The sequence below is a fragment of the Oryza sativa genome, chromosome 10, assembly GCF_034140825.1.
Source record: "Oryza sativa Japonica Group chromosome 10, ASM3414082v1".
NCBI lineage: Eukaryota > Viridiplantae > Streptophyta > Magnoliopsida > Poales > Poaceae > Oryza > Oryza sativa.
In genome coordinates, this window is record NC_089044.1 from 19,375,361 (window position 1) to 19,443,167 (window position 67,807).

Consider the following 67,807-nt stretch of genomic DNA (forward strand, 5'->3'; position numbering starts at 1 on the left):
CAAGTGAACTGTCAGCAACAAAAGCATACATGCATACACTCTCATACAGACCGGAACAAAGTACTATATGATCAATTATCCATCTTCCTTTCTTCAGATTACATAACCCAAACAGGAACAAGTGCAAACTGAATGTCTGTATTGTGCTGCTGAAAGCCTGAAACTGAACCAATTTCCATGCAGATTCCAGTTCTTCCAGCTGCCATTCTCAACTAGTATATCTTCTACCACATCGCATGAAAAATTGCTACCAATTTCAGATATGTACACTCCCAAAAACAACCAAATATGTCTATGTATACAGTATACACAACACATGAACTAATACATAAATATGAACAATCAGTGAGTACTGTCCCAGTTCTCTCAGTCCTCTAAATACAAAAGCCAGCCAGAGGGGAATAGAGGCCTCTAATTATTATAATATTATTATATTAGAGTGTATTTACACATAGTATAAGCAGATATTGAAAAGGAATAGGGCCTGCAATATTATAATGTTATTTTCTCTAAGTACCATATATATAGATAGAGCCACCAAGAGAAACCCAGTTCTCAATTTGCCCAGATTTCAAGGCGGTCAGGGCAGCTACGTTGTGAAACTAGTGGTGGAACAAGGGAAGGTGTCAGGATGGCACCTTCATGCATCTTACTTGCAAGTTGAGAGGATCAAATTGCAACTCTTCGCAGATATCTTGGAGGAACTCTGCCTTCTTTGGGGTCGCAGCCAACTCATTGTTAAAGAATTTAGTAGGTCTGAAATACTCGAGCCTTGACATCTGTGATGATTGCTTCTGCTTCGTACTTCGCCAGTCCAAATATATTCCTCAGTTGATTCAAAGCCGCAAGCTGCATTACCATAATCATGTAAAGGATTCGGTTAATATGATATCATGCTACCAAGGTAGAACAAATTGTTAGACGCAGCTGTCATAAAGCATGCATGCACCTAAGTATAAGCAGATCAACAGAAAAAACAAAATGTTGATGGTATGTGCTCAAGCAATCTTGGTCCGGATTGACTGCATTATTTACAAGTGTTTACAGTACTTGTTATTTCACAATCAACTGGGTAAAGTGTATTGAACTCTGTCTTTGGCATTCTCACAAAGCTGGACCAGTAAAATGATCTGGGCTCTATCATGAGAATCTCCATCTAGATACTGATCACCGATTTTCAACAAATAACGTAGATCTGAGCTGAACCAAGTTAAGACCAGACTAGTATCCATGTGCTAGTAGATTCAAGCCACTGAACTAATGCTTGACATAATTCACAATTGCGAAGGCCAGACTGTCTCAACTGCTGCTATGTTTTAAGGGTCGGTGAAATTGCAATGTTATGTTTCAACGCAGATGGTTAATTGAATTTGCCATCCGGCAGCCTCATTTCAGCTTGGCATCTCATAAGCAGCACCAGTAAACTGAAAAGATGGTATTATACATGAAATCACCTTGTCATCGTTAAGATGTCCATCTGAAAGTACCTCCATTGCATAGGCACTATAGAGCATCTTTAGATCCTCTACCCTCTTTTCATGATCACTGTCTCCACCTGTGCAAAGCAAAGCACAGGAGCCAGCATTAGAAAAGGGCCACCTCATTAACACATGAATTTCGAAATACTTTACCACTCTACCTAATGTAATAGGCCCAAGCCCGCGGACAAATCTTTCTTCTCCCGGGAAATTGCTCAGTACTGTAAGCATACCATTAAATGAAAGGATGCTTTTCACTTCTTCAACAACCTGTGTTCGGTTATTCCTGTAAAGATATGGTTTATGAAGCCAAATCCATTCATGTTATGAAATGTAGTGAATCTATATTCACATGGACAAGTTGTCCAAAAGTGCATTTCATACGTTGCTTTGGTACACGACTTACAAGTTGTTCAAGGCTGTTGAAATGTTTTCTTCAACTAACTTCTTTGCATGCTCCCTGAACATCTCAGAAGCAATCTGCAATAAATTTAAATAATAGAATATGCCGCTTAACAACGTAGTATGCCTATATGAATTCCATTCATCTTACATATCATATTTAAGATTTATGTGAATAATCAAATATAGAAAACTTTTTTGTTGTCCAAACGCCAGAGTCTGACATCTTGGCAAGCGTGCACACTTAGATATAAGTGGTATTTTCCCAAGTATTTATCAAAATGAACGAAAAAATGGGGAAAAGCAAATAAGCAGTAAAATTTTCAGAGGAAAAGTGTTACCTCATCAGAAAGTTTATATGCTAGTTGTGATCTCCTTACTTCAATTAATGTGCCTATGTCAAGACCTAGAGAAACAGAATATGTTGAGTTGAGATTTCTGTAGAAATGCAGTAAATAGTCTATCAAGTATAATTATACAAGCAGGAGATAACATTGCTATCTGCAGTTCTGCACTGCTCCAAGTCTCTGTTCAGACATAAATACTCTGTAACAGTGAATCTAGTATACATAATGACAGTTATGGATGGAACTAATGCCTTAAAAAGAGAAATATAAGTGTCTCAGTACCTCTCCCAATAGACTTGAGCAATGATGCATATAAACTCTTGGCACTTTCCCTCATAACATCGTCTATCTGCCGAAAACAACAATAATGTAACTAAATAAAATCTTATCATCAAACAAGATATAAACCCAAAAGAAGCTATGCACTAAAATATGAACAAAAGCACATGAGAAATATGTGAATGCGCATTTTGTACAGCTTGCAGGCAATCTGCATACTCATTGCTGATAAGGAAATTTTGTTCATGCCACTACAAAGTTTGCATAGGCTACTAACTAATGCCAGTAATAAGCAAGCACCGGTTTTTGTATTTGACACAAAATTAATTCCTTATTTCGTCTGCACCATCTTTGTGTGTATTGTTTTGCCAATACAGCTAACCAAAGTCTTAGTCAAACTTCTATCTCGCACCGACATAATTGACAAAGAGGCGTTATAGTCAGATGAAGTTCCTGCCATCACATGAACACACCCCTTCATCCAAATTTGGTGTTATTCATTTAATATTTCAAAAAACAATACCAAATTTTAATTTGTTGAAATTGTCACACTAAAAAATACTGACTCATTCAAATTGATGAAAATCATTCAATAATTCAATTCGTCTAAAATCTTGATAAAAAATAAATTATTTGTAAATTTGTAGATAAAAGCACCTAAGCTTTTAGAAGTCTGTAGTTTTGGTTATTTTGGTGCACTCTGAATTTTTTTACTGAAAGTTCCAACCCTTCGAGAGAAATGGTGAGAAAGGGCATCAAAAGAGAGGTAAAGGCTGACAAATTGGGCACACAATTTGATAGAGGCATTTTGGTCTTAGTAAGAAAATATGTGAAAGTCAAACGCCATAGTACTACAGTAGTAATGGTCAACTAGCAGGGTTTGATGATGATGGAAAAAATTAGATAAGCGCAAAATTTTGGAAAGCAAAAATGAAATGGTGTAATTTTGATGGCAAAAAACAGCATACTTTTCTAGTGGCAAGAACAAAGTTTTCCCCCAAGAGAGGTCTCCCCTTTCAAGTACATCTCCAGTATAAAACTCGAAAATCATTTTGTGCCCATGCAATTCAAAATTTTGCACCTTGACCAAGCCAGGACAAATTATAAATAACTTTCAAATTTATCGCATGCACATCCTTTCTTTTTTGGTTCTATCCAGCATGCAAAATGTTGAGCATTATTATTTTTTTTTTGGGGGTGGGGGGGGGGGTGGGGATAAAAGTTGTATCACATAATATTACATGCACCATATCCAGCATGCCACAGTGGGCCATGTATTTTTTTTTCATAGTTATAGCTGATAACTTTACAAATTGTAGATATTGAAATTAACCACAAGAAAATAATATTGGAGTAATTGTCATAATTCAGACTTCCATATTGTTATAAAATTTGCATTTAATTGCTAATAATGTTACAGTGGCAAGAGCAATGCTCTAAGTTGCATTTTTTGGGATTAAGTGGAGAATATTATTTGCCAATACATGTGACCTGATGCTGACCTTGACAGTGTAGGCTTTCGGCCAAAGCCATAACCCAACAACCATTACACTGAGAACAGCACAATAGTACAACATTATGCAAAGAGATTACTCAACATGCTAGAGGCCTTTAAGAATTGCAGTGGTAACAATGTCAGAGAATTTGTGCAACTAGACTTCAAATACCAGCATAGATGATTAAAACTCTCTAATGATCCCCTGCTTTCTCCATATGACGAGATCATGAAACAAAGAGATGATATGCACGGTTTAAACGAATGATGATTATTTTAATTAAGTACCTGAGATTCATGAACCCCGAAAAGACGTTTCCATGGAAGTAGGTATTCATATGCATCCCGAAACACAAGATTTGTTACAAATATAAGCTTTTCAAATGCCTGCCAAATATTTAAAATGGTTATCATCGGATCAATAGAAAATTCAAAGTACCCATGTATATATCACAGCACAACCACGTACCTGCTGTTGTCCTACACCAGCATTGCGATCAATGCGTTTAGCAATCTATTACAACAAGCGCAATGAAAGAAGTGAGGAGGAAGGGAAAACTGTGGAAATGTGAAAATGAAGACTAAAGTAGAAGAAATATCTGAGGCAGACAGTTAGAAATAAAAGGGCCTAGATCTTGGGGCACTACCTCCATGTGCACATTTGCAGCATCTATATCATTCAACCCAAGGGCCTTTTTAAACTTTATAATAGTCTCAACTTCAGTACCTTCAAGGTCTTCATATCCTGGATGAATTAATGAGAAAACAAACCTGGAATAAAATGGACATGAGAACAAGATGAGCAAATGCTTATATACTACAAGACCAAAAAAAAAAGGATCTGAACTAAAAACAGGACATGTTTAAGATTGATTTCTAGAAGGAAACATACATACCTGCCATACAAATCACAGAGCTCGGCCTTGAAGGTTGCATCCTCTGTGCTAACGCCGTATCTAAAAATAATTGATAGTAAAAGGATCATTTGACGGAGTAAGAGAGATACATTCAATATATGAATTCTAATTTTAATTTTATAGGTATGGCAATATGCATCTCATTTTATAAACAGAATTTTTAGCTCGCATTAGTAAAAAAAAAAAAATCCTCCTCCTCCTGATAATTATAGGTTGTTCAATTTGCATAAACAAGCTAGAACAAAATTTTACTAGCATTCTAACAGCAAATGGGAGTTTCAGAAGTAAACGAGTAAAAATAAAAAATCACACAACCAAATGCAGCAAGTATAGACGAGCAATCTGCAAATCCAACACTCACTTGCTCGCGATGGCCTCCACCTCGCTGCTCTCCAGCTTGGTGGGGTCGTCGGAGCCGGCGACGTAGTTGTGCAGCCCCGCCGCGGCGACCCCGGGCACGGCGGAGTTCACCGCCGCGGCGCCCGCGACGCTGACCGCCCCGAGCGCCGCCGCGCCCGCCACCGCCGTGGTCCGCGTGCCCCCCGCGCGGAGCCCGACCACGTACCCCGCCGCCGCCGCCGCGGCCACCACCGCCAGCTCCACCACCGCCCTCGCCACCGGCGGCAGCGCCTCCACCAGCGGCTGCACCCCCGCCAGCTCCCTCCTCCCCCCGAACACCTCCTCCCCCGACGACACCGCCGCGCACACCACCCCCACCCTCCTCCTCCTCCCCCGCAGCGACAGCAGCGACGACGATGCCGCCGCCGCCGCCGCGGCGGCGGCGGCGGCGCGAGGCGAGGGCTTCGCGGAGGCAAGCGAGAGCTCCATTGCTGTGCGCGCGCGCGGCGTGGCGTGGCGTGGCGTGGCGAGCGCGGCGGCGACGGCGCGCGAGAGGACTTAAACGGCTAAAGCCTCCTCCCGGTTTGATGGGTCAGTGTGTGGTTTTGTGATTTCTGAATTTTTGAGGAATTTGTCTCAAATTGGGTGGTTTTGAAATTTTACTGGTTCAGAAAATGGATTTGGGGATTTGGAACTCGAGGCCCAGGGAGGATTTGGGTTCTAACGTGTGTGCGTCTCGCAATTGGCGCCAAATCGATCGGATATATGTGTGTGTGAGAGTGTGGCTGTGGTAGCGTTTTGATTTTTGTGATTTTTCTCTGCTTTGTTCTTGCTCCGATATATACACTCTGAAAATTCAAGTCGTTTTCAGAATTTAGAGTATCTGCAGTATCTCTCCATTTTTCATGTGATTATGTGCTATCTGTGTCGTTGAAATATTATGGTGGCCAGTCAGTCTCTTTTCATGCTTCTAAAAAGGGGAAAAAATTCAGTTCAACTGACAAATTGTAGTGTTTGTGTCAGGCTGTCACCAGTGGTGGAGTTAGGAATTTAATCCCGTGAGGTCAATTAGTTTGTATTTAATTAGGGTCATTTATTTAAACATTTTAAATTTATACATGAAAATCAAGTGTTTTCTAAAAAACTGTGGGATCAGACGACCCCACAGAATATGTCTGAGATCCGCCACTGTGTATCAGTGTTGCAAAATGTACTGACCATGCTACCATATGATACTGGTAATAATATGGAAAACAAAATCATGTAGTCCTTGATGGAATTATAAATCATCAGAAAACCTAGATAAGATACCTGATACCTGTGTATGGTAACAGTTGCATGGTACTCGATACCTCTGATACCTGTTATTCGGTACCTGTGATTACTAGGACCTGATACCTGTGATATTCGTGTGAGAGAATAATTAATATGTCTATCCCATTGTAACGGATTCTGTTTTATAGCAGCCCTCGTAAATTATATATCAGATTTGATGTTGCATAACTGTACATGCGTCCAATGGTTTTAAGACCGTATCTAATGACGGTGTTCTACCACCAGTATTATAATTACTATGAATAAAATATGTTTTTTTAGAAACATATTATAAATGCAAGCACTTACAACGCCCGATCCATCAAATATAACCATCAACATGTGTCAATCACAAAGACATCAATTTACCATCTTGGCAGGCAAGTATATGTATGCTTATTAGATTATTAGCCGTAGCCAAAATCTAAATCTTAAATTTTAGTTTTGAAGGTTAGTGCATGTTTGGATTAATGTCCTACCAAAATTTTAGTAGTGCTAAATCTTAGGTAAGTTTTGGCACTACCAAAATTTTGGTAGGGTAGAGTTAAAAATACTCATTTGTATTGAAGTCAAAATATGCCTATAAGAGACAAGTATATGGGCAAAGTCAATTTTGTGGCATAAGCAGTATTTTAATAGAGATGTTTGATGTGCTACTCTACCAAAATTTTAGCAATCCAAACTGGCCCTTAAATCTGGATTTTAAAATTTAATATTGCAGTAATTTATACTTCTCTCGTTTCAGGTTATAAGACGCGTTTTGACTTTCGTCAAAGTCAAACAACTTTAAATTTGACTAAGTTTGTAGAAAAAAAGTAATAGCATTTTCAACCCAACACAAATTTATTATGAAAATATATTTAATTATTTATTTGATAAAACTAATTTAGTACTATAAATATTACTATATTTGTCTATAAACTTAGTCAAACTTGAAACAGTTTGACTTTTAAAAATCAAATATCTTATAACCTGAAATGGAGGGAGTATATTGGTCTATTTTTTACATGAGATGCCTCGGTTTTTGAACCATCGCAACTTAGATACGAAAGTTTTACCCATAAGTTAGATTTGTTCATTTGTTTCACAACTCATCAGTAATATAGCTAAAACCATCGTAGCCCATACTTATTACTGCCTCCGTCCCAGAATACTCGTCGCTTTAAGTTTTTTTTTTTTAACTTTTGATCTTTCGTCTTATTAAAAAAATTATAGAATTATTATTTATTTTGTTTGTGATTTGCTTTATTATCAAAAGTACTTTAAGTATGACTTCTATATTTTTATATTTGCACTAATTTTTTAAATAAGACGAATAGTCAAACGTTACAAGAAAAGGTCGAAGCGACTATTAGTTTGGGACGGAGGTAGTAAGCATTAGCCAATTCTGACCTCTAACTTCTGACATTATAATGCAAGTATGAAACACCTGCATGGCTGCATATCCTTCAACTGAAATATCCCCTCCGTCTAAAAAACCTAATCCTAACCTAATCCTAGAACCTAGACACATGTGTATCCAGATTTATTGTTAGGATTAGATTTTTTTTGGAACGGACCAGTACTCCTACAGATGCGAAGGCAGCGGCTTCAGGATTCTTAAGTCAGAATCCACATGTTAGCCTCCAAATAATTCAGCACCAAAGCTTCTAGTAGTAGTCATTCTGGGACCTGACACGAGGATGCAACTAATGCAAGTGCAACATCCTGCAGGCAAACCTCCAGCGCTTTCAAGCACGATCTCGCCATCTCAAAAGACTCGCCGCAAAATCGCAATACACAAGATCAGACAGCGATCTACGCCCTAATAATCTTCACACACACTGGGTTTAGCCTCTGAACACCCCACACTAATCACACACACACCCTTCCCCTGATCCCTGATGCTTCTCCGGAACCCGAAAGGGATGAAAAGATAGTGAGAAAGAGAAAAGAAAAGATAAAGATGTGAAAGATAAAGCCTGTGTGTTGTCTGAATGTCTCTGAATTCTTTTGGACCTCTTCTGATATCTCTGCTTATCCAGCCAGCTACTGCTAACTACTACTGCTACCAAAGTATGAGTTGGCTTCCATGTTACGGTGATGGCTTGTGGGGAGAGCAAAGCGTACCGTAACCTCCCAACGTGATCGTCACTCCATCGGTCGCCACGTGGCGTGGTCGCGGCCGTCCGATTGTCCTGCAACTGCCATCCTACGGTTGGTGCAGAGCTGCAGGATCAGTTGGGGAGTTGCACCCAAGTTGAATATCCTGATTAGTAGTAGTCTAGATTCAGCTTCAAGTGTTAACTCAACCAAGGATCACCAACCGAATAGTTGTGAATTGTACCTAAAAATCACCATCTGGTCAGAAATATTTAATGTTGTAGGATAAAATTCGATCAAACCTTTAATGTTTTCTTAAATCCTTAGTTTAAAACATCATGATTACTCCAAAATTCAGCTTTAGGTGGTGTTTGAATCTTCTGAAGATAAATATTAAGTGTTTTACATAAAACGAGATAGTAATAACATGTGATTAATTGAGTGTTAGTTATTACAAACTTGAAAATGGATCAATATGATATTTTAGAACAACTTTTATATAGAAAGTTTTTGCACGAAACACACTGTTTAGCAGTTTGAAAAACGTGCCACAAGTATGCAAAATTTTATCCTCTAGCCTTAGAAGAAACGAACAGGTTCTCAATTGTTAACTCAATTAAGAATAAAAAACCAAATAGTCACGAAAAGTTCTTTAAAAAATTGCAAAATACATTTTGTAAATATAATTGAAAATTAATGTTTTATATCCACATCCTCTGCCATACGGCACACAACCTACGTTTTGAATCTAGAAATTAATAGTGCAAAACCATATATTTTTGGATCATAAATTAAAAATAATAGTAAAAGGAAACGAGAATTGAACAAACTGATGAATCATCAGCAAGCACCAAACCTCTCATGTGCTATATATCTCAAAACAATTTGCATGACCACACATCTCATGTGGAAATATAGGTGAAAGAGTTGGAAGCTTCACCCAACTGAGCACTTCAGTTTCTTTGCAACTCTTCCGAGTCTCACCCTTCTTCTCCAAGGCTATCGGTTGAGCCGTCGTCAATGCAACCGCGACCAAACCGCCGATCGATCCATCGAGATGTTCACGTCGAATCCACCACCTAATCCGTAGCCTCATACCACCAAATCTCACTCCTCCTCCCTCCATGTATTCTTATCATGGTTTCTTCCTCCTCCCGCCTCTCCCCTCGCCGTCGCATTCTTCTTCTTCTCCTCCCGGCAAGCATCGTCCCGCCATTGTTGGGATCCATTTGTTTATTATGGTGTTTCTTGACGTGGTTTAGGGCTTCAAGAACGCCGCCATGATCGGGACAAGGTGTGAGACGACATGGGTTTGGGTGGTGATGGTGGTGGTGGTGATTCTTGCGGCGGCGATGGCGGCGGTGGTGGAGGGTGTGGGGTGGCCAGAGCCGGAGCTGGAGGCGTTGCGCGACGAGCGGGGCGGGCTGGTGGCGCTGCGGGACGCGCTGCGGTCGGGGAGGGACCTGCACTCGAACTGGACGGGGCCGCCGTGCCACGGCGGGCGGAGCCGGTGGTACGGCGTGGCGTGCGACGGCGACGGGCGGGTGGTCGGCGTGCAGCTCGACGGCGCGCAGCTCACGGGCGCGCTCCCCGCGGGGGCGCTCGCCGGCGTGGCGCGGCTGGAGACGCTGTCCCTGCGCGACAACGCCATCCACGGCGCGCTCCCGCGGCTCGACGCGCTGGCGCGGCTCCGCGTCGTGGACCTGTCGAGCAACCGGTTCTCGGGGCCCATCCCGCGCGGGTACGCGGCGGCGCTGGGTGAGCTCACGCGGCTCGAGCTCCAGGACAACCTGATCAATGGCACGCTGCCGGCGTTCGAGCAGGACGGGCTCGCCGTGTTCAACGTGTCGTACAACTTCCTCCAGGGCGAGGTGCCCGACACCCGCGCGCTCCGCCGGTTCCCCGCCACCGCGTTCGCCCACAACCTCAGGCTCTGCGGCGAGGTTGTGAGGACGGAGTGCCGCCGCGAGGGCTCGCCATTCGACGCCGCGCCGGCCGGCGGCGGCGGCAGCGGCAGCGATGGTGGTGATCGGGTCTTCGGGGCGCGCGACGCCGCCGCGCCGCCGGCGCGGTGGCGCAAGCCCATCCGGTTCAGGATAGCGAGGTGGAGCGTCGTGGTGATCGCGCTCATCGCCGCGCTGGTGCCGTTCGCCGCGGTGCTCATCTTCCTCCACCACAGCAAGAAGAGCCGGGTGGTTCGTCTCGGCGGCGGTCGCGCCGCCGCCGCCGCCACCGCAGGTAAGCACGCCACAAAACCCACTCCACTTCGCTCGCCGCCGCTTTCTTCTCGACGAGTCATTGACGGCGACGTGACCAGTGGCAGGTGACATCAAGGACAAGGCGGCGGAGCAAGCCGGCAAGAAGGTGAGCAGTGGCAGCGGCAACGGAAGCCGGAGCACGACGGAGTCCGGCAAGGGAGCGGCGGATCAGCTACAGTTCTTCCGGCCGGAGAAGGCGACCTTCAGCCTCGACGAGCTGTTCCGTTCGACGGCGGAGATGCTCGGCAAGGGCCGGCTAGGGATCACCTACCGCGTCGCCCTCCACGCCGGCGGCGGCGGCGGCGGCGGCGGCGGCCCGGTCGTCGTCGTCGTGAAGCGGCTGCGCAACATGGGGCACGTGCCACGCAAGGACTTCGCCCACACCATGCAGCTCCTCGGCAAGCTCCGCCATGAGAACGTCGTCGAGGTCGTCGCCTGCTACTTCTCCAAGGACGAGAAGCTCGTCGTCTACGACCACGTCCCCGGCCGCAGCCTCTTCCACCTCCTCCACGGTCAGTCCATGGCCATTCTTGATCGGAGTAGTGGCTGCCATGGCGACTGATCTGACGAAGAGTTTCGATTTTTGGAAGTGTGTGATTTTTTACCTCAAGACGATATCCTCTCGTTTTGTGTATGCAGCTTAAAAAATTATCAATTTTTTTTAAAAAAATTATGATATATCTTTTCGTAAATATATGAGTCAAAATTTAACTTGTACAATTTAAAAAATAATAATAAATTTGAACGTGAATTACGCGTTAGATTCATAATTAAATTTGTTATTTTTGTTTCTATTTATATAAGTTGAATTTGAATTTGCATGTGTTGTGGAGTGATAAATCACGTATAGATCTATCTTACTAAATTTTTTAAAATTTTCTGTGACTTTTTAAGAGACATATAAAAATAAAGGAATATCGGATCCTCGATTTTGCTGCAGAGAACAGAGGAGAGGGGAGGACGCCGCTGCCATGGCCGGCGAGGTTGGCGATAGCGAAGGGCGTGGCGCGGGGGCTGGCCTACCTGCACCAGACGCTGCCGCTCTTCCACCGGCCGCCGCACGGCGACCTCAAGTCGTCGAACGTGCTCGTCGTCTTCCCGGGGCCCGGCGGCCGCGGAGGCGGCGGCGGCGACGCGGTGCCGGTGGCCAAGCTGACTGACCACGGGTTCCACCCGCTGCTGCCGCACCACGCGCACCGCCTCGCGGCGGCCAAGTGCCCGGAGCTCGCGCGCGGGAGGCGGCGGCTCTCCTCCCGCGCCGACGTGTTCTGCCTCGGCCTCGTGCTGCTCGAGGTGGTCACCGGGAAGGTCCCCGTCGACGAGGACGGCGACCTGGCGGAGTGGGCGCGGCTGGCGCTGAGCCACGAGTGGTCGACGGACATCCTCGACGTGGAGATCGTCGCCGACCGGGGCCGCCACGGCGACATGCTGAGGCTCACCGAGGTCGCCCTGCTCTGCGCCGCCGTCGACCCCGAGCGCCGGCCCAAGGCGCACGACGTCGTCAGGATGATCGACGACATCGCCGCCGGCTCCGCCGCCGCCGCCGGAGACGGGGAGGCGACGGCGGGGCGAGAGCTCGCGCTGCGGTGAGCTCTGCACAGAATTTGCCGGGAGAAGTGTTGTATCCATTTGTAGCTGTGTTTGTGTCGATTTTAGGCCTCGTTTGGCATGGGCCAGAATTCTAGTTCAAATTTGAAGTTCATCTTGGGAAGGAGGATTTGGCCCATTTACAAAGGAGGCTTAATCTTTTCTTAATGTAAAGTTGAGATTGGGATTTGATCGGTTTTTAAATTGGCCCATTAGTCTTGTTAAACTTTTTCTGGGGGAAAAAAACTCAACTACCCAGAGGTGCCTATGTCTGTTCAAACGGAAGGTGTACAACTACTTTAGCTTGAGTACACTCCACTTATAAAAATCCTCTTTAATCTTAACAAACTAAAGTGCAAGCCATACAAACCATGCGTGATCCTTGCTGGAGAATGGAGATTCAATCCATGTGGCTCATACAAGACATTTCACAACATCGCAGACAAAAATTAAGCAACACGGGATGGCTAAATCCACGTCATTTAGTCCAATTTAAGCAATACTAATCCCTCCAAACCAGAAGAAGAAGAAGAAGAAGAAGAAGAAAGAATCAACAACTTAAAGCAAAACTAAACTTGCAAATCACCCAAACAACCCCCCCCCCCCCTAAAAAAAAAAGAACTCATCCATTTACCGGCTAATAAAACCAAATTAAAGCCAAAAATCCACATCATTACTTCAACCCCTTCCCATTTAATCACAAGACGAACCTAAGCACTTCCAAATCAAATCAATCAAAGCTCTTTTATGATTTTGTCTCATCGACCGCGAGCACAGCGTTGCCCATGCATCCTCCCATCCATGCATCAGATGCGCCCATCGCTTGAAGGAGAGACGCCGAGACGATACCTACTCCCCGGCGCGTCCGTACGTGGGTGCGTGACGTGGCGGTGACCTGTCATGTGGGCCCCACTCCCCCCGCGATAGAGATGAACACGAACTCACGCACGCATCGTCGCGGCGGCGAGACGTGCCACCGCTTCGCCCCGCGCGCATGCACACGTGTCGCGCGCGCGCGCCCGGCTCCGCCACGTTATAAGCTCACCGCGACGCGGCCATGGCCGACGAGATCCAGCTGCTTCACACCCCCAACTGTACTGCGCACTTGGTGATCGAGACGAGGCTAGCTAGGATAAGGCGCGGCTTCGGCGGCGGCGGCGGTGGGCGGACCGGACGGCGGCGAGAGTTGGTGAGTAGTGAGAGTGAGTGATCGGTGTGGAGATGAGCACGGCGGCGGCGAGGCCAGGGCGGCGGTTCACGGTGGGGCGGAGCGAGGACGCGACGCACCCGGACACCATCCGCGCCGCCATCTCCGAGTTCCTCGCCACCGCCATCTTCGTCTTCGCCGCCGAGGGCTCCATCCTCTCCCTCGGTACGCACTACATACACACTCGTTTCTTGATAATTTCTTCCATCCATGGCAGCCGCGGCGGCGCGCGGGAGTGACATGTGGCATGGCGATGTGTGTGTGCAGGGAAGCTGTACCAGGACATGAGCACGCCGGGAGGGCTGGTGGCGGTGTCGCTGGCGCACGCGCTGGCGCTGGCGGTGGCGGTGGCGGTGGCCGTCAACATCTCCGGCGGCCACGTCAACCCGGCCATCACCTTCGGCGCGCTCCTCGGCGGCCGCCTCTCCCTCATCCGCGCCCTCTTCTACTGGCTCGCCCAGCTCCTCGGCGCCGTCGTCGCCACCCTCCTCCTCCGCCTCACCACCGGCGGCATGGTACGTACATATACCTTGATGTCTCTCTCTAGCTAAGCTTCCTCTCTGATACCTTCTCGTCGCCGTCGCCGGCGACGTCGTGCAGCGGCCGCCGGGGTTCGCACTGGCGTCGGGGGTGGGGGACTGGCACGCGGTGCTGCTGGAGGCGACGATGACGTTCGGGCTCATGTACGCGTACTACGCGACGGTGATCGACCCGAAGCGCGGGCACGTCGGGACCATCGCGCCGCTCGCCGTCGGCTTCCTCCTCGGCGCCAACATGCTCGCCGGGGGCCCGTTCGACGGCGCCGGGATGAACCCGGCGAGGGTGTTCGGCCCGGCGCTCGTCGGCTGGCGCTGGAGGCACCACTGGGTGTACTGGCTCGGCCCCTTCGTCGGCGCCGGCCTCGCCGGGCTTCTCTACGAGTACCTCGTCATCCCGTCAGCCGACGCCGCCCCGCACGGCGGCGCGCACCAGCCGCTGGCGCCGGAGGACTACTAGACCCGCCGCCGGCGACCTCCAGCTACAATATCTATTAGCTATGTGTGTGTGGTTGTTTGTGAGTGTGATTAAGTGGTTAATAAGGGGTGGTGTGTTTGCTTGCCCCAGTGCTGGGATGGACGGTCCAGATCAGCTCATGTACATTTGTTGGTTGGTTACTCGGATGATGATCCGTATGAACAGTGAGCTACCAGTGTGTAATGATAAATAATTAAGTTTCCATTATAAAGTGAAATCCAGCCCAATACAAATGTAGAATGCACGCATCATGGACCTTGGCCTGTTTGCTTTCTTAGGGGGAATAAGGCTGTGTTTGATAACAGTTGTTCCCAACTCCCCTTTTATTTTCCGCGCGCACTTTTCAAACAACTACTAAATGGCGTGTTTTCGAGCTTTTTAAACTACTAAACGGCGTATTTTTTTTAATAAAAAGTTTATATATAAAAGTTGCTTAAAAATTATATTGATCTAATTTTTTTAAAAAATAACTAATATTTAATTAATCACGTGTTAATAGACTGCTTCGTTTTCATTGCGTGGGTGATGGGTTCTTCACTTTAGAAGAGGTGCATAACAATTTCTGAAGGAACTGCAAAGGCTTTTTTTTCTTCCTTTCAATTTTCATACGAGAGTTTCTGCTATTTCATATGCCTTAATTTCATGACAAAAACATATACAAGTAGAAGTAACTTTATTTCAAGTTTGTTCTTGATGCTAGTGTAGTTACAAAGTTAGTATCGTATCGTCAGTCATTAGCTAAATTTTGGCCAATGCATCACTTCACTGAATTCGTTCAGTTTAGGAGTGAGGAGGCTACACGCCTACGCAGATTGATTTTGCAGATAAAGAGACAGGCCAAATGAGTTACACAGGATGGATGAACAGAACTAGCTAATGTTTCCAGCATGTCACTATCTTTGCAGCAAGGGCTTTAAAGAATCTTTACACATTATTTTTCCAACATACATCACAGGAGGGCGAGCTTAGTTGCCCTGCCCAAAAGTCATATAGTAAGAGTGGAAACAAGAAAAGAAGGCAAAAGACATGTACAGGTAAAACGTCAATCTCCTTTTCTTCCAGGAAAATGCAGCAGCTGCTTTGACACTGTCCTGAGCGGCTCAACTCTATCCAATCTGTCGCGAACCCAAGGGACTTGGATCGGTGTAGGGGGTCAGTAGTACTTGGAAAAATATTTGGCAACCCATGGAGCGAGCTGAGTATTCTCTGGTTCCCTTCTGTTCTTGTTGTAGTAGTCAGACCATAGAGCTGGATATATTTCAGGATTGAAACCATCGCGGTATATGCAGAAGGGCAGCCAACCGTCTCCTCCGTTCATCCTTCGCTTCCTTTCTCGGGGGTACGCCAAAGGCGCTTGAACATACCTAAGGTCAGAAGATGTATCCAGTCAGAATAAGGATTGCTAATTTCATACATTGTATCAGAGAGTGCATCTATTGTTATACCTGATTTCATCAACCACAGAATCCCAACAGAAATGTGTATGCCCAAAAACATGGCAAGCGGCTCCATGTTTAGTGTTGTCATGTATAGTTCTCAGCCTCCTCTCCAAAAAATCTGATCCGATGACCTTTGGGAGGTTTGGATAATAAAGCATCCGCTTCTCTGGACATAGTTCCTGTCTGCAGAGTTGAAAAGAAGGCATTACTATGGTATTACAAGACTTGCTGCTAGCGCGATCAGATATCCCAGACATCACAGAGCTCAGTGAGAATTTGTGAGGAGACTATCAAGTTTCATCATACACCCAGTGTATGGTACTTCCTCCGTTTCATATTATAAGACTTTCTAGCATTGTCCACATTCATATATATATTAATGAATCTAGACACATATGTGTGTCAAGATTCATTAACATCTATATGAATATGGGCAATGCTAGAAAGTCTTATAACCTGAAACGGAGGTAGTACTATGGTAGCCATCAAAGAAACAATATCCTCAAATTATTACGAAGGAGAACTTTTGGTGATGTGGGATCCTAGATAGAACTAGAGGAGGCACTTGCACTCACCTTGGTACAAAGTGTGAAAATGTTAGTATCTGTTTGCTGCTCTTTTTTACTTCTTCAATTGCATCTTGATTTCTGTCATTCAATTTGTCAAAGTAGAGAGCAAGAGCTTCATCTTCATTTGCCAGGTCTGGAGGCCATTGACAAGCATGGAAATCTTTACAAGCCTGATCATTCAAACCAGTAACATAATATCAATGTAAGTTAGTGCCCATGGAAAGAAGACCCGTATTAACATATCCAATTTCACAAATCAAAACAAAACAGAACAAAACGTTGGCCAAGCTGCTTGCAAAAATGAAATTCAGATGGTAGCTAAACACTGAAAGCAAGGTATCAATCTAATGATTGTTTTGTCACCCAGGTCACAGCATGGTTTTGGATCAGGTTACATATGAATAACACTTGAAGGGATATCATATTGACAGCATGGAATTCCAGAAATCTTAATCAATGCTAATTGACACTCCTAGTGGTTGCACTATAACAGTGAATAGCATATCAGGCCATTGGGGGAAAAGAAAGTTACCATCTCTAAGGAAGGGACGCGAACACTGTTAACATCCTTTTCCTTGTCAAAGCTCTGGAAGACAATTAAGCAAAATGAGCAAACAGGATATTCCTATTAAACACGGTGCATTACAGTCTGGCTGGAAAATTAGCAACCTTGTGATACCATGAGAACAATGGTATGATCCCCAAGTCACCTATTATTCTTGGGCCTGTATCCACACCCAGCTCACTACACGCATCAAGCAATGCAGTCAGTTTCTCCAGCGAATCCATCTGGAAGAAATAACTTGAGTAACTGAGACAGCCCAAGCAATGTACAAAAGAAAGATTAATGCTGCAGTCAAAAGGAAAATAAATAAATAAATTCACTGTTATACTAGCTATGATCCAACAGTAGAGTTCTCATTTCATAGTTTGTGCTGTTCGTCATGCTTTGCGGCATGTATAACAGCTAGAATAGCTATCAAACAGCTTCCCCATGTCGCAACTAATGTGTTAATAATGTCCATTACTTATGTACAAACGGGTCACCCTTTGTCATGAAGCAAGAACCAGTACTATCAACATGTCATCAAATTCACAACTGAAATACAGCTTAGCTGGACAATACTGCCAGAAAGAAGTGACAAGATTCAGAATGACATCAATAAACTGGGTACTACATCTAAGATTTCTTGTATCAGCTTATGCAACTTACTAGTACTACATAAAGGGAAGCACTAAGTAGGCATATGTCATGCCATTCGATCGAATTCACTAACATAACTACTCATGTAGCTTTAATAAATAACGGTAGTACATATCAATCACTAGGCCAAGGCATTTCGTCAAACACCTTGCTTGCAGCGAAAGCCGAGACGGACAAGAAAGGGGTGGGAAAGAAAGGAAACGGAAAAGGGGGTGGGGAGAAATCCAACTCACGTAGCGGCCGTTCTCGCGGCGGAGCCAGAGGTCGTGGTTCCCGGGGACGTAGAAGACGGCCCCGAACCGCTCCCTGAGCGCGGCCATGGTGCGCGCGAAGTTGTCCCGCGTCTCCGCCACGTCGCCCGCCACGACGAGCGCGTCGATCCCCACCCCGTCGCCCCCGCCTCCCCCGCCGCCGACGGGGAGCCGCAGCACCCAGTCCATGTTCTCCCGGTAGTCCGTGTGCAGGTCGGACACCACGAACACCCTCGTCGTCGCCGCCGCCCCGCGCAGCCCCGCCCCCGTCGCCACCCTCGGCTGCGGCGCCGCGGCCGCGCAGCACCTCACCTGATGCGCCCCTCCCCCCCTCCCCCTCCCCCCGCCGCACATCCTCCTCCTCCGCCGCCGCCGGTGCTGCGCGTGCGCCGGCGACGCCGGCGTCGGCGCCGCGTCGAGCAGGTGGTGGGAGGACGACGGCGACACGGGCAGATGCGGCGTCATGTCGGGCTCGGTAGCTTCGCAAAAATCTCCTCCACCCTTTTTCTTTTTCCCTTTTTTTTTCCTCCCAATTTTTCTCCTCTCCTCGCCTCGCCGGTGGGTGGTGGTGGTGGAGTCGAAGGGCAATTTCGTAATTTTCACACGACTCGACTCCTCGGCTCGGGTTGGGTTGGGTCGCTGACTGTGATTGTGTGTGGGTGGTGGGGTCGCCTTTTATACTGCCGCGAGATAAGCATTAAAAGTTTTTTTTTTGGGGGAGTTTTTTTTCTGGTTGGTGGGGGGTGTGAAAGGTGGGCCCACATGGCAGGAGTGGCGTGTGGGGGCCGCCTGTGGGATTAGCTAAGCGAGAGCTGGTCATTAGCGGCGTGTGATGATGATTATGTTTTTTGGGTTAATCACTAATCATTGGCGGCCTCTGGCACGGGATTAGTGGACTATTGGTACTATTATTTTTGGGCGTTTCCTGCACGGAATTAGTTAGGCTAATGGAAAATGTAAGAGAGTGTAACGACTAGGTCAGATCTTATTTTTTTATAAGATGTTCAAATAGACTTTGTAGAATGATTATATGATTCAACAAGGTTTTATAAGATGTGTTAATGGACTTTCTAAATAATTATATGCAGTTCAATGAAGGTGTCGCGAGTAGATTAGTGTATTGTGGAACCCGGTGTCGTGTCGGCGGCAGCATCGTGTCCCAACACCCAACACCTCAGAAGGAATCAACGAAAAGAGAGGTTGGTGTTCAGAGCCAATAATCACTCATGAGCACATTTTTTCTTCCGAAACTTCCGACCACAAATTTAAAAATTAAATACCAGGAACAAATACAATTCCTCTCCTTCTAAATGCCCTCGTCGTCTACTTTTGATCCTGTTCGGTGCAGCTTGCTGCAGCAGCAGCTACAACATAGAAGCAATATAGTCACTGTAGCAGCTACAACTGCGCAGCTGCACAAAAGTTGCAACGAACAGACCTTTTATGTTTACAAGTCAATAGTGCATCAAGCAGCAAATATGCTGCTGCAGCCACAACTGGTTTTCCAAACACACCTATCATTGATTTTTACATTACTGTATAAGAGTTTATTCATAAATTATTTTGAACTGCTTATATTTAGAGGTTTTTCATCAGTTTTCCTTATCCGATAGCAGCAGCAGCGTAGCTCTGCGGGCTTCCTACGGACAGCGTCATCGCGGTCCAGGAAAACGGTAGAAATAAATTCCGTTCTATCCGTACGTCGACCTACCACCTACTCGGTCATCAGGATAACGATCAGATCATCAGACCGATCGACGCCTACGCCTACGCGGTCGGAAGCTTCCGGTCGCCGACAAGTGGGTCCCACTGGCGGGCCCCACGTTACCCTTTCGCGCACACGTGTCCCCTATCACGCGTACTCTAGCTTCCAGTGGCTTCGATGGAGGTGCACACGTGGCGCCGCGTCAGTGGCGGGGGATCGCACACGTGGCGCCGCGTCACTGGCTGAGAGCGCCATTAATTCACTCTCGTTCTCTTCTTAACTCGAGCTGATCAGCAGCAGCCAGCCGCCGGCGAGCTGTGCCGTTCTTGATCACCGAGGCGATGGCGGCGGCGGCGGCGGTGCTGCTTGCGGTGGCGTGCGCCGCGGCGGCGATGATCGCCGGCGGCGAGTGCGGGAGGGTGGTGCACGTGGGGGAGGAGCACCGGAGGAGCATGCTCGCCAATGGCCTCGCCACGGCTCCTCCCATGGGGTAAGGAATAATAATCACTCACATCGTCACTAAGCATGCAGTAATTTAGCGTATCTAATTAATCCAATGTTAATTCTAATTGTTAAGCGTAGTTAGCTAGTAATAGTAATGGTTAATCTTTGCTGCTATCCTGTCATGTGAGCAATAGCGCCTTTCTGCTTGTGAGTCTGCATCTTGGTTAATTTAAGCTTCTGAATTTCATGCAGCTGGAACAGCTGGAATCACTTCGCCTGCGACGGCAACGGAGAAGACGTCATCAGGGAGACTGGTAATTTCAGTTATTTTACGTAGGATGTTTTGATTTTGTCCTAAATCAAATTTCTTTTTAAGTTTGGTAAAACATATAGAGAAAATGTAATAATATTTCTATAACAAAAAATTAATTTTGTTAAATCCTTTTTTGCAATATATTTGTTTGGAGTAATAAACTTCTTTTTTTTTTCTGTCCGGCAGTGCCGTTTACAGCTGTACATTTGTACTAGTAGTATCCTACTACCAGCGTGAGCTGATTGACTGAAAGTCTGAAACAGAATAATTGATGAATTAGCCTTTGTTGAATCTTGATTAATTATTTTTCCCTTTTTTTTTCTGAGCAGCTGATGCACTTGTGTCAACCGGGCTTGCAGCTGCTGGCTACAAATACGTCAACATCGGTACGTGCGTCATGCATACGTCATTGCTTCTTGGACTAACCCTTTTTTTCCCTTTTCTTATTATTCTAGGATATTACTTGTCGTCGATGGCTGGAACTTGATTGAGTATAATAAAATCATGTGTTCTTTTTTTAAAAAACTTTTCTGATGATTATTTTTATTGTTATTATAGGATAATATTGTCAATGGCTTGAATTGGAGTATAATAAAATCATATTGTTAATAGAAAAATGATATGATTGTTTTGATATTCTATGATATTGTCGTCAATGGCTTGACCTGACTGAGTATAATAAAATCGTGTTTTTTTATATATATAAAAAAACTTTTCAGATGATTGCTGGGCAGAGCCACAACGTGATTCGAAGGTGTGTGTGATAATGCAGCACTGATAATTTCGATTTCTTCTGGACTGTAGTTGTAATGAACAGAGTTGATGTGATTAAAGGCAGACAAAAAAAAATTTCATCCACAGTACTTAATATTGATGATACTGTCCCAGGGTAATCTTGTGGCCAACAAAAAGACATTCCCCCACGGGATCAAGGCGCTCGCCGATTATGTTCACAGCAAGGGGCTCAAGCTAGGCATTTACTCCGATGCAGGGTAAGAGCCAAGAACATAAAAAAATCAATATTTTGAAAAATAAACTTTGCAAATAGATTACAATAGGTGGTTTAACCAATGCAGTAGAAATAGAAGATGGAGCAAATAATCTGTGGCAAAATATCAATCTGTTTGTTGCTCCAATCTCCATTTTTTGTTTTTTTTAACTGATTCTTGCGTGCAAATTTCTGAAGATTCAAGACGTGTGCGAAGGTTCAGCCGGGGTCTCTCGGCCACGAGGAGCAGGACGCCAAGACATTCGCATCGTGGGTGAGAATGAGCCACTGAATCACACTGAAATGTTCAGAAACATGTCTATTTTTTGGGGTTTTATCTAGGTGTTCAGTGTCTTCTTTTTTCAAGAACCGGTTTAGTGTTAAAGATTTCCTTCTTGATCCATTGGTTCTGTTACACCATTATCGCAGGGAGTGGACTACCTCAAGTATGATAACTGCAACAATGGCGACCTGAAGCCACTGGAGAGGTGATCACTCTTGGTGCTACTACCTGTCTGAACTTTCTGAAGCCGTCGATACTGAATGTCTGAAAAATGACTCGTGAATTTCTCTGACAAGTAGTCCAATGGTAGGTACCCGGAGATGAGCAAGGCTCTGATGATGGCCGGCCGGCCGATCTACTTCTCGCTGTGCGAATGGTAGGTTAGGACAACTCGATGTGTATTAGTTTCTCTGAACCTCTGAATCTGTGATCAGTTTCGTGTTCATCATTTTTTTTTTGGCGAACATGCAAAAAGATTACACATCAGTATATTAGAAAAATCTGTGATCAGTTTCGTGTTCATCATTCGAGCTGTCGTGTTTGTCGGATTGATCAGGGGCGACATGCACCCGGCGAAGTGGGGCGCGGCGTACGGCAACAGCTGGAGAACCACCAACGACATCGCGGACACCTGGGAGAGGTGAACCGCCGTCTTCAACTATTTAAATGACATGCAAGAAACGAGAGGATCAGTGTTCAGAGTTCAGAGTTTTCATATGTGATTGTGTTCGTTCTGTTTCAGCATGGTGTCGAGGGCGGATGAGAACGAGGTGTGGGCGGACTACGCGCGACCTGGCGGCTGGAACGGTCAGTGAATCACTGACGAATCATATTACTGTATCATCAGTTCAATCCATGTCTGAATTTCAAATGCTACAGTTTCGTCTAAACTTAGGCATATAATTTGTGGTTTGTCAGACCCGGACATGCTGGAGGTTGGCAATGGCGGGATGACCAACGACGAGTACATCGTCCATTTCAGCCTCTGGGCCATCTCCAAGGTACTACCAAATGTGACGGATGTCGGATAATGATGGTATTCGTTTCTACTAAAGATGACGATGAAAATAGTGTAAAGAAAAAAAGAAAGTTATCATCGGTTAGCGTATGATTAATTGAGTTTTAATTATTACAAACTCTAAAAATAGATTTATGTAATACTTCAAAACAACTTTTATATAGAAAGGTTTTTAAGACCAAATAGTTTAACAGTTTTAAAAACATGTTTACAAAAACTGAGATAAAATCTATATCGTGACCAGAAAAGAACGGTGATATACTACTCTGCTTTGCATTATTCTGCTCTTGCTGGGTTTGACAGATCGAAATTTTCTCTGAATTGGTCAGGCTCCTCTGATCATCGGGTGCGACGTGAGGCACATGTCGCAGGAGACGTACGACATCCTGGCCAACAAGGAGGTCATCGCCGTCAACCAAGGTACTCTACTCTTCCTGCTGCCGCGAGCTTCAGGAATTCAGAGAGTTTTCATGGCGCTTGTCGGATTGATCTTTTTGGGAATTCAGATGCTCTGGGCATCCAGGGGAAGAAGGTGAGGATGGAGGGCAGCAGCGAGGTGTGGGCGGCGCCGCTGTCGGGTTACAGGACGGCGGTGCTGCTGCTGAACCGGCACGCGGCGGAGGCGGCGGCGATCACCGCGCACTGGGACGACGTCGGCCTCCCCGCCGGCACCGCCGTCGAGGCCAGGGACCTGTGGCGGCACGCGACGGTGGCCGGCGCCGGCGGCGAGTTGACGGAGAAGATCACCCTCGACGTGGCGCCGCACTCGTGCAGGATGCTCCTGCTCAAGCCCCTCATCTCGTCCCGGGCCAACTGAGACGAGCGAGCGAGCGAGCGAGCTCGCCGCCGGCGAGCAGGGCTCTCCGGGCGTCCTCGCCGTGACATTTTTTTTTTGATAATGGAATAAATATCCCTGCCTTTGCTCATTAGAGCTACAGCCAATTATTACAAGGAATCACACAAACAACGAGTAAAGTTCAAATAAAATTAAACACACCCAACGATAAAAAAACCAAGCCAAGAAAAGGAGCACACATTTATTCAAGTCTATTTGTGAATCTCATTCAAGTCTATTTGTGAATCTCCATCCATGGTTCGCAAATATTTGCATAACCGTCGTCTCCAGTTTACGGCATACAACCTTCATAAACTCTCCATCATCTTTACACTTTTGCAGCTTTGCCCAAAACCGGAGCCAATATGTTGCCTTGAATATTACCTGTATATATGAGATAGATGGTGATTTATCAAAAACTATATCATTCCTACTCAACCACAGAGCCCAACAAATGGTAGATGCTCCAACAAGTATGAGTTTACTCATCTTCTTGTGAACCCCAAAAAGCCAACCATCAAACATATTAGATATGGTACCAGGGAGGTTTAAACCAAAAGAAAACTGTACTACTCTCCAAACAAATTTTGCAAAATGACAGTCAAGAAAAAGATGTTGAATGATCTCATTTTTCATACAGAAACAACATCTTAAACTGCCATTCCAATTCTGTCTTGCCAAATTGTCCTTAGTTAGCACCACCCCTTTAAGCAAGTACCACATAAAGATCTTAATCTTAAGTGGCATCTTAAGCTTCCAAACAATCTTATTTCTCTCAATATAACCATTATTAATTAGAGCAAGATACATTGACTTAACAGAAAATCTAACATTCTGATGATAATTCCATCTAAAACAATCAGAGGATTGGTTTAATTGAATATGTATAATGGAAGCACACAAATCATGCCAATATATAAGATTCTGACCAAATAAGGATCTCCTGAAGGAAACATTAAGTGGAACAGAACTCATAACATTAGCAATAGTAGAACTTTTCCTTCGGACAATAGAGTATAAAGATGGATATTTATCTTTAAACGCCAAGTTTCCTAGCCATTTATCTTCCCAGAACCTTATTTGATTCCCATCATTCACAATCCAAGAACCCATATGTAAGACAGTATATTTGACATTCATTAGACCTGGCCAAAATTGAGAATCACCCTCGCCGTGACATTTATATGTGCATCTTTTTTGGCCGCATTTTCCTGCAATAAAACGCAACCGGTGTATTGTTTTTTTTCCCCTAGACTATCTAAAAAAACTGCCACAACAAAAACTTTTAAATCTAACTATAGTACAACTTTAATATAATTTCAATATATCTATACTATAATTATAATAACTCATATATAAGTATTAAAAATAACTTATATAAATATTACTCACTCCATCCTAAAATATAAGACACAACCACTTCTAGCATAAAGACCAAGAAAGAATTTAATCACCTCCTTGATTGAATCACATCCATACATACGAGCAATGTGATTAGGAGACTTAATGGTACATGAATTAAAATAAACCAAATTTAAAGAACCAAGAGATGATAATTAATATATGCATGTATGCATGCCTTATATTATGAGACATAGAAGAAAAGTGGTTATGTCTTATATTCTGGGATGGAGTAAGTACATGTACCCCTTAAGAAAAAAAAGATATGGATGGAACATTACATAGGACAACGAATCTAAACGTGCTCATGTCCAGATTTGTTGTCTGTCGGTGACATGGGATCAGGAGTATCATGACTAGAGGTTTGAGGCAGACACAATCGCACACGTGGCCTGGCACCTCCGAGGGACGTCGGGCCCGAGGGTGATGTGTTCGCCCTCCTCTTAGTCCCCCCCGAGGGGGTCGGGCCGCACCCGCCTCGGCCCCGAGGGCCGAGGCGCCCCGACCCCTCGTGGGTCTTTGCTCTGCGTATATGGGTTAGGTGAGCACAGTGGGGCTCACCTAACCACATTTATTGCGGTTTGGCTGAGCGTGTCACGCCGCATGTAACGCAATGCAGTGCACTAGTTTATCCGGTCAGTGACCAGTCACAGACCGGTCAGATCGCGGGTTAGGTGGCGACAGGCGATCTGACACACGCCTCGCCCCATCCCGTCAGGACGAGGGCTTCTAGGCGCTCGTCCCCAGCTGGAGCTAGCGTGTTACCTCCCAGAGATGGCACGTTAGTCCTGGTCAGATATATGCCAGGCTTCATCCTAACCATTGCAGGCAAGATGTTGTGTGAAGAAGGGCGAACATGTAGATTGCTAAGCTGACACGTGGTGGACAAGAATGACCGACGTGACTGGTCTGACACCGGTCATGTCGTCAGCAGACAGCCACGATTCCACGTCGCACCTGCTCCCGGCGAAAGTGGAGGTAGTTGTGGCCCGTCTCATCAGAAGGTGACTCGGACGGCAACTATACAAATCTCCGTCCATTTATGAAAAGGTGGGGTAAGTCCCCACAAAAAAAGAGAGAAATGGTGCATGTGGTATCCCCTTAAGATATAAAAGGAGGACCTTGCCCACTGAGATGGGGACTGGACTTTTCCAGATTGGGAACCCAGAACAAGGGAGAGGCTGGCTCATACCTTGTAGCTCCTTCATACGCAGATCACCCAAAACACAGGAGTAGGGTATTACGCTTCTCAGCGGCCCGAACCTGTATACATCGCCCGTGTCTTGTGTGTTTCCGGTCTAGCGAACCTTCCACATACAGAGAGCTTAGAATCTCACCCTGAGTCCCCGGCCGAACCGGCAAAGGGGGGCCTGCGCAGTCTCCCGGTGAGGAGCCTCACGCTCCGTCATTGTCCATGCTTAGATTTTTTTTTTACGGAGCCACGGATGTAGTAGTTATAGTTAGACTAACATGTAATTACACTACAATTGTACTGTCGACCTTTGAGGTCACAACTATAGTATTTGCATGGTATGGGGATTGTCGGTACCAGGGTGTATACGAGATTAAGGTAAAAGAAATGGAGACAAGAATTTTTATACAGGTTCGTGCCCCCTTATATGATAGGTAATAGCTCTACTCCTGTTGGTCGAAGTCGGTGCTGCTCTTTATTCATCAAAGATTTAAATCCATGTTGACTGGTTCCACCACAAGAAACCCATCCAGTTAAACTATACTCACTTTGCAATTGTGGGAATATACCTGTGTATTGTTACCTGAAGAAAATGTGTGTAGTTTAACAAATCGTAAAAATTAATCTTATTATTTTTGTGAGAGCGTGTATTATTTTTTATTTACAAATTGTATTTGAGGTCAAATATTAATAAGTAGACATGAAAAAAAATAAAAAAAGATTAGACAGTGAGGAAAAAAAATAAAAAAGTAAAAAAAAAGAGCGGACAGGGACAAAGAAAAAAAGAGCAGAGGGGACAGGTTGAGAATTTTTTTATTATTTAAACATTTTTAATAAATAGATGCAACGTGTAAAATAAAATTATAAAAAATATTAGATGATTAGGATTTAGTTTTTCATGATATAAGCCCTTCAAGAAAAATATATTCTTTAGAAATAAAAAAAGTTGTAAAAAATGAAAAAAAAATGCCCATTAGCCGTGACTTTTCTGCCTCAAGTGAGCGAACCATGAGTCCACGATGGCGACCACCCAGAGCAACAGCGATGACATCACAACACAGCCATGAGCGACGTATTCATGTCGTCCATGTCTTCGGTGAGCCCCGGTGAGGCGGTGACAGTGGAGATCCACGACCGAAGCGAAGCCGGCCAGCTCGTGTTGTATGACGCACTGGTCTAAGCGAGAGATGTGAGGGCGGCTTGGTGGAGCGATGACGGCGAAGCTTCCGTGCGGAGTTAGCTGATGCCACGGTGTAAGAGAGGGAGGTGGGAGACCCGCCCCGCTTGTGGGGGAGACGGGAGCCAGATACGCCGGTACGGACGACGTGTGCGGCGTGGTGGAGGCGGCGGCGACTAAGGCATGCGCTCTGATGGCGAGGGGGCTTCTCGTGATGTTGTGCGTGGCGCGTCTCGACGACGAGGACATGGGGGCCGGAGGCGGCGTGGAGCAGGTGGCGGCCACCGCACGCCGATGAGGTCAGCCACCTCATGGTGCGCGAGAGCATGCACGGCGTGGTCGGAAATTCGGTAGGGGATCAATGCCCAGTGCCGAGGCAAAGTACCAGATGATTGATCGATTTCATTGGATTGCAATCTCATGGTTCCCTTCCAGCGGATTTTATCGTGGTTATTTGTCCGATTCAGGGTCCAGATCCAATCCATCCTTGCTTTTCCCTTCGTTTTAGTAGCCCCTTGGCTGGTTGTGTCGCTCGAATTGGATTGCGAGAAAGGAACGACGGATGAACGCCAACACAAATGTGCATACGGCCGAAAAACGGATTTACGGACGAAAGAATTAGGTGACAAACGAAAAATTACTAATTTAAGTAGTTAAGATAAGATATACCATTTTTATAAATAAAGTACTAAGTTATAAGTGGTTTTTTTAAAGGGCATTTGTAAATTTGCCACCGTTTTTTTCAATTTTTCAAGGATGCCACTCGAATGATAATTCTAGTGGTATTTTTGCAAGTTTCTATTGCCATTTTTACGGTAACGATTCAAAAAAATTGTAAATTTACCATTGTCCTTTTTTTAACCGCTCGGAGAGAGCGGAGAGAGTGCCGCGCACCTCGATTCTTCCACCGATCCTTAACTCCACATTTTTATTCCCGAGCTCTCTCTTCCTCTCAGTCTTTCTCTCAATCACCGTTCATCCTTCTCTCCTTTATGTTCTCTTTTTCTTCTTCTCTCCTCCACATACGCCCTCACTTCCGGTGGGAGGGGAGGCGGCGGACAGGGGCGGTGCCCTCCCCTCCGCCAGATCCAGCGATAGGGGAGCCGACGGCGTCCCTGCGACGGCGGTGGCGGTTTGGCGATGACAACAGCACCCTTCCCTTCGATCTAGCTGCATGGGAATTTTTGGATATATTTGTGTGTATATGCTTCAGTTTTCCCTGTCTCGATTCTCGGGATGGAAAGGAACAACAGGGATTTTTTTTTGGACCGATGAAAAATTAGCCGAGGTGACGATGGAAAAATTACGAATCTTTTAATTGGTTATTAAGATTAAGATTAGTTCAGGTTAAGACTAGAAAAATGATCATGCGTTACAATAGGTGAATACAATCTAAAAGAATTGGACAAAATTGAAGGATTAGCAATGCATATACGTGTATATATAGCTATTGCTTACCATAGTCTGCTGTAACTACCGATCCATCACCTAATGAACTACGGAACATGTGGGTATGGCCGGTGAATATTTTTTTTAAACAGGCTGCCTAGTAAATTAACGGTCGATGAATATAATTGCAATGAAAAATTAACGTCATTCTAACATGTTAGTTTTGAAGTTATGGACCGTAGTTTTTTCGTGCAGTAGCGTGTGTGCTTGCATTGCATGGATTAATATGGATCATGTCGTAGAAAATATTGTTATGGCAGGCTATTGATTTGTAGGAGGCACGTAGCTTTTCCCAACCCCTCTTTCTCGTTTTTCGCGCGCGTACGCTTTTTTAAATGGTGTGTTTTTTTAAAAAAGTTTCTATACAAAAGTTGCTTTAAAAAATCAAATTAATCTATTTTTGAAAAAGAAATAGCAAATACTTAATTAATCACGCGCTAATAAACCGTTCCGTTTTTCACAATCACTGTTCTGGATGGGAACTTCTCCTAGCGAACACAGCCAGTCAGTAGCGATGACTCAAGACTATACTAAGGTAAGAGCTGAAATAGACATGATAAATTGACAATGTGTGGAAGGGTAACAGCTGATTTATTAGTGATGTACGAGCACAAAAATCAAGAATAAAATATTTTTCCAAAATTGAAAGAGAAGATGTGGAGAAAAAAAAACATACTGAAAATCATCAAAGGATAAATTTCAACTCAGCTAGTGTTCATCACATAATGTGGGCCATGATCGGTCAATGTAACCCGCCGGCCCGGGTGGGGATGGTGGAAAAAGGGCCTGCCAGACCAGGGAGAAGCAAGACACTCACTTCATGTATTGGAACCGGAGAATAGGGATGCAAACGGAGTGGACAAGCGGGGTTTTTCAGCCTGCTTATTTTATTTATAGTTTATTTTTTCTTCTAAATTTTATACTATCATGTGGAAAATGAACTAGGAAGCGGGTTTTTATACGGGTAGCAGGACTATCCACTTGCATCTCTACCAGAGAACACACAACGCGTGTGCGGGCGTACAAAACCGATATTGTAACGAAGTAGAGAACGTACGGAAATCTTGAGCAAAAACATCTTTAATTTCTAATAGTAGAGATTAAGATAAGATATACAATGTTCTAGATTTATTTCACCCAAGGACAGTGCAGATCCGCCGCTCGGCTATCCCGTATGGTCACTCGGGCTCGTTGGTGATTACGACGTTGTATATCTATGCTGTTGAAGGATTGAAGATCAAAGTTTTGCAAACAAATATTACCATCATATTTAAATATATGATATTTTTTACTTTATTCGATATTCGTTGAGAAACTTTGGCAACTATTTTTTCTATATTATAATAATAATTCTAACAAAATTAATTATAATATTGTAAAAGTAATTGTGGATAAAAAAATTGCTAAGCACACTAGTCGTGTGCATTGATTTTTTTGACATTTTATAATTTTTGATGTTTTTTTATTTCTTCTTTAATTTGTAACATGTTTAATTATTAAATAATTTGTAACCAGGATGGGCTTCGTGCAACTTCACTCTCGCACCACAGATCCGGGATCAAGGGGAGATTTTCATGAGGAAAACTATTGGTGGCCATTGGGGCATGGTTAAGACTGGGGATAGTGCATGATGTTTCGCATACGCTATACCAGACGGATCTCAGCTAGATTGACACCACCAACACCAATGACAGACAGTCACAGACTCCAGATAACTATTTGGAATCCGCAATTCGACAGAGCCACCTGGATACCTGCAAAGAGATCATCACTCAATGATTATGAGGACAAAATTCATGTTTGTGTCCTGTAAAAATTCAGTCTGCGTAAGCCATACCCAGTGAGACCTGACAGTCTTCGGTAATCCTCACGTCCATGGATCTGCTCCGCAGCCTGAAAAGAATGAAATTTAAATCTATTAAGCACTGAAGAGAACAAAAACATACATTCAGATGCATCAGAGAGGCATCAGGTGTACCAGGAAACAAGGAAATAAAAAATGAGAAAAGATCAACACCCAACTAAGAAAACTGGTAAGCAACAGTAGCAGAGAACAGCTGAATAACTGAATCTAGGGTTTGCAACAACATGGTAACAATTGAATAGTGTTACCAATGATAGATATTAGAGTGGGCACAAGACAGAAGGATATATTTGGACCACCATGACATATTCTAGAATATTTTTGTCCTTTTTTCAGACGTCTGAACCATCATGGAAGAAAATAGACATAATGCAACAGTCATATATATGGTTTCATGTTTCTAATGGAAACATATCAGGCGAGGGCCATTTGCAAAGAAGAGGCAAGCTAACGCATTGGAAATGTACCTCAGTATAATCATAAGCATTGGAATTTCCAGCTCTGGTGATTCCTAATTGTTGCACATTACTATTCCCAGCTCTCGAGAGGCCTAATTGTAGTGTACCCTACTAGAGTACCTATCAGTAGGTACTTGGTCAAGATAAGAACGGCGGGACATATAATCGGCACCAGGACTAATAGATGAGGGCAGTTCTCTACTAGGCAAGCGAGTAGTTGCTGCATATCTGTCGTATGAAGCAGATGGTGACTTTGCTACTTCCACTACGGTACTCTCTTTTAGAGAAGTACTCTACAGGATACACGGTGTAAGGATCACGAGGCCCATCATTGTTCAACCGTCCGTATGATGTATCATTGGCAGGTCTTCTATATGGTGGATCATTGGAAGGTCTTCCATATTGTGGATATTGGTCTTCCATATGGTGGATCAATGGCAGGTCTTCCATATGGTGGATCATTAGCAGGCCCTCCATATGGGGGACTATTGGCAGATCGTCCATATAGCATGAATTCCCTGTTAGGCAAGATGTCAACAGGAGGACCATCAAAAGGGGCAAAAGGTGTCGGATTATTGGAAGAACTTCCATCTCTGAGTGTCCTAGTTCAAAGCCTCGAAGCAATCTCTGTCAGGGCTCCTCTTGCAATAGCTGGAAGCCCAGCAACCTGAAAGCTTGGAACAAATGTAAAAGCACAATGAAATGTTAACAAGTAAAAGCTGCAGTTATAAAAGTAATATATGGATCTCTGGTGTAGGTATGGCCAAATAAATTACCTGCACAAGCTCCTCATCAAAAGACAGGTACTTAGGTTTATCTGCTTTTGAGTAGACTGGGATTTCAGCCCCCAGTCCATCTTCTCATTTCAGTAATTACCTTTCCACCTTCCCCAAGAATACAACCAACTTTGTTTGATGGTACAACAAGCCGTGTTGTCAACTGGTGGTTCTCAGCAAGTGTACTTACTTTACTATGGAGCAAAATAAGCGCCTCAATTGTTGGAGACACTGGATCATCTGGAATCTGGAAAGAATATGTAGGAAGATATAAAATTGTAAAGACTCGTGATAAAAATGGCAAGGCAATGACAATTGGAATAATCATCTGCATATTACCTCCTGAGATGAAACAACAATTAACCTTTCTTCAGAAGCATTTTTGCCAACTTCTTTAACCTGAACGCAAGCACCTGTCTGCACCTAAAATATTGGATGCAGGTTCAAATTGAATGAACAGGTTTTATAAAATTTAGAAGCGCAGAAATGCAGCATGCCACACACCACATAACTTTTATTCAGGAAATAGGATTTAGTTCTGTATTTATTCCAGAAAAGAATGTCTTCCATGTAATCGGAAAATAAGCTAATGGAATAAGTTCTTTGACAAAATCCATTTCACACTGGAAGGTAGGTCTCAGCCATGATCAAGTGCCACAATATCTTGAAAGAAATTAAGGGAGGTAGCAGCGAAGAATCAAGAGAGTGCTTAAGGTGAAAAAGAAAGGAAAGGAGAAGTGATCCGTACCATAAATTGATCAGTTCGGAGCAGTTGGCCTTGATGCAGCGGAGTCCACTACGGACGGGAGGCCTTGATCTTGCCCTCCACTGAGTATGCCTTGTAGCTCACCACGCGCCGTCCCCTCCTCTCTGGGTCACTGACATACCTCGCTATTTTCACTGTTCTATCATACAATTGGTTTGGAGAAGGGATAGACAGTGATCCCACATGTCAGAATTTTGAGAGTTGGTGGTGTGGGGTGGTGGCAGATTCACCACTCACCACCACCACTACTCCTTTTAAAGTAGTATAGATTTACAGCTATTATCTGTGGGTAGCCAAAAGATTATAGAGACAAAGAAATCATGCTGTCATCCTTTATTCCATGTTTAAGAATGGGACAGTTCATGAGACTGAATGTCCCAGGATTAAGCTCAAAACCCGTGGAGCACAGGTTGTGAAACATCTTTGGAACGCTTCATGAGCACAACAGTATTTTACAAAATTGTTCTAGAATAATAATGTATGTGGTGTTATCCATCTCACTCCTTGCTGCCTCACACAGGTAAATAGAAACATCATTCCATCAGATATTTCATGATTAGTATATGTGCATATTAATACGTTGAGATAAGATAATCAGATCGAAACCATTTTATACAATCCAATCTTGTTCCTGAATAAAAGTTGTGTGGTGTGTGGCATGCTGCATTTCTGCGCTTCTAAATTTTATAAAACCTGTTCATTCAATTTGAACCTGCATCCAATATTTTAATTGCAGACAGGTGCTTGCGTTCAGGTTAAAGAAGTTGGCAAAAATGCTTATGAAGAAAGGTTAATTGTTGTTTCATCTCAGGAGGTATGCAGCCGAGCTCGGTCATTCTGCGGAGCACTATGTCCATTGCGTCGCTCGTCCTCTTGTCGGCACAGAGGCCCTTGAGCAGAGGTGTGAAGGTGATGGCTTCCACTCTAAATCCCTTCTTAATGACATTGCCCAAGGCCGCGAAACCGAGGTCCAAGCGGCCCGCGCGGCAGCAGCAACCGATGAGAATGCCGTAGGTGCACAAGTCGGGAGTTACCTCGTCGGCGCCGGCTCGGGCCATGCGGTTGTAGCGGGACACGGCGGCCGCGGGGCTGCCACGCGCGACGTCGGCGAGGGAGCGGTTCAAGCCGTAGATCGAGGCGCCCCTTCCACGCCGGAGCAATTCGTCGAACACGTGGCGTGCGTCCTCGGCGCCACCGCCACCGCCCCCCGCGCGGCCCCCTCGCCCTTGGATCGAGCCCTCCGAGCGAAGGGCGCGGGAAGCGGCGCGGCGCGCCATGCCCGCCCTAGTGCGAAGCTCGCCGATCGGCGCCGCCCTGACCTTGTCGCCGGAGAGGGAATTGGGGAAGGAGATGAGGGGCGCCGGCGTGAGTGTGAAGAAAATTGCGTAGGAGACGAAGTCCTCCAAACATCAGAAAGACCGTGCTTTTTCTAGTTGACACGTGTATGAGCACGAATCTTGAAGCAATCGCCATCTACCTCTAGCCCAACTTCCCCCCCTCCCCCTTCTCTCCTCTCCCTAGTCTTCCGGCCTTCCCTGACCAGAGTTCCCCTCTCTCGTTGAGTACACTATGGTCAATTAGTGATGTTTGTTGTGGGTTTTCTTGGTGAATCTCGCATTACTTTTATCTCAAATTCTCAATCACTGGTTTCCAGATTTCATTCACACTTTGTGAGCGTCGAGTACCCAAGTTTGATCTATGATTCAACCTATATGCCAAACAATTAATGATTTGTCTGTCAAAATTATTCATGGGCATGTAAATAAAGGACATACAGCTGAATTAAGTTAAGAAAACTCACAATTTCTTGATACCGTATGCCGTATCGACCAATCTCCACAGCTGGGACTGTAGGTGCTGCCGGCGAGCAGCCATCCAATGCCAGGCTTGGTGTGCAGAAGGGCAGATGTGCGGGGATGGAGAGTGGAGAGGAGTTGGGCCAGAGGTAGGGGATGATTGCTTCAAGATTTGTGCTTATACACGTGTCAACCGGAGAAGCACGGTCCTTCTGATGTTTGAAGGTCTTCCATCCTATGTAATTTTCTTCCGAGGGAGTGGCCGTGAGGTAAGGTTGTGTTATTATACGAAAATAGGGGCTGTCTATATATCTTGTGACAAAGAATCTTATCTCCAATCATTCGAATTTTAGACAACAGGATATGCTTCAAGATTTGTGTAAAGCCCTTAACCTAACTCCTCTCCTCCCCCCGTCTCGCGCGCGCGCGTTTAGATCGCGCCGCCACCATCCTCCTTCTGTCCCTCGCGCAATCCCTCGCCACCACCGCCCCACCGTGTTGTCGCCCGCCTCGCCGGCTGGCCAGAAAGAGTCAACGCCGCCGCGCGAGGCCCCCCGGCAAGACCTCTCCCCCTTCCCCCCCTCTCTTTCTCCTCAAGGCAGCAACGGCGCGGTGCCCCCGTCCTGCCGTCTTCCCGTCTCAACCATCGTCCGCCGCCGACACCAGCCCACCGTCCTCTTCCATCCCCGCAGCTTCGGCGATGCCGCTGCCAGCCGAAGTTCACCGCCCATGGCCATCCCTCTAAGCCCCGAGGAACCCCCTCTCTCTTTCCCCTCCCCCAACCCCCCTCCTACCCTGACCCCAACTCCAAAACCTAATCCGTATGCTCCCTACCGGAGTTGGGGGGTCACCGGCGCCGGAAAATAAAATTCCGAACCCCACAAAAACACAGATCGTTGATCGAGTCAACCTTTTTATCAGTCCGCTCAGCTGAATTATCTCGTCGCCCGGGGAGGAATTAGTTCATCGGTGTCACCGGGGTCAGAATATACTAATCTTGTTTAATTCCTGATGTCATCTTAATTGCTTAAACAATTTACGATTTCATCGGAGGTCATCAGGGTCGGCTGACCCCGATGGTTCTACTGTAGCTCCATCCCTGTTATTGTCTGTTGCACCGCCCTCCCTGCGGACAACACCTCCGCCGACTGCTGTCGCGTGATAATATTGGGCCGTTTTGGTTTGATACCAAAATGTGTTGTACCATTTTTTTTATTTTGAATAGTAAATGTGATGGTTTGGTCTGAGGTTAAATTTTTGGTAATGCACATGCTCGATTTGGTACAATTATAGAACATTCTTCACTATAATTTAAAATTTGGCTCTCAATTAGTTTAAATCCAAACACATTTATTTACAACTCTGCCGTACTAAAATATTAGTAGTGCTGAAACATACCTAGATTTTAGGCCTATCAATATTTTGATTTGATAGGGTACTGAACCAAACAAGCCCATTGATCCACCGGGGGGAAAAGACCCCACCTGAATTAGATTAAAAGAAATATAAGAACTGTACAAGTTTTTTTTTTTTTGAGAGAGATTGGTCGTAGCAGCATTTTCCGATAATAAAACGCATCGGGTGTGTTCACTCATTTGTTCGTGCGCCAATTAGTTCGCTGAATCTGGAACTTTTGGACCAAATGTACGGCCCATATACAGAGATGGGCTTCTCTCTGTCCTTTGCACTGAAGCCCACACGTGCTATATTGTTGAATAAATTTTTTTTAAACTAAACTGGCAGGAGAACTGCCAATTATATTTTCAATAAGCAGGAGTAAAAACCCTAGACGGGTTACAAGAAAAGAAAAAACAACCACCGACTGGCTGAACACACAGCACTCGCCACAACACACTACAACTAAAAACCACTGACGGAGCCCAACATAGGGTGTCGATACCAAATTTGACCAAGAGCAATATAGGAGGTTCCGACTTTGCAATCTGTCATCGTTGCCGAGCTTACCGCCAAGCGACACAGCAGCTCCGACTTTAGAATACAACATCGATACCTAACACGCTGCCATAATGATCAAGCGGCCTCAACATCCCACAATGGACATCAGCCCAAGCTGCCTAAGCGCCACATCCTATTCATGTTCAGCAACAACACCCCTAGAAAGAAACTGTAGTGTGTCATCGTTACCCAGCTTCATTACCACAACGAAGCAGCTCCGACTTCACCTAGCAAAATCAAACAAGGAGCAAAGGTCGCCCGCCGCGAAACAAAAAGTGAAACTAGAAGAGCAAAGGCCTCGTCGAAACCTAGGACTAAAAAGCTTCGAAGCCAATGCAAAGACCAACGATATCCTTGTACGAGAAAGCTTCTCCAAAGCGGTGCCCCAAGAAGGACACGACGTGGTCGCCGCCACCGCTTCATCCGGAAGCCGGAGCAAGGTTTTCACCCGGAGAACGGTAAGGAAAAGAAAGGGGTCAACGCTATAACAACGCCTCCAAGGAGGGGAACGACGCCGAAAGACGCCGCCGTCGTCAAGCCGGCCAACGGCACAGCAGGGCTTTCACCCGCGATACCCCATTCAAATCCACGCAACCTGCACAAGGAACGTCGCAAGCCACATTGACCATTCAGCAATCAGCCTAGGCCACCGCCCACAGATCCGCCCGACCGGCCGACCCTGCCGCCAACTCAAGGAGAAGGGGGAGGGGGGGCAGGCCGAAGGGGGCGGACGCCACGGCGGCTAGGACAGTGTCGCCCCAACCACCGGTGCAGAGCCGCCGATGTGCCCCGCCGCCGACGGCTCCACCGGGCGACGCCTCGCGCCCCGCTTGCGTGTGTCGGCGCGCGCGCCGGCCTCGCGAGCCGTCTCCGCCGCCAGAGAGGGGCGCCCCTCCGCTGCCAGCCATACCTCCTTCGTTCGCGCTGCGCCACAACGCCGGCCGCTTCCGCCGGATCCGGCCTGGGCCAGGCCAGATCCGGTGACAGCAACCGCAGATCCGTCATCGTCTTGCCCGGAGAGCTCGCCGCCGCCACTCCCCGCCGCCGGTTTTCGCCGCCTCCCCCGCGCCAAGAGGGGACGCCACCACAGGAGAAGGCCCCGCCGCCGCCCTCCTAACTCGCCGGCCAACTTTCCGGCGGTGAGCTCCGGCGGCGGCGAGGTGGGGAAAGGGGGAAGAAGGGGGCGGCGGAGCTAGGTTTCGCCCCCCGTGTCGCCTGCGCGTGGGCGACGCGGGGGTTCACGGGTCCCTCCCATTGTTGAATAAATTGATGATGAAATTTTTATAGCAAATGATAGTTTATAATGAAGTTTGTTCGGGTAAAAAAAAAATCTTTCTAACTCAGTCACCGCTGGAGACGATGAACTGTTGCAAAAATCATCCTGAGAGTAGTTAGTTCTCACTAGTTCTCTCCACTGATGCTGTGTGTATTAGTTGCTGTCGATCCACTTGATATATGCTGCAATTAATACGCCAATGCTAACATGCGATACACTGATTAATCGCATGTGTGTGAAATTAGCTCAAGCATGTTACTATACTGTACCATGCTACTGATTAAGCTGAATACCCTGTACGTCACTCTACTAGCTTCTGAAAAAAGAAAAGACAAATGCAGCTCTCCCTACCGAACGGCGTACGTCGTCGCCTAGCTTGTGATCATCAATCAATCAAATGCATTATGTGTTTATGCATGACGCGAAGAAGCATGTGAAGAAGAATTGAGAGCCCAATCGGTTGTACAAAATTTGTAGAGCTGAAGCAAAAATTAAAATTTGAATTTTTATTGATTTTCAAACATTTTTAACGTAATTTCTTTTTAACAATAGTTTTTTTAGGCACTATGAATAAATATATAACAAAATTGTCTATAAATTAATTTTTATTCTCTAATAAACCGTTTTGGCTTATTAGCAAATAAGGGCAACCGACGAGGCTCCTGAATAATGGCGATCGAGTTGTCTGCTAGCTTCAATATTTCTGACATTTTTCAAAACGCACACGTCGTGACTCACGGGGGAGATATTCAGAATCCCACTTTGCAGTTTGCACAGCATCTCTCCATCTTTTAGGCCATCAAAGATTTGATATGTACGTAGAGGACCACCACCCCAATAATCTCAGTGTGCCTCCTGCTCTCCTTTGAGATGACATATGATTTAAACAAAGCAGAGATCAATATTAGGCGAGTTAAAAGGTGGTTAGTGGCTCGTTCCATGTGTCCAGTTAGCAAACTGATTAAGGGGTAGATGGCTACACTAGCTAAAGCTAGCTAATGTGTTCCATAAACAAGACGGGGTTGTTACTTGTTAGTGATCCAACAACCATTTTGAAGACATTAGTCCATGCCCCTGCCTGCCTAATGATCTATCTCATTAATTATTATTCTGTGAGACTGATCAGAGATGATGACACTTGATTATCCTTGCTAGGAACGTTCCTTCCTGCATGTAGGGTGTTGGATATGGATACTTGGATGGATCTTAATTACATGCCGTTCATGCCATGATTATTGCCTGTCACAGGCCAATTAATTGCTATTACTGATGAAGCTTGCAGAGCATGGCAGACAGGTGGATGAACAAGCAAGGGTGCCAATCTTAGTGAGAACCGGCACCTTTTACTTTTAACCTTATCACGTCATGATAATATAGGTGTCGGTTGGAGTTTACAACCGACATCTATAAGGTACTGGTTTTTATCTAGTGGCCGAAACTAATTTTTTGGTGACAGCTGGTAGGAGGGTCTTTAGTGCCGGTTTTTAATTAAAATCGGCATCAATACTCCTCTCTTAGTGGGATTGGGATTTGGCGAGAAATGCTTTATAGGCGCCGATTTTTTTTTCAAACCGGCACATATAAGACCGGTATATATATATATATATATATATATATATATATATATATATATATATATATATATATATAGGTTTTTTTTTCAAACCGGCACATCTAGGTTTTTTTACTAGTGTATGGCTTTCATGATCCCATCTCCTTCAGTTCCCTATCTTGCTGACACTACAACGAGGCCTGGAGCTAGATAGAGTTGGGCATGGAAGGAGATGATGATGATGATGATGATGATAAAGCTTATTAGCCTTTGGACTTTGCAGTTGACGCTTCTGACGCGTACACATACATGGCTCGCATAAGATCGATAAGAACATATGGTCAATTATTGCCAATTAGCCTTGCTTGGTCATGAAGTTAAACGGAGCATTGCTGATCATGATATCTCCCATGTCCTGCATGTGGCCAAAGTACTGCAGTGTCCTACAGTATGTGTAGTCAAACTTAAGAATTAGATGTGATATATCTTAGTACAATTAGTTTATCTATATAAGTTATACTAAAATATGTTACATTTAATTCTATATTTGTTTCTTTTATGGATGGAGGGAGTATACGGCTATGGCTCTAGCTTAATTATAAGGTGTCCGTAGCAAGTGAAATAAAAACGATTTTACAAATATAATTCACGCTACGATAATATATTCTCAGATGGACAACAGTAGTACAACCTATCGAAATAAACTATATATGAACAATATAAAATTGCTATAAGCAATTATCTGTGTGAATTATTCCGTAATGGAGTTGTACACCCACAACAAGGAGTTTATGTGTATTTCTTTTGTTTTATATTATAAGGCACTTTAACTTTTTTTTCTAAGTTAAACTTTTTTAAGTTCCGATCAAATTTATTAAAAAACATGATAATATTTTCGACATGCTATTAAAATATATATTAAATATTAGATTTAATAAAATTAATTTGGTGTAGTAGGAATTGCTATATATTTTTATAAACTTTGTTAAACGTGAGTTTGACTTAGAAAAAAAAATCAAAACGTCCTATATGAGATAGAGGGAGTTGCGAGAATTGATTCCGACACGTCTTTTGTTACTTAACCCAAGGGAGTAGAGATGCAGGGAGATAGATAAGGCGATCGAGCTGGCGTCTTATTGCAAGGGATCAACATGCAGGGGTCTATCTAAGGTGACGATGGATTGACTATACTGAGAGTGACCAATATTATTAACATTGTGTAAGGGATAATTAAGACGATATATCGATGTTCATCAAGGCCATGACAGAGATGTCTTACTACTTACAAGCTTCTACCTTACAATTGTTCTGCAAACAGCACACTGCTGCTATAGCTAGTAGATGTTCAGTGATGTCTCAGATGATGCTTCAATTGTTGTCTACTGCTGCTGCTGCTGTTCAGTGATGTTGTCCTTGGTTTGATCAAGTGATCAATTGGATATATAATCTGATCCGAGATGGTTGACGCGTGAGGAGAGGCTCCATCGGTTGCCATGATCGAGACGTTTAGGCGAGCATTCATATGGATGGATAAGGAGAGGTTAAGGTTCACAATCTGAACCCCAAATTTATGTAAGCAATATCCTTGCATGACAAGGACTGGCCGAAACGGGATCGAGTTATCACAAGCGATAAACCTAGCTAGTACTATCTCCGTCTCATTAGAAGTGTAGATGTGGGTTTACATTTTGACCGTCTGTTGTATTTAAAAAAATAAGTCACACATAAAGTTTTTTTCATGTTTATCATCTAATAACAACAAAAATACTAATAAAAAAATTTAAATAATATAGACGATCAAACATTGAACACCGAAATCTATATCCGTACTTAAAAAAATGGGACAGAAGGAGTAATAGTTTAGTATAACCTTGGGCATAAACATTTTAACACTTAAAATAAGATTTAACCAATCACAAACTTTAACCATGAATATAGTTTCCATATGGTTAGTTTAAAAAAGAAGAAATGGTATACACAGATTTGTCTTGAAAAAGAACAGTATGATAATATTCTAAGCTTATATTCTTTTTTAAAATTTTTTCTAATATAAAATTGATAGTCAAAGTTTTGAATTTTGTTGTAAATCAAATATCTGTGACAATCGACAACTTATTTTGTGGTAGTACAGTTAAAACAATTGCAGAGTCTTTTTCTATATATATTTAAATACCGTTGATTATTAGTTATTGCTGTTGCTATCAACACAATAAATTGTGGAACATCATAAATCCTATTGCCCACGGTTAATGATCACTTTCGCAGCCTATCCCAGATTGTTAAAGATCACACTTTAAGAGCACAACTCCATCATGCTCCCATTAACATTCATACCATGGGTGAAATACAGTGTACATGCAGATTACACGCAAAATGATAAGATCAAGTTGATAATTGTTCATCCATAATCCATTCCCAGTTTGTTTGCTCTCTTATCATCTAAAACCAGGGTAAAAAAATTATCTTTACAAAAGTTTGTGCTTTTGGGGAATATTTTGGCGGCTGATGGGACCTCCACGATTACCACACAAGTCAACAATTTCTCCCAACAGATTGATCATTCTAATGTATGCCGTCTTTTGTACGTGATGTTGTTGGCCAACTCTGCCTTATTATCTGTCAGTAAATTAATTAATTCATTAATTACCTGCTCTTTTATTCTCTTCTCATCACCTTTTATTTTTTAGTGTCACATCAACCACTGTCTAGCTAGCCACTACTATACATCAAGCAGCTATTGCTCTGTCCCAAATGGTTACCTCAGTTTTCTTCGGAAGAGTATAATTGAATATGCACCATCCACAAATAATAACACCCTCAAACCATGCCACGCTTGAAATAATGTTAGATATATGATAAATCCACTTTTAGTCCTCCAATTATGACTGTGGTCCGATCTGTATTCTTTAACTATATAAAACCGATTGTTATTGTTTTTCAACTTTTAAAACCGTTCACATTTTATAAAAAAAGTTTTTTTTTATGATGGCACTATATGTAGAAATTGAACCCTGCAGTGCTAGGGACACAACCACACCGTCTGGCTATTATCTGGCCGCAGGCTAACTTCTGGTTAGCTCGAATAGTTAATGGAGGATTAGAAAGGCGAAGTGATGAGAAGAATAATGAATGGCAACATCATCCACTAACTCCTGACACGGAACGGAGATCAGGTGATGATGATGATGATGATGGTCACTGTCCACTACTAGCTACTCCTACCACCAAATGAATTCATCATTGAACGACTAATAATTCAGAGCCGGATTGTTAATTTGGGAGGTGTTGGTTTGAACACTCTCCATGAAACCTGCCCTTTTTGCTGCTCAAGTGGTAGTAAACTGATAACGTTTTAATTTTTGGTTCTGTCAATTGTCAAAGTGGAGATGACTTGGTTGTCAAAATCCTGATTTGGATGCCGACCTCTAGCGCCGTACTCCCTCCATCCCATAAAAAATAATTTAGTACTAGATGTGACACATTCTAATACTACGAATCTAAATAATTTAGTACTAGATGTGACACATCCTAGTACTACGAATCTGGACATACCTTTGTCAAGATTCGTTGTACTATAATATGTCATATCCAGTTCTAGATTTATTTTTTTCGGGATGGAGGAAGTATATATGCTTTGCTTTGGCTGTCCATGATGACGCAACCTATACTTTTGGATATATCCATCCTAGGCACCTTTCCAGACATAAGCAACAATTTTGTAAAAGAAAATAGAAAAATATATTAGACCCTATAAACTATGCAGAAAATTAATTGTCTAAATAAAGCTGTGCAGAAAGTTCGAATTTTAACCTCAAACTTAAACTGGACAATTTCATCTTTTAATGTCCTTTATAATTGTTCTTCCTTGACATCAACACCTCCACAATTATAGCATCATGCTGTCAACTTTCGAATGTTTCCCAAAATTTATAAATAATTTCTTTCTAAATATATTAACTAATTGGATCTTAACTGTAATTGCAGTACACAGTGCACCAACTATTTAAGTTTATCTATATTTTATAATTTTACAAGAGTATAAAAGCAGAGGGTACATTACTTAACTGTTTATAATAGAGTATTTTCTTAATCCATTACAACAATATTTTTTTCACCGGCACTTCACCTTTTTAAGGGCTTGATGTCCAAACTTAATATTTTCTATCTCCAAATGGGACTGTGTCAGAATTGCCCTAGTTAGGAGGCAACATAATTTTTCTAAACCCCAACTGTGTAGACAATCCCCTGGCTCTCATGGCTTCAACTTGAGACATGGAGCAAAAACCCATGGAACTCGGGAGTCTCCCTTCAGTCCCTTATGAAATGAGTAAGAGATATAAAAGGGCAAAGGCCTAGCCTAGAGCCTAACTACTTCCTATGCTCCCAAGGATAAACAAAAAAAAATATTAAATCTCTTCAGATACTACATAGAGCCGAAAGGAAAATGAAAAGGATGGAAAGAGAAAGAAAAGCTGTCCTTTCTGCTTTCTCTTGTGGAGAAAATGGGCGTTGGGTTAGTGAAAACTGAAAAGTATTATTGCACTAACCCACTTAGGTTGACTTTATAGTTCTTCTATTAAGTGGAACCATCTATCGATAGCAAATATGGTTAAATTATAAAATAGAGGTGTCTATGGTTAAATACCTTTAACAAATTTACCATTAATTTTACCTTCTTTTAAGGAAAACTATAATAAATGAATAGAAAGCTATACTTGTCGCAATGTCCTAACTTTAATTTAATTTTAATGATTAGATAGTTCAAAAATTAACAATTACACAGATATACATGTCCTGTCGTTTTGATTAGTTTTTACGATATAATAATTTCAAAATTTAGAACTAATAGTGGCGAGCTGTATTTGTTTAGCTGCCTCAGTTTGGTTATTTTCTTGTTTTTAATTCTTAAATCCAAAATAACAATTACCATGCACTATATGACCTATACTTTTGTCTTTATATGTATCATCGTAATTCTGTCTTTTTTCTCAGCTGATATAAGAATTTTTAAAGGTCTAATTTGTATTGCTAGATGATAGATTGACAAATGTAGATTTTTTAAGAGTTAATGATAGATAGCAGATGTGCTACTTCTCTTTGCCCCAAAATATAAACATTTGCATGAATTTTTTTTCTATAAAATAAGAGCAGATACAATAGCAAACTATTAGCCAGCTATAAACATATTTTAAAAAGATAAAAGATGAGAGATAAGAGCAGCGAGCTACAGATCTGTAGCCAGCTGCAGCACGGACTCTAAGACACAATGTGTGTATGACAGGTGGGACCATATATTAATAGTATAGTAAGCAACTATTGTATGAATTGACTATTAAATTGGCTATACATGATTTAGAGCTAGTAGTTGGCTATACTATTAAACTTGCTCTAAGTGTGTCTGATACACTGATTCCAATGCACCGGGATCCATACATTAAACAAATTAGGTTTATACAGGAGTAATTTAAAATTTAACCACTAATATGATTGAAAGAAAACAACTTTTTCTTAGCATTTACTACCTCCATCCAGAATAATTGCACTCCTAGAAGATTAAAGACAGATTAGCAACACACAAACGATTGCAGTAACCCTATTTTAATTACCACATTATATGCATACATTTCATGCTTAAACTTGATTAAAAAGAAGGTTAGAAGTTGGAGATACGGAGTCAATTATTTTTATGTAATTAATTGATTGGGTCTGACATCTCAATAAAAACACAATCTTTTCATGATAAAATTTGAATTATAGATATATAACTATTCTAGGATGAAGGTAGTAACATTAAAAAGGCCTGTTCACTAGCTTTTCAGCTCAGTCCCAGAAAGACCTTAGTTTTGACTGTGTATGTTTAACGCATGACCGTCTATTTTATTTGAAAAATATTATGATTAGTATTTTTATTATTAGTAAAAGATAAAACATAAATAAATATTTTATGTGTAACTAAATATTTTTATTTTTTAATAAATTTTTAAATAAGAGGTCAAATGTTGGACACGAAAATACACAACCGTACCTAAAATGGACGGAGGTTGTAGTATTTGATTTTAAAAGAAACTTTTATATAAAAATCTAGCGAAAGAGCAGAGACGCTTATCTATGCGCGCGCTAATTGGTGGACTCACCCGCGACACAAGTCAAGCCCGAAGAAGAGTGTGAACGCAAAATAATAAAATAAACTCACGTATTTCGAAAACCGTGGGCCCCACCGACTCCCCCCCGCGCGCGCCTATATAAAGCGCGCGCCATTAAAACGCTTCTCCCACTTCTCCCTCCGAATTTAACGCGGAGCGAAGCTCAGAGCAGAGCACGCCGGCCATGGCGCGCGCCTCGAGCTCCTCGTCTCCGCCGTCGCCGCGCCTCCTCCTCCTCCTCCTGGTGGCGGTGGCGGCGACGCTGCTCCCCGAGGCGGCGGCGCTGGGCAACTTCACGGCGGAGTCCCGCGGCGCGCGGTGGCGGTCTCGCCGCGCGCGGCGCCGCGCCTTCGAGAACGGCCTCGGCCGCACGCCGCAGATGGGGTACCGTCTCTCTCTCCCTCTCTCTTTATTTTTCTCATTCGCAACTCGTGACCGCTTATACTGTATAAATTTTGGTACATTTTTCTTTTGTGTTACCAAATTTTGGCAGACTTTTAGATATGTTCAGTTTGAAACGTTCCAAAATTTTGGTGATGGTGTTTATGCGAGATGAAACTCTGGGAGCTTCAAAATTTTGGTAGAGTAATAACACGTTTAGTGAACAGCAAGCAACCGATTATCACAATGGAAAATAAAAAAGAAACAGTAATCGCGTCATCTTCTAGTCGGATTTTTTTTGGGGGAGGAAACGGACATGTCTCTAGCTTGCAGTGGAAGCGAAAGCTTCTTCTGCTCTTCTCTGCAGTTTCTGAACTCTGAAACTCTGAACTTTAAGCTGCTTTTGTTTGTTCCTTTCTTCGATGCTTTCCTGCACGGCAAAAAAACTGACATCACACGCATGTGGAGTACTACGCTTCCGTTTTCCATTTTTTTTTATCCTTTGTTTTTGTGCTCAATTTTGCGTTTGTTTATCGTGTTCGGCGATAGATTTTCTCTCTGTTTTTTTTATTCTGTCGATTTGAGACGTCAGAAGAGTAGCTCGCGCGCACGCGGACGCGGTGGGTGCATTTCTTTTTTCTCCGTTTGTCCAAAAGATTTCTGTTCTTTTCTGCATGGGAAAGAAGAAAGAAAAACTGGTGCTACTGTACAATGGACTATTGCCATGTTGGAGACCAATGTTGCTTTCTGTACGAGCAAATGTTTCGTCAGGTACAGGGCACTGTGTGAATTTTTTTTCACCCGGAAAAGTGGAAAACTTTCCTGAATTCAATGGAAAGCTTAAGAGTTCTGTCATTTGGGTTTTTTTTTTGTACATTTAGGTTCTGTCAGACTGTATAAAAGAAAAAAAAATCAGACAATCCTGTTCTCTGTCAGGCTGCAAGAACATCCACAAGGTTAACCATCATCAGATTATCACTTTGAGAAAAATTGTAGTAAGGTTTAGACTCCACTGCATAAAAAATCTTCAGACAAGGGACAACCGAGAGAAAGCGAGCATGTCCACCAAAAACAGGCATAAAAATTTCCTGCTTTTCATTTGGCTTCTGCTTCTTTTGACGGGCATATCTATGCTCTTTTCTTTTCTTTTCTTTTGCTTGTCCCTTTTAGCCTCTTTTCTTGTGCTGACATATTCAACTATGCTGCCTCTATTAAATTCTGTCACAATTGAACTGGTTTTACCGTACATGTACTTCCATTTCATTGTTCTTTACGCATCAGGCAGAATTTCCGCACTTTCTTTTACCACCTACTCATTCCCTCCAAAAAAGACAAATCTGGGTTTTCGTGTCCAACGTTTGACTGTCTATCTTATATATTTTTTTATAATTAATATTTTTATTGCTGTTAGATGATAAAACATGATTAATACTTTATGCATGACTTATCTTTTTAATTTTTTTATAATTTTTTCAAATAAGACGGACGGTCAAACGTTGGGCACGGAAATCCAGGGTTTGTCTTTTTTTTGGGATGGACGGAGTACTCCCTCCGTCCCTCCGTCCCACTTCGTCCTCGTCCAAATTCGTATTATTAGGATGTGTCATATCCTCTAACATATTAGAGAGTACTTCATATGTTCCAAAATATCAAAGTATTTTTATATTATTTAGCAAATATTGAAATTAACAAAAACAACTTTGATGTCCTTCATTAAGCGAGGGATGATTAGGGATGTGAGGACATTTTAGTAGAAAGAATTTCGAATGGGAGATAATCCATACAGCAAGTAGTACTCTAAATTATGCTAGAAATGCTTATATTTTTAACCAGAGGGAGTTCTTTAGAGTTCAGACTTCATAATATGTCGGTGTTGTAAACAATACTGCTAGTCTTTCAGATTCACGTGTGTAGGCATTAGCAGACAGTGGTACAAATGCATCAATGGTCGTGGTTTTGTCAAGTAATAAATTAATTAACAACTGCTGTGCGACTGACGCTGTCTCTCGGTGTGTGTGGCTGTGTTAGGTGGAATAGCTGGAACCACTTCTACTGCGGGATCAACGAGCAGATCATCAGGGAAACAGGTACACTTGCTTCTGCCACTAGTGCTCTCTTCTCAACTCAACTTATTTCTGCAACCCATGGCGTCACACTTTGATCTCTCCAGTACGCCACGTACCGTGTTTTGGTATTTTTCTCTATACACATTGCATTGGTTCCCAATGGACACGGATCCTCTACAGTATTGCTGTTGTTGACATGTATACCTAGTCATATATATCAATGACATCTGCAGCAGGTGTAGTACTGCAAACAATCCCCGTCGGTTTCCAATGTGCATCAGCACATCAGGAACCGAAAACTTGCAACCTCGTCAGAAATCTTTCCAATGAAGCTTAGATTATTTTTCTAGGAGATGACTTAATACGTTGATTTAGTAGTTTTTAGTTGGGAGGACACTGTTTTTGAAGTTCTTTTTTTTTTCAAGAAGTTTAGTAGTTCTAAACTATGCACTAATTTGGAACATCTTGGAAGCACAACACATAGTGGTGGGGTTCGGCGTAGTGTGGTGGGTGTGGTGTGTTTGGATGCATCAACGTCAGCAACAGCAGGCTACAAAAAACATTCAGAGAAAAAAAAAAGGTTGCCGTCGGTGATGCGACTTATCTGAAATTCCCCACGTACTTTTGTCATACCCTGCATCAAAACTTCCAAGAAATAATAAAAAAAAGGATCATTCATCACAGGCTATGATTAAAGCAAGTTAACAAATGACACGTCATTTGCTACTAATCTAGTAGCCGACCTATACAATAGTTAGATACATACAGATACATACTAACACCTCATAAGGCTTATTAAAGCTTGTGTTGCAACAGGTTACCGATCTGTAGCCCGTCTTTTTTCAAGTCTTGTCTCTTTTCTCTAAGAACACAGCTTAAATCTTGGTAACTCCGATGGCTATCACTTCATTATACTTGCTCTTACAAGTTGGTAGTGTAATAAGAGTTGGGTAAAAGTAAACAGCCATGAATTGGGGCGGTGAGATCTCGAGTCACCCGAGAGACAACAATGCATCTGTTTTGGTATAGCTGCGAGCTGTACGGCCGCAGGGCGAGACCCTTGTCGGCCGGCACGGATTACTACAGCTAGGATTAACTGCAGGGATGAGCTTGAGCTTGCAGATTTACAGCTTGCAAGCAGCAGGTTTTGCATGGACCCAAGCTAGTACTAGCAATGCAAAGGACAGCGACCAGATTGGCTGCACCTGCACACTGCACACACACACTGCCATGCTCTCTATCTCTCCTGACCAAATCTTTATTCTTTGGGCACCAGACGAATCAGATCTGGTTCAGAGATGCCCTGCCCCTTTTAACTCTTCCACCATGCAACTTGCCTGGACGACTGAATTTTTAGTCGGCAATGTTCAGTAATCAGTCACGGCTTGCTTGCTTGCTTGGCCGATTTGTTTGTTGCTCCAGCATGCTAGGATTGCTTAAGAGTTTCAGGCAGAGCAGCTTCATGTGCTAGTGCAGTGTGATTAGGAGCTTTTTGCAGATTGCAGTAGATAGCATCCTCCCTTGGTTATCCAATCAATGGCTTTTTAGTGGATGGAAAGAGCAAAAGATTCCATGCATGGAGTAGATAGCTTTTGTTTTGTTTTGTTTAGAGGAGCAAGGCCACATGTGTTGCAAAACATTGTGGCAGAAATATGGAAATGAAAGGGAGAGTGAGAGGGTCCATGTTGAATAAGACCCTTTGGCCAGAATGTTCATAGGAGCTTTAATTACCATGTTGATAACGGATGATGAGGCCCCATAACCAAGCAATGCTGATCTCCAGAATGGGTGAAGACATTTTCACTGATTCTGATCTGCACAACTGGATTATGTTGAATTAAATCATTCATGTCGACAGCTTGTGGAGGGCAGATCTCTGAACAAATCTAGAGTAAATGTCTTAGATCAGATTTTTATGACTGAGTACACATTAATCATCTCATCAGTCATCCAGTCAATCTTGGTGGTCCAAACAAAATCAATTGACAATATTGTCACCACAGTCTAGTACTACTACAAAGTATGTGGTTGGTAATAGATGAAAGGAAGTCCATGGAAATGGGGCCCTACAAGCTTGGGGTCAGCCATGGATTGGTACTGCCTAACTACCAAACTCTAAATAAGAGGATGGCAGCTGCAGCCTGCAGGCAGGCATGAAACCTGCTCCACTTGGACTCACTCCATTTACATGTAACCATAGTTAGTACTAGAACCACTCTCTAGCTACTTGTATAGTTGTATGTTCCAGCTTCCTAGTAGGTGGTTATGGACAAACACCCGTGATGATCTTAGTGTCTTATCAGAATAATCATGGTACTGATTTGGTCTGGTATCAAATTTCTGTTACAAACATTGTTCCTTAATATTGTCAATATTATGCACATAGTGTTTTTTTTTTGCTGGGCCGGCCAAAGGAAGAGGCTGATCAAATATCATTAAGATTTGAAGGAGAATTTGCAAAGTTACAAGCATCGACAGGGAAGCCTGTCGAACCAGACGCCTTTTGAGATTTTTTGTACTACAGATTTAATAGAAGCTGTTTTTAATAATGTTGTGAGCAACTGAGAGTTAAGGCTGATGTAATTGTGTTCCTTTCTTCAGCTGATGCATTGGTCAACACTGGTCTGGCGAAATTGGGGTACCAGTATGTGAATATAGGTATGGGCTTTTATCTGATAGAAACTATGAACAGTATTTCATATGATACACTAGAGTATGGACACAAACATTGTTGATATATTAGCAAAAGTTAATTCAATTATTTTGTGATAGAACAGCTAGTAACTCATGTCTGTAATGTTTTCCATCTCTTCTTTCAGATGATTGCTGGGCAGAATATAGTAGGGATTCCCAGGTAAAGAGACAAAAATATTCTCCATAAAGCAATGCTATCCACCGCCATAATTTTCAGCACAATTTTAGGATACAAATTTGAGAACCTTGTCTAGTTTGTTGATGAGCCTGAGAAATTTTAGACTGGAAACAATCATTAACAATTACAATACACATTAATAAGAAAACGTATGTACTTTCTATCAGTTTAATGTGTCATAACTAGAAATTTTATATGTGAAAAATTCTGCATGGGGGGAGAATGAGCAATTTTAAAAGATCAATGCTTTAAAATTGTGTAGACCAAGCTATTGCTGTCAGTTTTGACAAGTTGTACTGCTCTTTTTTTCGCTTCTCAGGGTAACTTTGTGCCAAATAGGCAGACGTTCCCCTCTGGTATCAAGGCACTGGCAGATTATGTGCATGCAAAAGGGCTGAAGCTTGGCATCTACAGCGATGCCGGGTATGCTAGCTTTCAGATTTATCATAATGACAAACTACTTTGTACTCATCCAGAAGTAACTTATGTCATCATTAGCCTAGATGAACTAAGAATTTTATCGAATATAAACTATCAACAAATCTGAAACTAATAGCAAGACTGTATTTCAGGTCACAAACATGCAGTAACAAAATGCCAGGATCACTTGATCATGAAGAGCAAGATGTCAAGACCTTCGCGTCTTGGGTAAACCTCGACTCTTTTACCTGTCTGGTTATACCCAATCAACATTAAACACTGAAACTATTATTCTGGTGTTCTTAATTCTTGACCTCTATGTTCCAGGGAGTTGATTATCTGAAGTATGACAACTGCAATGATGCTGGCAGGAGTGTCATGGAAAGGTAAGGAGACAAAACATCTCAAACTGTCAGCTTTATGCATCAGATTGCTGATGAGCAACTGTTTTCATGTTTAATGCAGATACACTAGAATGAGCAATGCCATGAAGACCTATGGAAAGAATATCTTCTTCTCACTCTGTGAATGGTGAGTTTACTCTCTGTAACATTTAGGGCTAGGTCGAAGGAACATGAAGCATTGCTGATTCACTCCACTGTGTTTTTTTTTCTGTATAGGGGGAAAGAAAATCCTGCTACATGGGCAGGCCGCATGGGTAACAGCTGGAGAACAACTGGCGACATCGCCGACAACTGGGGCAGGTTCTACTCATCCTCTCTTTAACCCTGTTTACATAGTTCTTGAGTTTTTCAGTACTGATCGTAATTGCCCTGTTATTTCAGTATGACATCTCGTGCAGACGAAAATGACCAATGGGCTGCCTATGCTGGACCTGGTGGATGGAATGGTAAGAACTTGAGATGTATCTGTTCCTAGGTTGCTTAACCATTTGAGAGCTTCAAAATGATCAACATATGTTTCTGCTGTGCAATATCAGATCCTGACATGCTTGAAGTGGGAAATGGTGGGATGTCTGAAGCTGAGTACCGGTCACACTTCAGTATCTGGGCACTAGCAAAGGTACCATAGCATGTTCTATGTACTAATAATTTTGCTGCAATGTTGAACTTCTTTGCATTTCCTCACTGCAAGTTTTGCTTGAATTGTTCAGGCTCCTCTTTTGATCGGATGCGATGTGCGCTCAATGAGCCAGCAGACGAAGAACATACTCAGCAACTCGGAGGTGATCGCTGTCAACCAAGGCAAGCCTTCTCAGTTTCACATGCTTAGATTTAGCCATACCTCTTGGATATTTCACCATACTCATAATGTAACTCTCTGAACAGATAGTCTAGGTGTCCAAGGAAAGAAAGTACAATCTGACAACGGATTGGAGGTATGCCTTCAATGGCTTCCAAATTTGCAGTTTCTCATTGTCCCATAAGCCTTGGCATGATCATGACTAACTCTGAAGCTGACAATACTTTGTGTAAATTTGTCGGTAGGTTTGGGCCGGGCCACTCAGCAACAACAGGAAGGCTGTGGTGCTCTGGAACAGGCAGTCATACCAGGCAACCATCACTGCACATTGGTCGAACATCGGGCTCGCTGGATCGGTCGCGGTCACTGCTCGTGATCTATGGGCGGTAAAGCCTTTGCTTTCTTCAGAGCTCAAAGTAGAACATCTTCTCTTCAGAATTCAGAGTTCATAACAAATTTCTGTCAATTGTGCAGCACTCTTCGTTCGCGGCTCAGGGACAGATATCAGCATCGGTGGCGCCTCATGACTGCAAGATGTATGTCTTGACACCAAACTAGTCAGCAAAGAAAAGCAGCACAGGTTAGTACGTGTCCGGCGAATACAGCTAAATTGATCAGGATTCAGGAAGAAGGTTTGCAATTTGCAAGGATTGGTAGAGCTGGAAATGGGATGCCATTTGGTTATGTATGTAGAAATAAGCTGTAAGCCTGTAAGCGTATATGTAATCAGCCGTCAAATGCTGGCGAGTGTATTTCTGAAGTTTGCAACGAAAGTTGCAGCAATAAAAATACAAAAAGAAGGCTTTCCTGCCACTATATAAGATATGAACATATGAATTTTTTGCATCGCCTGAAGACCTGATTATACGGCTAAACACTTGAGACACGGCAACTGCAGGATATCAAAATGAGACGACATCACCAACGGCCAACATCCTCAAGCAACACCGCCTCACCAACGGCCCCGTCGAGCTCCAGATGGACCCCATCACCACCTCCGATGACCACGACGACGACGACGAGCTCATCATCGATAGGAGGGGCTGGATGAACTGGAGGACGCCGGAGAAGAGGGCGAAGAGGATGCTCGAGGAGGAACAGGAGGAGCTGGAGGACGAAGCCAGATGGAGGAATAAGCTTAAGGAGGAAGCTTAATTAATTATGTGGCTTAGTAATTTGCAAGTTTCTTTGTGATCCAGCTATCCTATACTCCCTCCATCTCAAAAAAAAAAAAACAACCTAATAAGATGGGACATAATCTATATCCTATCCTATTCTGACTAAATTAAGTTTTTTTTTAGACGGAGAGAGTATATATTATATAATATATATGAGTTATATAGATATCGTCTCGTCCAGAAAAATCGTCTTTTTTATAGTGTATACTAGTTCTGCTCATCATTATATTATACTATAATGCAATCTTGCATCTTACTCCCCCGTCCCAAAATAAGTGCACCCATGGTTTTTCGCGCCCAATTTTGACAATTTGTCTTATATGAATTTTTTTTTAAAAAAAACTAAAAACATAAGTCATAAGTAAAATACTATTCATGTTTTATCATCTTATATCAGCAAAAATACTAATTATAAAAAAATTTTAAATAAGACGAACGGTCAAAGTTGGACGCGGAAACTCATGCGTACACTTATTTTGGGACGGAGGTAGTATCTTGCTACCGGTGATTTAGAAATATCAAGTACAAACAGCTGGATGTACCCACTCTCTGCTACAAGTCTTGCTATCTACTTCTATCTACTTCCTCCGTTTAGATTCATTAACATCTATATAAATATGGGCAATGCTAGAAAGTCTTATAATATGAAACGGAGAGAGTATTAATTTTATCGTCTTGCGTTAACAATTTTTTTGGGTGCAAATTCAGTGCTCGCTGGGTACTTAAGAATGACTGATGTTTTTTTTAAAAAAATTATTTAACCCATAATGCTATGGCCAACTGGAATTGGTATAGTTCATTACTCAAGACATGTATTTGATTAAATTAATTACTCTTCTTCCATACTGTACCTTGTGCTGCTTGCAGATTTATATCGAGGTTCAATCAGTGTTCTTATGGTGATGATCGATAGAGAAACATCCGGAGATTTTCTAGCTAGCTACACAGGGTGATGGGCTAGACGATTTGGGTTTGAAGTCTTACTCTTATAATTATTTGATATTAGGTCATTTTCTAATATTCGTGTCTTTTTACGGCGATGATCGACAAAGTGACGCCTAGTCATTAATTTACTGTCTTATTGCCACACTTTTAATTTCCCTCGTGTGTCATACTCAACATTATGTACATGTGTTCATGCCATAACATATTTCATCTTCTTTTTTTTTTTGCATGGTCCTTTAAGAGCACAAGGCTTCAGAAGTTCGCCCTCTGTGGACAAGGAAGGGCAACACCGAAGGCAAGGAGACCTTGATCACACAACCGCACCACCTATATAATTCATGTCACAGGCAGCAGATTTCAGGTTGGCTATCCCTTTTCCCTTTGTTTTTGCATGATGATATGTTAGCAAATCAAAGTACCCGATTGATGTTCAGATTCTACCACATCACACACATTGGAAACAGAAAAAAAAAGTTTCTCATTATGTGCTTCATTTTTACTTCATCCGTTTCATCGTATTGTATTATAAGTCGTTTTGTATTTTTTTTCTCTAGTCAAACTTGGTTAAGTTTGACCAAGTTTATAGAAAAAATTAGCAATATCTAAAATATGAAATTAGTTTTATTAAATCTAACATTGAATATATTTTGATAATATGTTTGTTTTGTATTGAAAATACTACTATGTTTTTTTATAAACTCGGTGAAACTTTTTTAAAAAAATCAAAATGACTTATAATATGAAACGGAGGGAGTATTATGTTTCCTTCTTTCTTGAACTTTCGTGTTATGAATTGAAGTTGGTTTGTCAATGTCAGGAAGAGAAAATTGAGGTTTTTGTTAAAATGGTGAAGGGGTTTATTGATGTTTTCTTACAGGGTGGCACATGCTGAGGAGCCAAAGATGGCAACCGGTAAAGAAATTTCAGGATCTTTGAGGTCAGTATGGCCTTTTTGCCTCTATATGTCTTTCTATTTAAGATACCACAACTGATGTCAGGCTATACCTGGTAAATGAAAGTAATGAGGTCATAAGATTGGTGCATAACCTTGTTGTCAGCGGCTGATCTTGATACTTTTTAAAGCCCGGGCAAATACATATGTGAAGAATTATATACATTGTTAAACACTGAAAATTTAAGGTATTGTAATGGTGTGATCCGCCGGTGAGCCTGGGCAGCTGCTCGAGGTAGACGGACCTTGGATCCGCCACTGCTTGTTGTCCAGATGTATTGTCATAATTGCTAGGTGAAGCTGAAAAAACCAAAATGTTTTCTTTTATAGACCTGTGGTAGCCTGCCCTCATGTGGTTTATGTTATCTGTAAGGTTTCATATAACTGGTTTCTGCTCTGCTATGCATAATTCTTCTTTTAAATGCTCCATACTTGTTAGAAAACTAAAAATAGAGACAACGAATCATGAATTCTCCCGTGCTGTCCCTTTATATATAGGGAGATTACAAACCGTATAAAGGGAGATTACAAACCTAGTTAATTCTAGGCATTAGTGTAATATATCAATTCTCATTCTAAAGATAAAAATATGGTTGATTCATTTCCTTGCAATTCACTGTTGATGTGGGGGAGTGGATTGCAAGGAAATGAATATCTTATTGCTACCTTTAGAATGAGAATTGATGTATTACACTAATGCCTAGAATTAACTAGGTTTGTAATCTCCCTATATATAAAGAGACCTTAAGATCAATGAGAATATGGGCAAATTCATGATTCACTATCTCTACTTTTAGTTTTCTAACACGTTATCAGCAGCTCTATGATACCGAGCAAGAAAGGTGAAGAACTCACCGGTAACTCGAAGGGTAAGATGGCTCGTCGTTTGCCCATTCCTCTTGACGCCGGATCTCCTCTTCCTCGCAACCTTCGTGCTCACCATCTACGTTGTCTCATGCATCAACAGCTCAACAAGCTTCTCGGGTCCTGTGTGCCGTCCTCGACGTGGTAGGGGCTGTGGTGCTAGCTTTGCTAGCCGTGGCCCCCGGTCTCCTCCCTCTGGCTTCGCCAGACGTGGAGGACGACGCCGCGACGACGATGCCACTGCCCGCAAAACCACCAAAGCTGATAGCACTAACTCCAGCACCCTCACGACTCGTCGCGGGCCTCTAGTGATGCCCGAAAACTACACGGCGCCACAATGCATTCTAGTGGAGTCACCGCACCACTGCAAGTCCCATGGATGGATGGCAAGGGTGCGGCTGCAACCCGGCGGGCTGCCGCAGGAGGTGCCATACGTGGTGACATTGTACTGTCCTTACCACGGCTGGACGAACCATGCTCGCTGTGTCATATCACCATCACCTTCACCAGAGTACTCACCAGCAACACCGCTGTACACTCCAACACCGACTGAACCGCCGTTGTTCCTTCTCAGTGGCACCATCGTGATGTGCCGTGGAGCCCCGCCCTTCTACATGGCAGTAGGTGGCTCCAACGGCTCCGTGCTCTCCCCTCCATCTCCACCACCGGCCCCTTCGTTCCCCAGCCGTCCGACTGAACCGTGGCGGCAAACGCGTGCCCCGGCCTTTGCCGCATGTCCTGGCAGAGACGGGCGGTGGCGACAGATCGACAATGACGGTGGACTGTCGGCTGCGACTGTTTGAAGGGAGGGTGGTGCGGTGCCAGCTGATGGCCCCTGTGCGCCCGCGCTTCCCATCCCGCCTTCCTGGACCGAAAGCGGCGGTGGGTTGAAACCGAGATTGTATCGGCCCACTGCCCAGTTATCTTCATTTATCCAAAATTTACATTCTAGCTCCTGATCTTTGGTCAAATTACTTTCCGCAAATAATCAGAGACTATACATTTGCTTTCAGCACCATGTAACTCTCTGTTATTATAAATATGAGTTTGTTTTAGCATTCTATGCATTTCCATGTCCTTTATTTTTACACACGCTTTATTTTTTTATGAATTTACATAAAATGGCATAAATATGCCATGATTTATCAAAAATTTTGGCTATCACAATGTAGGTGAGATAGCAACCAAAGAGTTTGATATCCTCGCTCTTGATAGTTCCAATGTCCCTGCTTGGGCAATGGATGTCAAAGTTAATCTAACAACCAATGGACTATACAAATGTATAAATAAAACAGCTGAAGGGAACGTTGCCCCCTCTAACATGTCTAAATACACTGCCTTGAAAGTTATGAGGAATCATATCCATCAGGATTTGAAAATGGAGTACATGTATGAGGACCCATGCGCTTTGTGGACATCTTTCAAAAATCGATATGAACATCATAAAGCTACTCTTCTCCTAGAGGCAACGCATGAGTGGAACCACTTATGCCTACAGGATTTCAAAACTATAGACGAGTTCAACCATGCTGTTCATAAGAGGTTCTTTCTCACAAAACCGAAGCTTAGAGTAGGCTGAACAACATGGTTGAACTCGTCTACAGTTTTGAAATCCTGTAGGCGTAAGTGGTTCCACTCATGCGTTGCCTTTTGGAGAAGAGTAGATTTATGCTGTTCATATCGATTTTTGGGAGATGTCCACAAAGCACGTGGGTCCTCCTTATACATGTACTCCATTTTCAAATCCTGACGGATATGATTCCTCGTTACTTTCAAGGCGGAGTATTTAGACACGTTAGAGGGGGCAACGTTCCCTTCAGCTGTTTCATCTATACATCTGTATAGTCCATTGGTCGACAGATTTACTTTGACATCTATCGCCCAAGCAGGGATTTTGGAACCATCAAGAGTGAGGATATCAAACTCTTTGGTTGCTATCTCACCTACATTGTGATAGCCAAAATTTTTGAGAAATTATGGCATATTTATGCCATTTTATGTGAATTTGTAAAAAATAAAGTGCGTGTAAAAATAAAGGACATGGAAATGCATAGAGTGCTGAATCAAACTCATATTTATAATAACAGAGAGTTACGGGGTGCTGAAAGCAAATGTATAGTCTCTGATTATTTGCGGAAAGTAAATTGACCAAAGATCAGGAGCTAGAATGAAAATTCTGGAAAAATAAAAATAAATGGGCGATGAGCCGATACAATCTCGGTTTCGACCCGCCGCTGCTTTCGGTCCAGGAAGTCGGGAGGGGAGGCGCGGGCGCATAGGGGCCATTAGTTGGCGCCACCCCATCCTCCCACTTGAACTGCTGCTGCCGACAGTACACCGTTGCTGCCGATTTGTGTTGCCGCCACTCGTCTCTGCAGGGACATGTCCGGTCTTGATGATGCGGTGGAGGCCGGGGCGCGCGTTTGCTGCCGCGGCTACAGTCGGGCGGCCGGGGAACGAAGGGGCCTGTGGTGGAGATGGAGGTGCGAGCACGGAACCGCTGGAGCCACCTACTGCTATGTAGAAGGAAGGGGCTCCGCAACGCGCGACGATGGTGCCTCTAAGGAGGAGCTTCGGCGGTTCAGCCCGTATTGGAGTGTACAGCGGCGTCGTTGGTGAGTACTCCGGTGAAGGTGACGGTGATATGATGTGGCGAGCGTGGTTTGTCCAGCCGTGGTGAGGACAGTATGACGTCACCATGTCTGGCACCTCCTGCGGTAGCCCGTCGGGCTGTAGCCGCACCCTTGCCATCCATCGATGGGACTTGCAGTGGCGCGGCGACTCCACCAGAATGTGTTATGGCGTGGTGCAGGTGTCAGGCATCACTGGAGGCCCATAGCGAGTCGCGAGGGTGCTGGAGTTAGGGCTATCAGCTCTGGTGGTTCTGCAGGCAGTTGGTCCATCGTCGCGGCGTTTCCTCCATGTCTGGCGAAGCCAGAGGGAGGAGACCGGGGGCCACGGCCGGCAAAGCCAGCACCACAGCCCCTGTCACGTCGAGAACGGCGCACAAGAGCCCGAAGAAGCTTGTCGAGTTGTTGATGCATGAGGCAACGTAGATGGCGAGCACGAAGGTTGCGATGAAGAGGAGATCCAGCGTCAAGAGGAATGGGAAAATGGCGAGCAATCTTACCCTTTGAGTTACCGGTGAGTTCTTCACCTTTGTTGCTCAGTATCTTAGAGCTGCTGACAACGTGTTAGAAAACTAAAAGTAGAAACAGTGATTCATGAATTTGCCCATATTCTCGTTGATCTTAAGGTCTCTTTATAAATAGGGAGATTACAAACCTAGTTAATTCTAGGCATTAGTGTAATACATCAATTCTTATTCTAAAGGTAGCAATAAGGTTGATTCATTTCCTTGCAATAAGGTTGATTAATGGTTTTAACCATGGCTATTACAATGGATTTAAAACCATGATGGCTGCATTGACTAGGTCAAATAATGTCCTTTTGTAACAATACTGATAGTGTTTAGTGGTAGGACAAGTGAGAATATTCAGATTTGAGAGTTAATAGAACTGTGGGCCGTGCAAAATTAGTCGTTGAGAATTTAGATGTTTCTACGGTTCGCAATGGTGCGCACCCTATCGGGTAACAATAAGCATGTTGTAGCAGACAAAAGAATTTATATTTTCACTTGTTGACAAAATTAGAATGAACTATAGGAAAAAAATCATTGCTTACATGGGGCATTGTACTCGATGCAGAACAACATTAAGGAGAGCGAGTGCCATTGGGGGCAGAAGAACATGTTGTATGAAGACTGATTTCCCTGAAAAATACTGGGAATGACAGATTGGTTCTTATACATGGCATTTGGGCTTTTTCTGTGTTTCGACTTAATTAATTAGGGCTTGTTCAATTTTCTACCATTTTCAAACTTACTAACATTGGGTAATACCAAATTTTGGTAGTATTAGATGCGTTTAGTTTAAAATCTTACTTTTATGTTGGTAGAGTTTTTGAGAGTGGAAGTTTCTGGATTTTTCAAATTTTGGTATGGTAGCAATGGTAAGGATGTGTTTGGTTTGTTGCTCTAATAAAATTTGACGATGATAAAATTTGGTAGGGTTGAAAATAGCAATAAAGAAAAGTGAGCAGGGTACTCCTAATGATGTTGTACTGTTCTATTACTGTTCTATTAACTCAATGTTGGTGATTGTTGTCATCATTTACCTTGCATGAACAGGTTGTACAAACTGGACCATTAATTAATATTATATATGTAGTATCATTTAGATGCAGTAAATATTCATTCAGTATGAACTAGCCACTTTGTCACGCATTGCGTGACTTTGATGGCCCCCTATGATATGTAAAAGTTCTATGATGAATGTCTGCTAGATATATGTGCGGAATTTCAATTTTTATATGAAGAACTTGATAAAGAATTGCTATGGATTTTATTTCATTATATAATTTTTTTTATTTTTTTGTTTAACTAGAAAAATTGCCCGTGCGTTGCAACGGGCGAAGGTTATTTTAATCTTATTATTGTTATACGGTTTAGTTAAGGTGAAATTCAGTATGGGAATTCGCTTGAATATATAATTTTTTTAGAAAATCATGAGCTGCAGTTAGGAGTATGATCATCTCAAGTTAGCATGTGAGTTTTTTTAAAAAGATTTATTATACGACTTCTTTTGTATTTAAAAAACAAACGACCTTAAAAACCAACTCAAATACGGATATATATTTCAAAAGCGAATAAAATTAAAAACCGACTCATACACAGATGGCGTACCAAAGTACCGACAAAAACATCTTTATTTTCATTTTTATAATAGTAGAGATGTACCTCTGGTTAGCTTGCTTCCGTCAGCGGCGCAATGCCGAAACTCTAGATCATATAGGTTTCATATGTTGACTCGAAATCAACCTGCCATGTTACCAAACCACCGCTGAGAAAGAGTCGATTAGTACCTGTTTTTAATTATTGGAGGAGACGTACATTGTATCAGGTTTTACGTTTTGAGACCTTATTAAGAGAAAAGCAATATGTGAGGGAGGCAAAATAGACTTACTGTTAGTTGGACCTGTGAGTAGAGGCCCAGCCCATTTAGCTCCTCCTCTCTTCCTCGCAGTGCCCGTGCCCGCCGCCCTCGCAACAACATCTGTGAGGGTTTCGACTCGGCAGCAATGGCGAGGGATGAGATCCAAGCCGGCATCCCCAAGCTCAACTCGACAACTCCCCCGAGAAGAATGGATCATCCAAGAAGAAGAAGAAGAAGAAGAAGAAGAAGAAGGCACAAGCACAAGCACAAGCCCGACGAGGTGAAAGAGGAGATGGTGGTGGACGCCTTACCCAAGGAGGAAGAGGAGGAGGAGCGCGGGAAGAGGAGGAAGAAGAAGAGGAAGAAGCTGGTGACGGTGAAGCTGAGCGACGAGCTGATGGGATACCTGCGGACCAAGGAGGTTATGGCCTACCTCGCGCGCGAGACGCCTCGCCCGCTCCCGATCGATCCCAGCATCGCGCAGCACATGTTCGTCGGCCAAGAACTCAGGCAGGAAATCGCTGCCCAAGTTCACGAGAACAGAGAATTCGACGCCTTCGTCCTCTACCAGTACCGCACCAAGGGCTACGCCGAGATCCAGCAGGAGGTCACCGATGACGACGACGACGACGGCTAGAATCTGTATGGTATGTTTTTGCAGGGATCGATAAGGGACTACCTATATATTTGTCGACAAATTTTCTAGTAAAAATTTGACAGATGTAATTATAGTACAATCATAGTGTAATTACACTGTAACTTGTATGTAATTACACTGTAACTTGCATGTAACTATAGTGTAACTTGTATGTAAGTTTCACGTAATTTTGAATCGTTAGATCTATTACAAGATTTGTTCTGGTGAAGAAGAAAAAAATCATAGCACACACATATGTGAAAGGATTTGTTCCCACGATCTCTATTTTACTGAAATAACATGTTACCGAGAGATTCTTGAAAGTTACATACAAGTTACATTATAGTTACAGTGTAATTACATGCAAGTTACAGTGTAATTACACTACGATTGTACTGTAATTACATCTGACAAATATTAGGGGGAGAAATTTGATGACAAATATCTAGCAAAATCGTGTCTTCATCTATTCATTTGATTAATCTTCAAACAACTCACAAGTGTGAATCTTCTGCGGTATTGTTCTTTTGTTCATGTGCCAATGCAGTGTGATTTGGTGCGCTCTTTTTTTCATATTTTAGTAGATAGCACTCTCCCTTGGTTATACAATCAAGGGCTTTTTAGTGGATGGAAAGAATAAAGAATTCCATGCTTTTGTACATTTGTTTAGAGAAACAATATACATGTGTTTGCAAAACTGTGAGCTTTATGCATCGTACTGCTGACTAAAAGATTATCTTCTCACTCTGTTGAGTTGGTTTCACAACCCTATCGAACCACTTTGAAAAAAGTCTGAAACAACGGATTGGGTTTGCACCAGCCAATTCACCTGCATCTGTTGCTTAAACAGAAATAAAATAAAATAAATTCTCATGCATCTTCATGACGATTATTGGCCAGAGCTAATCATAGATCTTTTTCAGTGATCTCAGTGACAGAAAAGATAGCAGGGATTTGTATGCCCGTGGTTCGAGGGAGGGGTCCATATATTTATTGGGCCGTAACTGAATTCTGACCTACGTGCAGCCCATATTAGTTCGGCCTGAAAGGACATTCCGATTTATTGCAGCCCATTTTGTTGTCGGGCTGGAACGGCGGTATCACCCTAGTTGGGCTGGACGTGAGGCCCAATAACTGATGCTTACCAGTTGGGCCGACCCGAGATGGATGACCCCGTTATTGGGCCTCGTATCGCCGCCGGCCCATCCCATCGCTAGTGCTCGCGGAGGCCGGAGCGGAGGAGGAGACGGACGCGGCGGCGGCGCCACCGGCGACGGCCTCTCCTTCGTCTCGTTCTCCGCTCTGCTTGACGGGAGGCGGCTCCTCCGCGCGTCCCCCTCTCCGCCGCGGTGACCGGCCGAGGGGTGCTCCGCCCTCCGCTTCTCCCAACCCCGGACGGGGCGCCGCCGAGCCAGTGCTCCCCGACGGCGGCGGCGGCGGCGAGGAACCCGTCCCCGACAGCCGAAACTCGGATCCCAACTAGGAGGAGCTGCAGAAAGCCGGCGTCTCCTACCTCCAACGGTGGGAAATCTCAAATCTCTCAAGTCTCATCTACTGATTTAGTTTTGTTCATTCTCTATTTCTGCTATTTCTGTTGTTATTAGTTCTCAAATGCCTAGATGGATAGATTGAAGAAATTACAGACTAATTGAAAATCATCAAAACTTTAGCTACTGAATGAGATGGGTGATGAAATGGCTCAACCATCACATGGTGAGCCAAAGACATGTGCAACAGCCAACAGTGCAAGCATTGAAAAAAAGGGAAGATATTTTTTCTTCTAACATGTAAGAACCCGAAAGATGAAGCTTCCTCTCACTATTTTAATTTCTCGTTAAGATGCGATTTTGTGATTCATTTATATCCGTAGGATCAAGATGGTGACAGTGAAGAAGAAGAAATCTTTGCCTGCTCTGGCTCACAATACTTATTTTCGTACTGAAGCTTGTTCATTATTGTTAAATTGAGCAATCATTTCCTGACTCTCATTCAGGCTTCGACTTGACTGCAAAATATGGATCTTTCTCCTTTCAAGTTGGATATTGATGAGCTACTAGCGGATTATACCGAGGTAATTTTGACTATCCTGCAATCTCTCTAGGTGTGTCACATTTATATCAGCTTGACGTTGCTGTTTTTCTTATTGGTAGGCAAATTGCACTGCATTCGCTGATTTCAAGAGATTGTGGATGGCAAAGAAATTTTCTTATATCTATGAAGGAAGACCTAAGACAAACTCTGGCGCTTTCATGCAGTCGCTCTTTTTGCATTGTATTGGTAGGCTGGCTTCCTGGAAATTTGCACTGACATACCCACAAATAATCTTTGGAGTCATTTCTGATCAATTTTCACTTTTTTACTATTACAGGTCATATGACATCTCAGAGTTGTATGCCTCAAAGATTGGCTGGACTTTACTGCCTTTACTGTCTTTACGAATCGCAACCATACAAGCCACATTTCAAGATCTATTTGTCTCTTGGTAATGCACTTGCTTTCGGTCACTAATTTGGTGCTTCTGATATCACTAGCCAAATGCCCATGCGTTGCAACGGATTACTGAAATAGTAAAAATTAAATCCTTGTTGAAAAATAATGATCTTTTATTTGGTTGAAACAAGATCTTTCATCTTTAAAAAAGAAATGAAAAATGCCATACTTAGGATTGTGGTTCTCAATGTGAGACATAAACATAAGTAGTTTCCAGTACTTGAATATAAATCGGTGACTCCAACCATTTTAACTAAATGTCTTTTTTCATATGATAATGAAATATATATTTTGATTAAAGTTCGAAATATGTACTCGTTAATAAATATGCAAAGCAATATAAGCTGCAGACTGCATAGTAGTATAGACTATACATACAACATGGGCCACATGTCAGTGATCGTGGTGGTGGTGGCACCGCTACTGTCTTTTAGAAGTAGTATAGACATACTAATATGCTCAGTATTTGTATGCAACAGAGGAGTTGAAGAAACTCAAGGATTTTGTTGTTGAGGCTAAGCAAAATGGAATGGCTGTTGTACCGTCACTTGTCAAAAGAATGCTGGACAAAGGAATGATTTTGTTTGGATTCATCAATCTACTTGGTGACTCAGGGGTGAAGCAGGTCAATGAGTTAACTGCATCTCAGAATAAGAGAGTGAAATTCGCATGTGACAAGTATGTGTTAAACTGATTCTCATTAGTATTTGTGATCCATTCCATTTACTATTGTCCTATTCAAACAAGAACACGTAATAAATTATTGCATGCTAATATTTTGTTGTTATCCTCCAGGTTGTTTATGAATACTCAGATAGACAGTTATATGCACATGGATTTGGTAAGGTTTAGCCTGTTGACTTAAATAACTTCTTTTTGTTTCTTTCATGCCTTTTTACATTATAACAAATGACAATACATCAACATGACCACAAGCCCATACTAGAAATCCTTTCATTTAGTTTCTCAAAATATTACATACCCTTCTGTTACTGACAAATTGATCTACGTCTAGGGTTCGGAGCTTGAACTTGATAAGATCAAGAAATCATCGTTGGATTATGCCAAAGCCAAGGAATTGGCATTTGCAGGTGCTCTTAGTTGTTTCCATTGCATTATATAGCTTTCAGTTTCTGTGTGTACTCACTGAGAACTTTATTATCAGTAACGATGATTTTGATCCTCCTCCTACTGGTTTTATCCTTTTTCTGCTTCACAGAGGCAAGCAATATTATCGATGTTGAAGATGCTAGGCACATTGTTCAGAATGACAAACTGCTGGGCGACAGGGTAGATGAAATCGTCAAAGAATGGGATGCACAGAAGGAGGCCTTCTACGAGAAGACGGGAGTACGTCGCGATGAACTAGCAGTAGTTGAACATGACGAATCAGGAGTACTCCCTCATGAAAACGATGAATTCGATGAGATTAGACAGCTGCTGCTAGAGTGAAAGTAGTGTACAACAGCATCCTCCTAAAAAAACAGATGAAATCATTCATTGGCTTACTGGAGTCTCTCAGTTTTTTTTTCCTTTTGTCACTCATATGCTCTTTTTGAGTGTTTTACTGCCCTGCTGTACGTTGCAAACAAAAACAACTTGTACATAGTAGTGATATGTTGGATGAATGTTACTATTACCATATTGCGTAGTTGTACATTGCAAGATTCATTTATAAGACATGGATTTCATAAAAATTTTGCAGAAATCTCAACAGAAAGAGTTTGAATTCCCGTGTTCCAAATGAGCCTGTGATATGTTTGATATTTTTTTCTCCATTATTTGTGCAGCAAGTTGATATCACTCGATGTTCTGATTGGTTCCTGAACTTATCAGCTCGAACCAAAATTTATATTTTAAATATTAATTTTAGAGTTGATTTCGATTTTTAACATAGTTTATTTTCAAGCAAATGACTTGGAAGTTGGAACAAATATATAAACATTTTACTTTCAATTTTTTTTCTAGTAACCGTTGTGGGTTTTGATTAGCTCGAGGTGATTTTTTTTGGACTGTCAGTCTCCCAGAGTCCAGAAGAGGATAGTGGAAAAAAATGTGTGAAAGAGAGACACGTGGCGCGCGCAAAAGATCCACGTCCCTCGACTCGCCCGCACCCCCGCCACTCCCCCTCTCCCCTCTCGCCGCCGTCTCTCGCCGCCGCCGCGGCGCTCGTCGAACACCTACCGCCCGCCGCCCGCCTCGTCGCCGGTGCGGAGCGCACCGGCGAGCGAGATGTGGCCCGCCGCAGCCGCGTCCCTCCACGTGCTCGTCCTCCCGCCACTCCCTCCTCCCGGTTGCAGGACGCGCCGAGCCGCCCCTGTCCTCGCGCGCCGCGGCCGTGGCGTGCGACATGCCGCGCGCCGCGACACGCCGCCTAACCCGGTGGACGCGGTCGACTGCGTCGGCACGGGCGCCGACGTCGAGTGCTACGTCGACGACCGCCCAGGCGCGGAAGTGGGGCCCATCCGCCGCGAGGCGACGCCGCCGCCCTCCCCGCAGGACGCGGTCGACTGCGTCGGCACGGGCACGGACGTCGAGTGCTTCGTCGACGGCCCAGGCGCAGGCGCAGGCGTAGGCGCGGAGCCCCTCCTCGCGCGGGTCTCCGAGGAGGAGGAGGATGGCGTCTCGGCCTCGGCGGCGGCGCTCGTGGGGAGGGAGTGGTGGGAGTGGGCGTCGCTGGTGTCGCCCTTCTTCTTCTGGGGCACGGCCATGGTGGCGATGAAGGGGGTCATACCCAAGACGGGCCCCTTCTTCGTCGCCGCGCTCCGCCTCCTCCCCGCCGGCGCGCTGCTCGTCGCCTTCGCCGCCGCGCGCGGCAGGAGGCAGCCCTCCGGCTGGGCCGCCTGGGTCGCCGTCGCCGCCTTCGGCCTCGTCGACGCCGCCTGCTTCCAGGTGCTCCCCCCCGCCATAGCTGCAAGGTGTTCGCTTCTTAGCTCTAGCGTGTGGCTGTGCTGTTCCTGAGCTAAAAGCATTCGTCTCATCTCGCAGGGATTTCTCGCGGAGGGATTGCAGAAGACATCGGCTGGGCTCGGAAGCGTAAGCTGAATTCTCACTGCTGTTCTTCACCTCCTCATACCTCGAGCAAGCCATTGATACTGCCCCCATTTTTTGTCAATTGAACTGATGGCCATGTTTTCAACTGAAATCTCCATTGCAGGTTATCATTGATTCTCAGCCATTAACGGTAGCTGTCCTTGCAGCGCTGCTCTTTGGAGAATCGATTGGCGCGAT

The 67,807-nt window shown here is 43.5% G+C and overlaps 9 protein-coding genes and 1 pseudogene across 15 annotated transcripts in view; 6 read left to right on the plus strand and 4 right to left on the minus strand.

Annotated features, from left to right (window-relative positions):
• Positions 1-277: 277 nt before the first annotated feature.
• On the minus strand, positions 278-5,837 carry LOC4348979 (protein TIC110, chloroplastic). Its single transcript, XM_015758666.3, has 11 exons — positions 5,280-5,837; positions 4,898-4,957; positions 4,649-4,772; positions 4,471-4,515; positions 4,290-4,388; positions 2,510-2,576; positions 2,222-2,286; positions 1,885-1,958; positions 1,640-1,764; positions 1,455-1,555; positions 278-849 (listed from the first exon to the last, which is right to left on the minus strand). Exons 1-11 carry the CDS (start codon positions 5,744-5,746, stop codon positions 748-750), a joined length of 1,329 nt encoding a protein of 442 aa, XP_015614152.2. The 5' UTR covers positions 5,747-5,837; the 3' UTR covers positions 278-747.
• Positions 5,838-9,654: 3,817 nt separating this feature from the next.
• LOC9270872 (probable inactive receptor kinase At5g16590) lies at positions 9,655-12,710 on the plus strand. Of its 2 annotated transcripts, none has more exons than XM_066304698.1 (4): positions 9,655-9,793; positions 9,916-10,891; positions 10,971-11,423; positions 11,852-12,710. In XM_066304698.1, exons 1-4 carry the CDS (start codon positions 9,791-9,793, stop codon positions 12,499-12,501), a joined length of 2,082 nt encoding a protein of 693 aa, XP_066160795.1. In that variant the 5' UTR covers positions 9,655-9,790; the 3' UTR covers positions 12,502-12,710. The 2 variants fall into 2 exon arrangements, with proteins under 2 accessions (XP_066160795.1, XP_066160796.1); XM_066304699.1 differs by having other exon boundaries at positions 10,977-11,423.
• An 851-nt stretch (positions 12,711-13,561) lies between these two features.
• On the plus strand, positions 13,562-14,967 carry LOC4348981 (probable aquaporin TIP3-1). The gene is made up of 3 exons (NM_001404043.1): positions 13,562-13,870; positions 13,973-14,220; positions 14,306-14,967. The coding sequence occupies exons 1-3, from the start codon at positions 13,720-13,722 to the stop codon at positions 14,699-14,701; spliced, it is 795 nt and encodes a 264-aa protein (NP_001390972.1). The 5' UTR covers positions 13,562-13,719; the 3' UTR covers positions 14,702-14,967.
• Positions 14,968-15,579: 612 nt separating this feature from the next.
• On the minus strand, positions 15,580-18,829 carry LOC4348983 (uncharacterized). The gene is made up of 6 exons (XM_015758668.3): positions 18,165-18,829; positions 17,397-17,516; positions 17,260-17,313; positions 16,734-16,897; positions 16,165-16,341; positions 15,580-16,083 (listed from the first exon to the last, which is right to left on the minus strand). Exons 1-6 carry the CDS (start codon positions 18,645-18,647, stop codon positions 15,873-15,875), a joined length of 1,209 nt encoding a protein of 402 aa, XP_015614154.1. The 5' UTR covers positions 18,648-18,829; the 3' UTR covers positions 15,580-15,872.
• Positions 18,830-20,170: 1,341 nt separating this feature from the next.
• Positions 20,171-24,933, plus strand: LOC4348984 (alpha-galactosidase). 2 transcript variants are annotated; one of them, XR_010736976.1, is made up of 14 exons: positions 20,171-20,377; positions 20,584-20,645; positions 20,974-21,030; positions 21,364-21,398; positions 21,533-21,636; positions 21,831-21,906; positions 22,062-22,120; positions 22,226-22,291; positions 22,472-22,555; positions 22,658-22,722; positions 22,834-22,916; positions 23,263-23,353; positions 23,440-23,848; positions 24,761-24,933. XR_010736976.1 is itself a non-coding variant. In XM_015758667.3 (13 exons), the coding sequence occupies exons 1-13, from the start codon at positions 20,229-20,231 to the stop codon at positions 23,748-23,750; spliced, it is 1,242 nt and encodes a 413-aa protein (XP_015614153.1). In that variant the 5' UTR covers positions 20,171-20,228; the 3' UTR covers positions 23,751-23,875. The 2 variants fall into 2 exon arrangements, 1 of the variants encoding a protein (XP_015614153.1); XM_015758667.3 differs by lacking the exon at positions 24,761-24,933 and having other exon boundaries at positions 23,440-23,875.
• A 5,576-nt stretch (positions 24,934-30,509) lies between these two features.
• On the minus strand, positions 30,510-32,980 carry LOC4348985 (uncharacterized; annotated as a pseudogene).
• A 179-nt stretch (positions 32,981-33,159) lies between these two features.
• On the minus strand, positions 33,160-34,252 carry LOC136353635 (protein Rf1, mitochondrial-like). Its single transcript, XM_066304700.1, has one exon. It carries the CDS (start codon positions 34,126-34,128, stop codon positions 33,607-33,609), a length of 522 nt encoding a protein of 173 aa, XP_066160797.1. The 5' UTR covers positions 34,129-34,252; the 3' UTR covers positions 33,160-33,606.
• An 11,454-nt stretch (positions 34,253-45,706) lies between these two features.
• Positions 45,707-53,727, plus strand: LOC4348988 (alpha-galactosidase-like). 3 transcript variants are annotated; one of them, NM_001404045.1, is made up of 16 exons: positions 45,707-45,958; positions 47,984-48,042; positions 50,623-50,679; positions 50,841-50,875; positions 51,213-51,316; positions 51,466-51,541; positions 51,641-51,699; positions 51,779-51,844; positions 51,934-52,017; positions 52,099-52,163; positions 52,254-52,336; positions 52,428-52,518; positions 52,603-52,652; positions 52,762-52,902; positions 52,991-53,096; positions 53,415-53,727. In NM_001404045.1, exons 1-15 carry the CDS (start codon positions 45,759-45,761, stop codon positions 53,072-53,074), a joined length of 1,254 nt encoding a protein of 417 aa, NP_001390974.1. In that variant the 5' UTR covers positions 45,707-45,758; the 3' UTR covers positions 53,075-53,096; positions 53,415-53,727. The 3 variants fall into 3 exon arrangements, with proteins under 3 accessions (NP_001390974.1, NP_001390973.1, XP_015613567.1); NM_001404044.1 differs by lacking the exon at positions 53,415-53,727 and having other exon boundaries at positions 52,991-53,371; XM_015758081.3 differs by lacking the exons at positions 45,707-45,958; positions 47,984-48,042; positions 53,415-53,727 and adding an exon at positions 50,169-50,334 and having other exon boundaries at positions 52,991-53,334.
• Positions 53,728-63,285: 9,558 nt separating this feature from the next.
• LOC4348989 (uncharacterized) lies at positions 63,286-66,273 on the plus strand. 3 transcript variants are annotated; one of them, XM_015758083.3, is made up of 9 exons: positions 63,286-63,607; positions 63,757-63,873; positions 63,957-64,157; positions 64,237-64,363; positions 64,455-64,568; positions 65,056-65,254; positions 65,372-65,417; positions 65,592-65,667; positions 65,796-66,273. In XM_015758083.3, the coding sequence occupies exons 3-9, from the start codon at positions 64,101-64,103 to the stop codon at positions 66,026-66,028; spliced, it is 852 nt and encodes a 283-aa protein (XP_015613569.1). In that variant the 5' UTR covers positions 63,286-63,607; positions 63,757-63,873; positions 63,957-64,100; the 3' UTR covers positions 66,029-66,273. The 3 variants fall into 3 exon arrangements, with proteins under 3 accessions (XP_015613569.1, XP_025876770.1, XP_015613568.1); XM_026020985.2 differs by having other exon boundaries at positions 64,080-64,157; XM_015758082.3 differs by lacking the exon at positions 63,757-63,873 and having other exon boundaries at positions 64,080-64,157.
• A 371-nt stretch (positions 66,274-66,644) lies between these two features.
• LOC4348990 (WAT1-related protein At3g02690, chloroplastic) overlaps positions 66,645-67,807 on the plus strand; it is a 3,358-nt gene continuing 2,195 nt past the window's right edge. Inside the window, exons 1-3 of the mRNA XM_015758085.3 lie at positions 66,645-67,468; positions 67,565-67,612; positions 67,734-67,807. The exon at positions 67,734-67,807 is cut by the window's right edge and continues 49 nt beyond it. Of these exons, the coding sequence (XP_015613571.1) occupies positions 66,809-67,468; positions 67,565-67,612; positions 67,734-67,807 (782 nt within the window). The 5' untranslated portion in view covers positions 66,645-66,808. The remainder of the gene's footprint in view (positions 67,469-67,564; positions 67,613-67,733) is intronic.

Excerpts from the sequence above, each read along its gene's own strand:
- LOC4348989 (XM_015758083.3), top strand. The coding sequence starts at position 64,101 with ATGGATCTTTCTCCTTTCAAGTTGGATATTGATGAGCTACTAGCGGAT. Across the intron at positions 64,158-64,236 it reads TACTAGCGGATTATACCGAG|GCAAATTGCACTGCATTCGC; the intron begins GTAATTTTGACT and ends TCTTATTGGTAG. Across the intron at positions 65,255-65,371 it reads GTGAAATTCGCATGTGACAA|GTTGTTTATGAATACTCAGA; the intron begins GTATGTGTTAAA and ends GTTATCCTCCAG.
- LOC4348988 (NM_001404045.1), top strand. The coding sequence starts at position 45,759 with ATGGCGCGCGCCTCGAGCTCCTCGTCTCCGCCGTCGCCGCGCCTCCTC. Across the intron at positions 51,317-51,465 it reads GGCATCTACAGCGATGCCGG|GTCACAAACATGCAGTAACA; the intron begins GTATGCTAGCTT and ends ACTGTATTTCAG. Across the intron at positions 51,845-51,933 it reads TTCTTCTCACTCTGTGAATG|GGGGAAAGAAAATCCTGCTA; the intron begins GTGAGTTTACTC and ends TTTTCTGTATAG.
- LOC136353635 (XM_066304700.1), bottom strand. The coding sequence starts at position 34,128 with ATGGCGCGCCGCGCCGCTTCCCGCGCCCTTCGCTCGGAGGGCTCGATC.
- LOC4348984 (XM_015758667.3), top strand. The coding sequence starts at position 20,229 with ATGGCGGCGGCGGCGGCGGTGCTGCTTGCGGTGGCGTGCGCCGCGGCG. Across the intron at positions 22,121-22,225 it reads GACCTGAAGCCACTGGAGAG|GTACCCGGAGATGAGCAAGG; the intron begins GTGATCACTCTT and ends GTCCAATGGTAG. Across the intron at positions 22,556-22,657 it reads ATCGCGGACACCTGGGAGAG|CATGGTGTCGAGGGCGGATG; the intron begins GTGAACCGCCGT and ends GTTCTGTTTCAG.
- LOC4348979 (XM_015758666.3), bottom strand. The coding sequence starts at position 5,746 with ATGGAGCTCTCGCTTGCCTCCGCGAAGCCCTCGCCTCGCGCCGCCGCC. Across the intron at positions 4,389-4,470 it reads CTGGTGTAGGACAACAGCAG|GCATTTGAAAAGCTTATATT; the intron begins GTACGTGGTTGT and ends AATATTTGGCAG. Across the intron at positions 2,287-2,509 it reads GCTCAAGTCTATTGGGAGAG|GTCTTGACATAGGCACATTA; the intron begins GTACTGAGACAC and ends CTGTTTCTCTAG.
- LOC4348983 (XM_015758668.3), bottom strand. The coding sequence starts at position 18,647 with ATGACGCCGCATCTGCCCGTGTCGCCGTCGTCCTCCCACCACCTGCTC. Across the intron at positions 17,314-17,396 it reads TGTTCTCATGGTATCACAAG|AGCTTTGACAAGGAAAAGGA; the intron begins GTTGCTAATTTT and ends ATTGTCTTCCAG. Across the intron at positions 16,084-16,164 it reads TCTGTGGTTGATGAAATCAG|GTATGTTCAAGCGCCTTTGG; the intron begins GTATAACAATAG and ends TTCTGACCTTAG.
- LOC9270872 (XM_066304698.1), top strand. Across the intron at positions 10,892-10,970 it reads CGCCGCCGCCGCCACCGCAG|TGGCAGGTGACATCAAGGAC; the intron begins GTAAGCACGCCA and ends CGACGTGACCAG. Across the intron at positions 11,424-11,851 it reads CCTCTTCCACCTCCTCCACG|AGAACAGAGGAGAGGGGAGG; the intron begins GTCAGTCCATGG and ends ATTTTGCTGCAG.
- LOC4348981 (NM_001404043.1), top strand. The coding sequence starts at position 13,720 with ATGAGCACGGCGGCGGCGAGGCCAGGGCGGCGGTTCACGGTGGGGCGG. Across the intron at positions 13,871-13,972 it reads GGGCTCCATCCTCTCCCTCG|GGAAGCTGTACCAGGACATG; the intron begins GTACGCACTACA and ends GTGTGTGTGCAG. Across the intron at positions 14,221-14,305 it reads GCCTCACCACCGGCGGCATG|CGGCCGCCGGGGTTCGCACT; the intron begins GTACGTACATAT and ends GACGTCGTGCAG.